The following is a 72,089-nucleotide window of genomic DNA, read 5'->3' as shown; positions in this document are numbered from 1 at the left end:
TAGAGAGGTGATATGCAATAATCCAGCCAGCCAAGAAAGCATTGTCTGAAAAGAGCAAGTAGAGAGCCTACAGGAATGTTCAATACACAAAAGGGAGCACTCCAGCATTTGCCTTTTGGTGAAGTTATTTCACTCTTTGCCTCACAAAATCCTCCAGAGTTACTGTACCAGATGTCACCGTGCTGCTGTTAATAAGTGTAAATGGCATTTAAGTGTGGGTTAGCTGTCCAAAAATGCACATCTGAACGCCTGCCCCAGCACTCAGGTGGCTTTGCCTGGCCCATAAAGCAGCCAGAGCATCAGCTGCCTGAGCACAAGGTGCCTGTGCAGAGCCCCCCACACCGTGCTGCCCAGACTCACAGAGGAATAATAGAAATCCATCCAGAGCCCTCCTCACACACAAGCCTGCAGTCAGAGCAGAGTTAGAAAATCCAGCCCTGCTCTAAATCCTGCCCTCCTCCAGCACTGCTGAAGGCCAGCCTGGATGGATGCAGGGCTTGGGTCAAGGTCCAAATCCTCTTCTAGCTGGGACCTTCCTCTTTCAAGAGCCAAAATCCTGCTGGAATGAGGGCTCTGCTGCCAGGCACAATGTGCATTATTCTTTTTCTGGGATCTGTTAAAGCTACTGCATTACTGGCAGGATGAGCAGCCTCTCAGAGTCACAGAATCACAGAATCATGAGGCTGGAAGAGACCTCTAAGATCATCGAGTCCAGCCTATGCCCTAACACCTCAACCAGACCATAGCACCCAGTGCCATGTCCAGTCTTTTTTTAAACACATCCAGGGATGGTGATTTTTCCACCTCCCTGGGAAAAGCATTCCAGTGCTTTATCATTCTTTCGGTAAAAATTTTTTTCCTGGTATGCTCCAGCTTATTCTGACACCAACCTCATTCAGCAAGATGAGGACAAAACCAACCAAATCATGGTGGACTTGGGCAGAAACTCTTTCTCTTCATTGCAAAAATCCTGAGATGATACTTGGACTGGTTTTTGGGGTGATTTTCTCTCGCTCATCTCACCCCAAAAAGGTCAGAGATGCAGTGAGACCTCTGCAGAGGGCTCTTCCCAGCCTCCCTTGTGCTGTGGCACAGATGGGAAATGACATTAATGATCTATACTACCAATTTCACATTATGCCATATAAATGCCAACGACTTAGGAAAAAAATGGGGGTTTGGCCAGACTGAAATTTGTTAGCATGAAATTTTGAGCAAAGTGCAAGACGATAACAGATTTTTTTCACTGACTGTGGGCAGAGAAAAGGAGGTTTAACAGGCCAAGTATTCATAATAACTGATTCATCTGGAGCTCAGTTGCTGGTGTGAATGGGTATCTTAGAAATACTTGGAAGGTTACAGAGATGTCCATAAAATCTGCAGGACTTGGCCCACTCTTAATTTTGCTGTGAGTTACAGAGCATTCAGTTCAGTAACAGCAGAGCTACAGTCCACAGCACAGGAAAATTCAAAGTATTTGGCCTCATGTGGCAAAACAAAGTGTTTGTTCAGTGGAACTAACCTAAGCAAATTCCTCCTAATTAATAAACAGATGTATTTTCTTTCAACAAAAGCAAGATCGCCATTGAAATATAATGAAGATCTTTTTAAAGATCTTGTCTTGTTTAGGAATGGATTTTTTTTTTTTTCACTACACTAAAAGGGAAAAAGATACAACTGAAGAATGATTGAGTCAATAGATCTGTTAATTGTGAATAACTTGGAACAGTGAATAAAAACACGTTTTGGAAAACTGCATCAGTAGGTTAAAAGCATGAATAAAGTAAAAAGAGAGAGCTGTGGGAAGTAAAGCACATTGATGCAGTAGGCTCTGGTGCTTGCTCTGGCTTTAACTCCTCCCAGGGATGTGTCTGCTGCTCCTGGGCCTGGACCTTGTGTAAGTGGGTGTAGTTACAGTGATTTTAGGGGAGTTGTGCTGACTGATACCTGCTGGTGATACAACACCTTGGTGTTTAACCCTCAGGTGCTAACGAGGCTCACAAAGGACAAACAAGCCATTTTCCTTACAAAGCTAATTTGTAAAGCCACCAGGATACAGGATTTCAAAGTGTTTGTATTTATTTAGGAGCCCACTTGAACCGGCTTCCTTTTTCTTTTCTCTTTTATTTGCTTAAAGAGCAAGTTTCCTCTCTCCTGTTTCATTGTCTCCTTTCTCAGCTACCACCTTGTTTTGGGTAAATTTCCCTAAACAGAGACATAAATCCCATATCAGATGTTCTCTTTCTTGGCTGTGAGTCAGGCCTGCTGTGCTGTGAGTGCTTGCTGGAGCTGCAGAACCTGTCTCTGCATCAGCAGCTGCACTTTGCATTTGGAAAAGGAGGCAGGAAAAAAATACTTTTAAAAAATCTTTTACTCCCTCCAACCCTTCATTAATCTTATAACTTAACCAGGAGAAAAAAAAATTAAAACAAATCAAAAAACCAAACCAAAGGGAAGAGAGGGATGGGATGAGCACATCTCATTTCTTCTAGCATGCAACATATCTTTATTCTCTCCAGTGAAAAAACCACCAAAGAGCAGGAATGTATGTTAGAGGGAAAAATCTTAAAAGACAGTTGTGAGAAAAGTCTTCAGAAGGTCTATCTACTATCAGTGCAGCTTTTTGGTGGGACTACCAAGGAGTGGAGGACAGGTTTTTTTTTGCTTTTCAGGCACTGACAGGACCCTCTGGGCAGCATTTGCCAGGAAATAGGGAAAGGGGATCTTATTCAGGAGTATTTTTGGCATGCATTATTAAAGCAGAGAACATTTCATCCTCTGCTTACCCCTGCTCAGAGCCCCCCAAAAGGCAGTAGAGCTCCTACAGTGAGGACTGTTTATTTTCTGCTCAGTTGGAAAGCAAAGGTCCTATTACAGTTCCAGGGAGTTACAAGTATTCATCAAAGAAAGAAATGACCCATAAAGGCAGTTAAGTTAGTTTTATTCCTGCTGCATAAGTCAACTTCTTTTCTATATATAAAATGATGGGGTTAGAAAAGGATATTCATCAGGCAGTTCACTGATTTGATTGGCTGCACTTCCCCAAGTACTTTATAATTTGCAGTTATAAATAAAGATGTTTTTAATAATCAATTGGTATTTAAATAACATACAATAACTGTCTTATTAAATCCCACTTTTTAGAATGAATAAGCAGTTAGACATTAAAGACATGGGTACCAAACAGCCACAGGATTCCAGACCATTTTCTTTTTTACAAACAAGCCATAAATATCACCATGGAATTAGCTGGTTAGCCAAGGCCCTGGATGAAGCCAGCAGAAGACCCCACTCTCTGATGTTGCCTTTAAGTGATCATGTACTTTTCTGGTAGGATGACTTTTTAAACAATAACCACATGTTATTTTCTTTGGCCACCTCTTACAGGTCAAAAGGGGCAGCCTGAGACTCCAGAGCTGAAGTAAAGTAATGTGTCCTCAAACCAGAGCCCCAAAAGCAAGGAGCATCTAATAGCAGGTTTGGCATGCTTGGGCTCAGCTGGGTCTGCAGCATTTTCAGCAGTCAAGTTCAGGCACTGCCTCAGGAAGGGGGAAAAAATTTCCTATTAATTAAAAGGAGTCCTACATACACAGGCGTGATTGGTTTTGTCTTTCTTTGAAGAGGACACACATAAACACAAACATTTAGATTGTAGAAGGAACAACTGTGTGCTGATCTGCATCCAGTCCTGCTGCTCTGTCAAGGATTTGTCTGAAGTGGGGATGCTTTATCCCTGAAATACCCTGTTTTTCCCTGGATGCCTGCTGGAGACAGAATCCACCCTGCACAGTGGTGGGCTGTGGGAATCCCCTTGGGAAGCAGCTGCCAGAATCATGCTGGTGAAGTAATCTCTGTGTTCCAGGTTGTCTCAGCCACCCCAGCTCCCAAACATCATCCACCTCCAGCCCCTCACATCTCTTCACGTGCCACAGGAACAGGTTGAGGTGGGGCCTGGCCATGGGCTCTGCAGGTGCAAGCTGGGGGAAAATGCAGCATGTCTGAGAGGGAGCAGTTTGTAGTTGGAGCTCTTCTTGGTTAGAGAAAAGCACAGAGTCAGTGTTGGGAATGGGAACAGCTCCCTGCTCCCCTTCCCAAACTGCACTCCCTCTCCCTGCATTCAGCAGAGGATGGTGCAGGACTTTCAGGGCAAGCTGATGTTAGCACCAAAAAACTTCAATTGCAAGCTGGACCTGCAGCTGGTTGGGAAGAGAGGCACTTTCTGGTGGTTGTGAAGGGGCATGTGTGGGTGTGCTGGCTGTGGGTCCTGGGGGGAAATGTCCACCCCAGGAGTGTCCCTGCCTTCCTGCCCCTAACCTGCAGCCAGCCCCTCACACCTCCTGCCTCCAGCAGCTCACCTGGCCCTAGTCCTCTTCTTCTTTCTTTTTTTATTTAGTTTAGTTTTGTTTTGGGTTTTTTTGGGTTTTATCTTTTCCTTTTAAGCCCCTGCCTGAGCTGAGATAAACTCCTTGGCCCAGAGCCCCTCTAGAATTCATCACCACTTCACTGCACACAAGGCTCTGGGGCTGTCCCACTGCTGCTCCACGATGGACCATGCTCTGCCAGCTGCTCCCACTCCATGAGAGCTCTGCCAGCTCTCATGTCACCTGTGTCCCCAACAGCCCTGCCCAGCAACCCTGCTCAGCTCCCAGCCACCACACCCTCCCTCTGGAGGACACCACCAGAACGCAGATAAAGTTTACCACCATTCTTGCTCCAATAACTTTTCCCATCACACTTTTTTCCCCCAGTTATTATTTTTTCAGCCCCCTCCCATCCCCTCCCCCCCCTCCTTATTTTATTTTAGGCGCCTCTGAGAGTTCAACTGTCGCCTGAGGCTTCAAACTAATTTTCTCTTCAGAAATGATTGCAGAAAGCCGCATGCATAATAAATCCCGTTATTGCTCTTGTTATTAAAATAGGTTGTTAGGGATGTGGACTTGGAGGCCTTTTTGTCTGATGACAGCAGTTCTTCTTAGCTTGGTGCTTATGGCTTATTGACTAAGGCTGCCAGGTTCAAAAAAAAAAAAAAAAAAAAAGAATAAGAAATGAAAATCAAAAAGAGAAGGAGCTGTAGGTGCTGTTTAATAGTGAGGAAGTTGGGATGATTTGAGGCAGTTCTTTTAATCATGTCCATGGGCCCTGTGTGAAAGACTGTGAATTTCCAGCAGCTCCAAGGCTGTACTGAGGGCCCACAGAGAGTGTCTGTGGTGAGCTCTTCTCTGGAGCAATGATTAATTAATATTTATTTGGCATGATTTATTTGAATGATTAATTAATATCCTGTGACAGCCAGGACTGCAAACCCTTGCCATGCTGGGCAACCAGCAAGTCCCAGTGAGAAGCAGAGCCTGTGAAGAGTCTGGAGGGATGAACAGGCTGAGGGACTGCAAGGGAAATGAGCAGGGCTGTTCTTCTTTTTCAGGTGAGGAGCAAAGTGACATGACCAAGGGCACCCAAAATCTCAGTGTCAGGGCTACTAGTTGAAGAAGAACTTATAAATTCTTGTAAGGACAATAATAATATAAGTTCCTTATAAAGACACTGATGGTTCTCCTGCCAAAAGGAGCAGCATGGAGATATAGAACTGTCCATGGAGCTTCAAACCTCCAAGAAAAAATGACAACAGCTGGCACTGAAGCTGCCCAAGCTTATCCTGTGATACACCTTCCTACTCAGCAGAAAATGGTTTATTGACAATCAGATTGTGTTACCTCACCTTGCTCCAACAAACCACACATTTAACCAGAAACATGTGAGCTTTGGCAAACCAGAGCAGAGCCCCTTTAAAAAGAAATCTGGTTAAAGAAGCAAAACTCCTGTGAAAATAGATGCTTAAAACAATAAAATGTTTTCAAGCAGGTTTGATGAAGGGAACTACACTGCCCAGTCATTAAATGGAAACCTTTTCTGGTCACCACATGAAAATATGCTTCATAAATCACTGTTGCCCTGTGAAACAAAAATCTAATCATAGATGGGGCTGTGCACTTAGCAAGTTCCTTATGCATGGCAGCTATGAAGGAGGGTGTGCTCCTACCCAGGGAAACCAAACATGCCACATCCTTAGGGGAGCCTGTGCCAGGACTGGCAGAAATGTCACAGGGAAATCTCTTGCTGGAGGCACGGGGGGATGCACACCCTGCCCAGGAGCACAGCATTTCCCAGGCCTGGAAAGCACAGAGCATTGCTCTGAGACCTGAAATACAGTGCACTGCCTGGGCTGTGGGCTCTGCAGCAGCTGCTGGTATGGGGTGAACAGAGGGGACAAATCCAACAGCCTCCCTGACAGCTTGGTGCCACTTCTGACTCTGACATCTCCCTTTCATGTATATACAGATGATGTTATGCAGTATTTGTAAATTAATTCTTATTTTATCATCAGGGGTATGGGGGTGATTTAAATACTTTTTTCATGCCCAGGGTCAGGATAGCTTTCATAGCACCCCCAAGGAGAAACCTCTGGGGGTTTTGCTGTCAAAACTGGGCTACCAGGGTACTCCAGGCCTTGCTCCCAGTTTCAGGCACTGGGAAACCAGTGAGCTCAACCTCTGCAGCAGAAAATTCCCCAGCCAGCACAGAGAGCAATCTCAGGCACAGGACAGGTACCAGCTCACGTGTCAAATTTATCCTTGGAAAAACCAGATCAGGTCCTTTGGCTCTGACATATGGAACCACTGCAGGCTCAAGGGATGAGGATGTACCATCTCATTTCTGGTGCCAATGGGCAAAGATTTTACTGAGGACAGCTTCAGTGGAGCTGGGCCTTGGCCTGTGCTTTTCATGAACCGTGTCACTGTTTAGGTTATGCTAAAAATAGGTGCTATAAACTAATTATACAATTGAATGTAACAACACAGAAGAAGGAAAAAAGCTAAATCTAGGAAACTCTATTACCCAGAGAAGAAATATGGTCACTCAAAAGCTGTCAAGACTAGCTAAATTCAAAACTCCTCTAGAAAATATAGAGTCCATTAGAGAAAATACAGACCCAGCTGCATATTTAACAGGTTGAGAGCCCCAGTTTGCAATTCTAGATCAATTAATTTAAGGTATCCATTTGAGTGTGGAGGCTGGCAGTAGATGTGAGTAAATGAAGTTGGACATTAATACTTGAAATGCCCAAATTGAAAACAACATGCTTGGCTTCAGCAAGAAGAAAGAAAATCATGCAGAGTTTCCTTGCCCATGTTCCATTTCTAGGTGGATTTTAAAGAATGCAATTCGTGCCCCAGCAATACAGAAGCAATTACAGAAATGGAAAATGACCAAGTCATTCTCAGGTATTCATAGAAAATTGGCATCTCCTGAATATTGAATTGTGCTGGGTTCCAGCTTTCTATAAATACAGAAGATCAATAATTATCAAGGAAATGCTTTGCTAACGTCTCAAAGCTGGCAGGACTGAAATAAGAAATGCCATTTACGTGCTACTGCCTGAAAGAGAGAAATATCCTTCCCCTTCTCTTGATGAATACTCCACTTGGCCTCGTGATGAGGAATAATTATGGGCTGCTCCATTTGCACACTCAGAAAAGGAGAGAATGAACAAATGTTGGCTACAGCTGACTCGCTCTCCGTGATGAACATTGCAGAGCTCCCAGCCCTCCTTTAGGGCCTGCAGGGCTGCTGCACCACACACCTTCCTGGGGAGATGGTGTGCTGAGAACAGCTGCTCTTGAGAATTGGAGAGCCACTGAATAACAGAAGTGTTTATTGCTAACCATCCAAAGGTCTTGGGGCACTTTTCAAAGCAGATAACATCACCTACCTTATTATACAGGGAAAGAACTCACTGAAGCTTTTAGGAACAGGGTAGGATGTGAATTAGTGTTGATGCCTCTGGACTCTGAGCTCCAGACTCCTGCCTGTTTACTTTTTTTCTTCTGTCCTGCACCGTTCTCTCCTGGGAATACTGCAAAGGCATCTGTGCAGTCCAAGGACTGCAAGTTTTGCCTTCCCAAACTCCAGCATCTTAAGAGTTTTCTTCACAGCAGTAGACTTCAGAGTTTGGGAGAACAAAGGCAGAAGGGAATAAATAAGATAGAAAACATATCATCATCATTACAAACATAAAAAGCTACAAATCTGTCACACTGCAGAAACTCTCACTTCATTGTTACTGTGATTTATTGGGGAGCTAATTTTAAACAAGTTTTCTTTTCCAAAACCACAACACAAAAACAAACTGAATAAGCAAGCCAGAGGACAGAAGCTAGTCGCTACCGGACAATTTAAGCAATAATCTCATTTGCTTTGTAGTATAAAAAGCAATAAAGGGCTGTTTACTGAGTGAATAAACACTGAATGAATCACAAAAAGCTCTTTATTGCGATTATACTCCAAGGCAGAGGAGATTATTGTTATTACACAAGAAGGCACAATGTGAAAATTTAACTCAATGCGCCAGATTTTCAGCCCGTTTCAGTGGTACAATTGTGTTGGGGAGTACATTGTGTCTAATCTTAGCAGGCTGTTTTGACAATTCTGCATGCAAATCAGGTGGTGGGGTACAAATGCATTTAATTAACTATTTACAGCCAATTTATGCAAGCCTGGTGGCTGGACACGTGTTTTGCACAAGCAATGGCATGTGAACTGGTTGGAGAATCAGTCACCCTGTGTGATACATTCAGCCCTGCACAGGACCCACGGATGCTCTGCTGCGAGGAGCCTCCCACGTGCTCAGCCTCAAGGTGCACCATGCATCCTCCTCATGGGGCCAGCCCGCACAGCTCCCTTGTAAAACTAGTTTTAAGGAGGTGACAAGTGGAGTATAAGCTGTAAGAGCTACACTGATGTACAGAATCTTTCTCTTCTTTTCCCACTGTGTGTTTTTAACTTTTTTTTTTTTCTGGTCAGTAGTTTTGACTTGCAGCCCTGATAATGTGGCTGTGCTGAGAAAAGTTAATCCATGCAGATTTTTTTCCCCCCTAATTTTCCCTACTGCAATCTCCTCCTGCTATCAGATCAGTAAATATGGAAAGAACTCTAAAAATCTGATAAACCCTGGTGCAGTTGAGGTGTGCAGTGCTCAGTGCTGCAGGAGGCAGCAGCCTTTGAAGGTGTGTGTGCCAGGTGTGTGTCCACACTGCAGCTCTGCCCCGTGCACAGGGACATTGCTCAGTCTCCTGATGTGGCCCAATGTCTTCTGGGCACTAATCTCCTCTCAGCTGACACAATGGACATCATCTCCTTCAAACAGTTACCTTTGGGTGATGGGGTTTGCTAATTCTCCCCTGAGTCCTCATCCCACAGAAGGATTTGGTGAAATGTGATCTTTCACTGCTGCCTTGTCTTCCAGGGAAACCCGCAGCCTTGGCAAAGGCATTGGCATCTGCACTGGGAAAGGGCAGGAGAAGATGCTCCCAGTCACAGAAGATGCTCTCAGTTGGAGAAGTATTTCCTGCTGGGACTGTTCCAGATTGAAAACTTGTATAGCTCATGCACAGAGCTGGATTAGCAACACTTGATCACCAAGATGTTGTTGAGTGAGAAAAGTGAGTTAAACACCAATGATATGACAACTTAAAGCTTTATTCTTCTTTTAACATGGAGTTGGGAAGCTGCTGGGGTTCATCTACAGTGTGGCTTGGCTGGCATGAGAACCAGTTAGGTAAATATTTGAATTGGCCCTTTTTTCCTCTTGGTTTCCATTTTTAAGGTGCTCTGGTGTTTATGACTGACTGTAATCACTTATGGGCATGGAAGAAAACCCAAGTAATGCAGGGGCCTTTCTGTTATATATTCATTAAAACAAAAGAGAAAAGGCTCACAGCAAAAATAATACAGTTTGTTAGAGAGGATACACAGTTAAAACAGCAGGCTGGAACTCCCTTTCAAAATATGCTTAAAAAAGTCATTATGGAGTTTTTGTTTGTTTTTAATTGCTCTTAGTTTTTGTTTCCTCCTCCTCCCTACCTCCCATTTGGAATGCTTCAGCCACAGAAGGAGGGAATAGAAACAACATAATGTGATATTGGCAATCAGTCTCATCAGACAATAATAATCAAATCCAACTACTTGGATGCAGCAAAAAAAGCTTCACAATTTTTTTCCAGAATTGTAGATCTGCTCCGTATATTTGGTCTGATTTCTGAGATATCCAGTAAGAAAGGAATGAGCTAAACTCACAAGAGTAATTTGTAGCAAATAGTTCAGATTTGCTCTGGTGTTTGTCCAGTTTAGGGGGCAATTAAGTAGATCCCAGGAACTGAGTTTTATTTATTTTTTAATGAAACTTAAACAGGCTCCTGATGACACCCTTTGTGAAGCTCACACTGAGCTGTGCTAACAGCACAGGGAACAGGCACTGTAGAAACAGCCTTAGTGCTGATACTTGAAAATATGGCCTTTTGGGTCTGTTTTAGGCCAAACCTCCCATGTGGAAAAGAGGCATCAATTGGGACCTCTCAGGTAAGGAGGAGGTGTGTAGGAGATTTTGTCATCACTATTTCCTCACCTCACCTATCTTATTATTTAAGGAAAAAGCAAGGGTTGTAATTGCCAGCGAGAGCAAATGATGGTTAAAGTAAAACAACGAAAGGAAAAAGAAAACATAGAATATTATGGAAAGTGTACATGGAAAAATAACACCACAGACCTTAAAAATATCAATTACCTGAGCTCAAACCAATGGATTTATTTTTTAAATTGTTAAATAAACATGGGACAGGAATGGAGGGGGCTGTCATGGATGAGAATAGAAAGTATTTTGTTGCTGATAGTTCTAAATCTCCTTTGAAGGTTTATTTTGTGAAGGCCAAAGCTTTCAAGATCCTGAATTCAATTCCTTTGGGCTCCTGGCCTCTGTAAACACTTTCATGGACTACCAGTGCAGGGAGAGGAGCTCTGGCCCTGGAGAACACAGCCTTCATGTTCAAGACACGATTTCTGTGAGTAAGATGTGGTTTTGGCTGTTCTGTTGAAACCACTTACACCTGGTTTACTTCAGCAGTGCTGGGCAGGATATGGTAAAAGACTTGGAGTGTTAGGACCAAGCATACCAGATCTTCCTGCACATACATTCCCTGTCACAGGGCAAGTCCCAGCAACAGCCCTGTCCCCTTTTTCATTCCCTTGACCACAATTCAACAGTCTAAAAATCTCAATCTAAAGAAACATTAAATCTAAAAATCTAAAAAATGATCTAAAAAAACCCATTATTTTTGAAGTATACATATTTTTCTTCTTCCCCCTCTGATTCCCATTACCCTTCTGACCATGTCCAACTTTAATTCTCCCTAGCAGCAGGGCTCCTGTGTTAGAATTTGCTACAATGGATAACTCCTGGAATATTTTTTCCATTCAGGCCAAGAGTTCTCTTCTGACAAAAGTCAGGGATGATCCCTGCCCACCCTGTTTTCCAGTGGGGATATGAAGGTGTGACAGCCCCTCTGGGAAGTTCTTCACAAGCAGGGCCTTGCCTGTGTGTGCTCCCACCAGGATGCATGAAGGTGGATAAGGCTGATGAGCAGGGGAGGAAGGATTTGCATTTCTGAACAAAACCTTGTCAGGTTAAGTAGGGGAAAAGCTGACATTCCCAGTGGATCTGTTTCAGGTTTCATGCTAGTACCTCCTGAGACAGGACTCTGTGAATATCAGGCTTCCAAATCCTCAAGCTGTTCAATAAATCTCCTTTAGTAGGTACAAACCAGTCTGTTTTGAAGACACAAGGAGATGTAAGACCTCCAGGCCTGAGTTAAGTTTTCTTCTAGATCAAGAAATCTGATAAGCCATAGAAAGAGATTTTAAAAACCCATTAAAACATCACAGACCCTTGTCAGAGCCAGTGTGGCAGCACCACCTTCAAACTGCCTTTTCCCCAGACCAGCAGAGAAGCTGCTTCAGCTTTCAAAGTGTTGTGACCCAAACTATCCCAGCTACACAGGGACAGCAACAACTCATTGAGGAGTGGTTGTGGTTGTGAGAGAGGAGATCTGACCTGCAGGACAGTGATGGTTCTCTGCCAAAATGAGCAGATCTCTCCAAGCAGCTTCAAACCTCCAAGAAAAAATGACAACAGCTGGCACTGAAGCTGCCCAAGCTTATTCTGTGTTACTCCTTCCTACTCAGCAGAACATGAGTGGATTGTTACTGCACCTGTGCATTTCAAGATTTTTGTCTTTATAAGATTTCTTAAATCTCTTTCCCTGGTACCAAATTCTATATCATCTTAAATTCTGATTAGTCTCAGGTAGCTGAAACTGGTTGAAGTTATATTTAAATGGAGAAAGAGATGAGCTGGAATAGTGCCAATATTTCCTGCTCTTCCCTTTTTCTGACTTGTCCATCTCTTCAGTGCACACCAGCCCCTCCAGGTCAGGATTGTGTGACATCTGACATTTCCCTGTTGGTCTGCAGATGCTGCACCAAGCAACACAAGCAATACCTGACAGTGTTTAAATGCTGACATCTGAAGTTCACTTGCTGAGAATTTTATGAGGAGCAAAAAAAAGAACTCTCTTCACATGTAATTTTACATGTCACAGTTTGTTTTTCATTCCCAAATATCATCCCTTTCCCTCAATTAATCAGCCTTCCATTGCATGAAATGACTGTCATCTTGTGAATGTTTTAATTGCCTTTTGCAAGATCAAAACCAGGTATAGGACTAAAAAAACCCCCAAAGCCCAACCACCTAATGGGGAAAATGCTGCAAATATAGCATTTGTTTAACTTCAGAGGTGGTGGGAGTGGACTGGCTTGAAAGGAACAGCCTCTGCTCCTTAGCAAACTGCTATTGTAGAAAAATATTTAGGCCCTGCTTTGTGATTTAAACAGTAAAATCCTTACATCTCCAGAGCTTTATCACAAGTGATTTCAAAGGCCTTCACAACACAAGCAGAAACTCTCCTGCTCCATCCTGAACAGCAGCCAGCCCTGGGGTGAAGCAGCAGGGCTATTTAAAAGTGATTTACAACATGAGGTTAAGAGGAGCATTCGATGCAAATGAACTCACTGGATGATTTCTGATGGCTAACATGCCATTAGCCTTCCTTAGATCAAGCCAACATCTCAGGCTTCTGCAAAAACCACCATGATTTTCTTAATAAAAGAAAAATATAAAAGCTCAAAGGGCTTATCCAGGTGGAGCTGGGAGGGTAGAATTGAATTTTCTTCATGAGGTGCTCTCCAGGTGAAATTTCACTTACAAAAGAAAGCAGTTTAAAAAAAAAAACAACATAACCTGTCTGGGTGGAACCTGGCAGAAGTGCCTAGAGAGGGGACTTTCCCTGCTGCCCTGCACTAACTTGTTCCATTAATCCTTCTAATTTTGTGCATTCATTTTTACACAGCTTCACTTGTTCGCTGCATGCCGGTGCAAATCATGTTTTGCTCCCTCTCCTCTCAACATGCTCCTGTGTCTGACAGGGCCTGGCTGCTGCTGCAGTAACTCATGAGCTCTGGCAGCTGGGCCACGGGGATGCAAATCTCTTCTTGTCCCCTTGGGGTGCCATCGATACTTTATTAAGAGTTTGCATCCCTCTTTATCCACTGAAGTGATGGACTAACTGCATTTTCCTTCCTCTCTAGTGGTCTCAGAGGACAATAAATAAATAGATATTCTCTAAAAACGTCTAGTAAAGAATGGCTGAAGGAGAATCAGCCCATAATTTATCTAGGTTTTCTCAAAACTGAAGTTTGTTGTAAAAAATGTATGTTTCAAGTGTCATTTCCCCCCTCATTTTCCTGAAGCCATGTCATAAAATAAGTTAGTGATACATAACTGAGATTTGTTTGCACTGAGTATCCAAAACTCAAAATCCAGTGCATCCACACACCAGATTTTGCAAATATAATCTCTAAATTATATTCAGCTGGGGACCTGATCTGGATGTGATAAGTCCTCCCTTCTGTGGGGCATTCTTGGAGCTGTGATTTAATTGAGTGCCAAGTTCTAACAAACAAACACCTGAAGTTTCACCAAAGCTTCAAAGCCAATAGCTTAAGTTCACCCAAACCAGTGCTGAGTCCCTTAGGCTGGCAAAGATCAGTTTGTGCTTCATCTGCAGTAAACAGCAGTGAAATCCTCAGAGAAGCTTCTCACTATATGCAAAGCTAAACACACACTTTGCCATTCTTCTGAAAACACAGCAAAACATTTTCCTGAAGCCACAGCAGCACCCTGAGCCACTTGGGCACACGTGCTGCATCACAGCTGGTCACCCACTGGTTTTCTCCAAAAGCCTTCTCAGAGTTTTGAGGATAAAGGTCAGATGCTGTCTCTGAAAGAGCAGCTCCTCCATATTCTATGTTTCCCCTGCCTAAACACAGGGCCTCATGCACTATATATGGCACATCTTTCAAACCCTTCATCAAGTACAGAATTATTCATTTCCTCATGGGCTTTTCAATAGGCTCATCAGGACAGCATCCAAATGCTTCTCAAATACCCACGGATGTTTCCTCAGAGCAAGCTGATGAGGATGGGAAAAGATGAGGCCCTGAAGGAGGAAAACTAGGACAAGTCACTGAGGTCCTGAAGGGTGAAGACCAGGAGAAGTCATTGTGAGTTTGATGTGTCCAAGGTGAGATAAGGGAGAAGCTGTTTTCAGATCTGAAGTTACTGGCACTTCCTAGCTCAAGGCCCTGCTCCAACATCTCCAGGCAGGGGAGGGCCCAGCAGCCCAGTGACCTCTCAGACCTGCACAAAATGAGCTCCATGGCAGGGGCTGGTCCAGGAGTGCACCCTGGGAGAGCTGTTTCCCACCTGTGCTGTTCACAGCCTTGTTCACTCAGAGCTTTGTGACCTGCTCCAGGAGAGGAGCCTGGGGTCCCATGCCTTTGTCCTCCCAGTTCTTGGCAATGCTCTTGGCTGCTGCCCACTCACTGGGTGTTAATGGGGTATGGCTTTGTCCACTCTGGACTTCTCTACTATTAGTTCTCTTTATTCTGATGGAAGGAGCTCTTTCTCAGACTTGGCTGTAACCATTCTCTATGTCCTAGCTTCCCCAAAAATATTCCCGGGTCCATATTCCTGGGTTCATATTCCTAGGTCCATCTTCCTGGGTTCATATTCCTTGAGAAGCTGCTATTTCTATAAAAAGAGTCACTGTCTTCAGCAAAGAGTTCACCCTCTTTGTCAGTCTCACCTTGTTTCACCCCCTCTCCATCTTCAAGACTTATGAATAAGAAAGGTTTGTTTAGCAAATTAAACTCCAACAGAAGGCTATGAATAAACAGAAGACAGAGCACAGGCATTTAGCATGGATCACTCTCTAATTGTCTTGTCTTTGTCTAGAATTCAGCAGGTCTTGCCCTGCACACCAGAGTGCACATGGCAGCCTTTGGGAGATAAATGCAAATACTCAGCTTGAAACCTGGTGTTTTGTGATCCCCTGCCACATGCCCATGGGGGTGAAGGCTGTCCCATTTCCTCACATCATATTTTAAGCAAATGTTTCCCTCCCATCTGCAATCTTCTGGCTTTGTAGATCTTGTTTTCAGCACCCCATTACATAGACACCCAAAGTTACACACACCATGTTTCACAGCCCAATTAGACTAATTTAATTTCCTACAGAATTTCATGAGTACAGTGACCACAGACTTGTGCTCCACACTGCTCAGGGCTCCAGTGCTGTGCCCCATCAGGGACTCTCGTCCCAGCTTTTCCAGCTGCTAAGGAGCAGAGTTGCCAGTAGTTCAGGGCTTCTTCCACACCTGCAGGCTGCACATGCTGCACCTGCCAGCACCTTTTCCCTGGGCTGGATTCAGGCACTTCACAGTCTCATGACCTTTGTTCCTTTTGTAGATGGAGCCTGGAGCAGGAATATTTGCTGTGCATCTTTTCCACTTCCTCCAGAATCCCTTTTAAAGATTGCAAGTGAACCCCCCCTACACCATCTCTTTTATTTGTACATGAGCACACATCAGACACAACACCTTAAGACTCTTGATTAGCCTTTTCCTAATTGCCTTTACCACAGCACTCATGGACCAGTAAAGTATTTACAGTGGATGTAAATATACCACAGAAGGTTCAACTCTTGCCCTTGTAACTCTTATCTCAGTTTCTCCAGGCAATATTCTCTTTGAAGAGTAAAATGCTCTCTTCTCAGTCTCACTTCTGATACTCTTATTTAAAACAGAGGAGTCTCACTTTTCTTTTAATCACCAGTAGTTTCCTCAATCTCTTCCCATCTTCATAATAAGATGCAGAGCTTTAGTTCTGGACAGGTTTATTGCAAGCTCCCTAGGATCTCAAAAAACACTGTTCTTTTGGAAAAAATCAGAAGAATTTGAGACAGTAAAGAACAAGTTTGACAACAGTTTAATGATGGAGCCAATTCTGCCTTGAGTCACAGAGAACTACATGGCATCCTAAAGCCTCTTCTACACCATTGTATTGTAAATTTTTATTTTATCCAATGAAAGATGATCAGAGAACATATTTTCCATTGGCATTTCCCAGCTTTTGAGCATTTGTAATCTCAAGAATGTTCTTTTAAGGGGAGATTCTTGCACATATGGGCACCCTTAATGCAATAAAGAGAAGATGAAGTTGTTTGAACACTGTCCTACAATCATTCCATCTGTCACAGGTTTGGATGAGATGCTGTCAAACACTGCTTGGAACAGAAGGAGAATCACTCAGTCTCTGCACACTGAGGAGCCCCACAGGCCAGCAACTACACCCAGCTACCCACACCGTGTGCCTCGGCAGTGAGGCAGTTAACAAAACATTTTTGTGCATGTGAAAATACAAAGCAGCTGCTTGGTTCTACACTTGGCAGAAGCCAGCAGCCCCCTCTGCACTCCTTGTCTTCTGCTGCTCTTGGATCATTGCAGACCTAACCAGCTGTTGCATTCCACATGCCAGTTACACCAGTTTGGGAAAGCAAGGAAAGCTGTATGGCTGCACAAAAAGGAATGAGAATAATACACTGCTGAACCAGAAAGGACAATATATATATAACAAACATTTTCAGGAACGTAATGATTCCTTTGTCATCAAAATTTTGGAATGGTTAATTGTGCACATGAGAAGTGCACCTAATCCACATGCTCAGAGGCAGTTAGTGTGCTCCCAAAGTGGCTGTGCCCTGCAGATCTGGCCATCTGCACAAGTCCTTACAAAACAGGGTGGGCACATGCACAAACACTCCTGAAATTAAAGTTGTGTGCATGAAATGCCTCATTTTTCATGTCTGTGAATGTGCAACTCGGGGGATTTTGTTTCCAAGTTTAAAAATAGCATGTTAAACCGAGCACTGAGGGTTTATTGCAAAAAAGTTCGTGGTGGTTCTGTGCTGGTGGGTGCTCAGCTATGAGCTGCAGTTTGAGATATGGTGGACACAGTCACAAGCATCAGCTGCAGACTGGGATTCTGAGTCAGAAGCTGTCTGCTCCCTCAGATGGGACTGAGTTCTGTTTCTGATTCAAATTTAGAGCAAAAATCTATGCGAGTCAAAACAGGCTTAGTGTGAAAACTTTCCTGAAACTCAGTCTCTAGGAGTCAATTTCTTATGTTTGATTTCTTGGATCTCCAGCTTGTAGCAATGTTTGCCAGTAGTGCAAGTCCTCAGTGGCCACCACATGGATTCCCAAGCTTTTTTTTTTTTTAAATGCAAACTAAAAATCTTTAGAACAGGGGAAATACAGCCAAATGTAAAACCAACATTAAATGGCATCCAAGCAAATGGTACTTGAAAGAGAAGGGAAAAGATTTTTTTATGTTCGAGACTTTTTGAAATTTCTGAATCACTTCTCTCAACAGATTTTTGTTTTAGAAGGGATTATCTGAAACCTTTTCCTTTTTGCCATAATAAATTTAAATTATACATACCATAATGATATCATTAGGTCAATACAGACATCTAAAGATTTAGAGCACTGCTATTTCATAATTGGACTATTTCCTATCTAAAGAAAAACTATTCCATATTCAAATTATAAAGTCACTTTCAAAAGAGAAACACAGCTTTCTTTATGAAAATGTTGAAAAGTCCTTGTTCAATAATTTCTTTCAAAATTCCTGAGTGTTTATAAAATCCAGCATTTCTCAGAGAATTAGGTAGATTTCACTGAAGTAACAATCATGTATTAAACCAAAGTCCTTGAACAACAGCAAAAAGCTTTATTAAAATAATGAAAAAAGCCTTTTCTTTCCTGTACAGCTCAGGAGGTGAGCTCAGTGCACATAATGAAGTATGGTGCATGGTTGTCTACTCTGGTTAATTTGTTATATCCTCTAATGCACAGAGGTTGGAAACTTGACTTGCCTTCCAAACAGCTTTCTAGCACCTTCCTTCCCCAACCAGCCCAGGGCACAGAGGGTCCTCAACAGAAATATTCCTCCAGGATGGCTGCAGCTGACTGGGATGCTGGGGCTGCTGCTGGGGGTGCCCCACTGGGGCAGGAGGAGATAACTGCAGTGAGTGCTGGGTGATGCTCACCTGGGAGCTGTTCTTTGCAGGCTGTAGGATAATGGCTTGTTGGGTCAGGCATCCCATGTCCAAAAGAACCCTTTTTTTCTTCATGATGGAGTGAAATGTTGTTTTAAGCCAGTGGTGTGTGGGATTTGTGTTAATGGCATTAATAACTGAGTTAACAATGCAATGATAGTGCCAGGCTGCTCATTAATCACTCACAAGGTGCTTTTGGTATTCAGGTCTGCTGTGACTGCAGAGATTTGGGTCTCCCCCTAACAAATTGTGCCAGGGAAGATTTAGATTGGATATCAAGGTTGTCAAGCACTGGAAAAGGCTGCCCAAGGCAGTAACTACCCCTGAAGGATTTAAAAGACATCTGGAAGTGGCACTTGGGAACATGGTTTAGTGCTGGCCTTGGCAGTGGTGGGGGAAGTGCTGGACTTGATGATCTTAGAGTTCTTCTGCAACCTAAATGATTCTACTGTTCTGTGAATGGCCCTGCACTCACCAGCAGTGGGGTCACTTCAGCAAGAGCTCATCTGAAGGTTAACCCTCCTGCACAGCTTTTCAATAGTTCATTTTAAAGAAATGTTCTCAGGTTTGAGAGCTACATATCCAGTCCTTAAACTTGGTCGTGCTTCCTGAAATAGAGGAAATAACCAAGAATCCCTGCTTAGTCAGGGCAGATATCTTTGAAACCCTTGCTTTACAGTTTGTATGAACACCAGGAGAGCACAGAATCCTTCAGAATCCTTTATTTTACAGCGCTGGTTTCTCTGTGTAAGTAACCTGCACTTTTACTGGGACTTGGGCTGGAACACAGCTCTCCTTTACCCAGGGCCAGTGGTTGTTCCAGAATTTATTCCTCTTTGACACTAGAAACCTCCCCCTTTATTCCAAAAATTTGTTTCAAAGAACTGACATTTTCTAACCAAAAGATTTTTAATGACAAAATTCCTGAACAGCTGTAATTATACCCTATGGCTCAGTCTGAGGGATAATATTGTTATCCTCTGTAAAACAGCACTCCAGCATCCCATTATGTGTCCCTAATCCCCAGGAGCCTGGAGGGAGGAGCATTGGTGAGAAGCACAGAAATTTGGGGGGCTGTTAGTTGAGTCCATGCAGCTTCTTTGGATGAATTAAACTTTGGATAAATTAAACCCTGGATAAATTAAACCCTATGCCACTGCTGCAGGAACAAAGCTGGGTGGAAAATTTTTACAAAAGCAGCTGTGCACACAGTGGGAAAAGAGACAGACAAAGGATGTCCCCACCTCACCTGTCCAGCCCCAGCTGAAGGCAGGTGAACATCAGTCTCCTGCTGAAGGCAGCAGCTCCTGGGGCTCAGGCTCCAAGTGCTCCCCAACACCAGGGTGATGTCAGGGGCCGTGCGTGGGCAGCGATTCCTCGGCACATCCTCCAGCTCTCCCTCCGATTTCTAAAGCACATCACCAAGATTTGGAGCTAACATCCTAATGAGGATAATTATTATTATTACGTCCACATATATATACATAAAACCCTCAGATCCCCGTGAGGTTTCTGCAGATTGTCCCAGAAAGAAAACATTTTCATTGTGTGGGCTGTGATTGGGAACACATGGACCCGCCGCACCCCACTCTGGTACCAATTACGAGGGGAGCAGAGCCCAGTGCAGAGGTTTCTTTAATTCCTCGGGTTTGGAGCCTCAGCAGTGGAATTACCTGAGGAGGCTGGAAGATCTCTGGGGTGCAATCAGTCATGCAGCCTTTGGGTTAGGCCAGGGTGGGTAATATATACACGCTGGCAGCATTGTGCAGCCACCCAACTGGGGAAAGAGGAATTTCTCTTAATTAATGGCATGATGTATGACACGTTAGCAGCACAAACTCTGTAATAAACCCCGATGCCTCCTTTTACAGTTCACACAAGATGAAAGCTTGCTGGGATACCTGCAGGAGTGGGGCATTCAGAAATGCTGGCAGAGCAGCTTGTGGTGAGAGAGCTTTAATAGCTGCACATGGAGCTTTTGATTCCAGAGTCGATTTTAGACAAAGCTGCCTTGGAGCAAAGGAAGCAAGTTTCACTTTCAACCTTGCCCAAGGCTGCTACCCAGAGATGAAGATACCAGTGAAGACGACTGAAATCTTAATTTAATTAACTACAATTCCCAATAGAGCAAGCTTGGGAGGTTTGGTGCAGAGCATATTTACCTGAATCTGAGCTAAAGTATTGGCTTTCCAAATTCCAGTTCCAGTTTTTGTTTGGCACAGGGCTGAGACACAGGCTAAATGTAAAGCTCAGATTCACTCAGATTTGCCCAAAGTATGAGGGTATTCAGATTTTTAAAATACATGTTTACATTTAGAATAAATGTGGCCTTTTTCCCACACTAAAAGCTGTTTATTTAAACCTCTCATTTTGGTCATGTCTTTTCCATCTTATATTTCTTAGACTGCTAGGTCAAAAAGTGAGTAAATAGGTCAAGTGTTTCATAGAAAATGGAATACAGAGGTGATGTGGCTAGGACTTGGACTCCAGAGCTCTAAATTGAGCATATTAGCAAAGACTGCTATGAATTACTATTTATTCTTATGCTCTTTGATGGTCTTTGCCTCCTTGAAGACCAGTTTTTGGTTTCAACCAAGAAAGGGTAGGAAATGAAAATGTCCCAGCTCTTGGCAACTGTGGAAATTCCTCAGCTGAGATCCTGGAAGCACAAAAACCTCAGAAAGAGAGAGATGGGGACAATAAAAACAAAATATGAAGAAAGTGATAAAATCAGGGCCCACCAAATTCTGCAGAAAAGCCAGGCATGACCCCTATGGCTCAAAGAGGAGACACAGACCCCAGGCTGCAGATGTGACAAGAAATTTCAAACTTGCCTAATCATAAAAACAGTTTTAAATAGCATTTCAAGGCACTTGTGTAAGAAACTTAAAGCATCTTGTGCTACATCTAAAAGGGGATGACAGATGTGTTTGAGCTGAGAGCAGGACCAGGGTGCTGTGTGACACTGTCCAACTCCAGATCCGTGAGATCCATACAGGGCAGCCTGCAAGGAGAGACCCCACAGAGCAGACACAGAACATTGGCCTTATCTCTGCATCACTCACCACAATCCCTTTGCCTTTCTCCCTCTTCAAAAAGGTGAGAAACAACAAAAACTCTCCAATGACTAAAAAAAATTGCATTCCTCAAAAAGGAAAGGAAAGAAGAAAGGTCTTGCTCCAAACCTGCTGCTTCATTCCGCTACAAAACTTTCTTATTTTCCTTTTTTTTTTTTTTTTTGAGAGAGAGTAATTTACTGTGGCAAATAAAAGCCCAGCTAATTTTTAAATCAGCATGTAGCCAACTCAGCCACCCAGTAGCTCTGTCCTTGGGCAATATTATTGAAGCACACACAATCTATACTAAAGTGATCAGCTTCCCTCAGGCCTGCCAAGGGGATGCGTTAGGTGAGCCCAAAATATGACAGAAGGAAATTTATGTGCAACTTTTACACATAATATCTCATTATGACTCTCCCCAATCTTTCAATTTTAAAAATAAACGGCCTTTGTAATGATTTTACCAGGAGCATGTTGGAAAAGAGATTGAAAAAGAGAAAGGAAAGTGGCTTTGGCCACAGTTATTTCTTTTGCTCTTCTTCTCTCGGGTTTTTCTTTAATTTTCCTGAAGAGGTTTCCACTCAATTTAGGAAGAAATGGAATTTCCCCCTCCCTGCCATCACTCTTTTTCTGTTTTGCCCACGTTTTCAAAGAATGGAATGGCTGACATAATGAAGCCTATGTCAATAGCAAAGTCATTTTGACCAGTTGGTAAATAATGAAAGTTTCCACTTAACGTGCAAGCCAGCTCACCCAGGGGACGAGGGCTTGGTCCCCTCCCAGGCCAGCAAACTGTCATCCCTTGCACAGCACACACAGCTGAGAGCTGTGCCTTGCAGCAAGGAGAAACCAGAGCCCAGCTGAGCCCAGGGCCAGATGCTGCTTTGCCACGAAGAACATGCACTTTTGGACACTGCAGTGCTGATTGCACAACCTCTGGCAGGACCAAGCCCAGAAGGGAATGGAAAATAAAGAGCTGGAATAAACAAGAATGCACAAATAAGAGGGGGGAAAGCCCCAGTGGTGATGGATCTGCCATATACAATTGCCAGAGCTGAGCTCCAGGACTCAGTTTGATAAAGAAAGGGCAATTCTGCTGCTTCTCCCCTGAGATGCCAATCCTGGCACGATTTTCTACTGTTTCATTGTGGGCACCAGCAGGAATGGTGCTGCTCATACTCCACAGACCACAGCTGGAGAAGCCAGGGAGGAGCAGATACCTGAAGTGAGAATCAGTTACGAGCACTTTCGGGAACAACCTCCTCTGAGCGGGGCTAAGGAAAACAAGCAAAGCCAAACTCTCACAGCTTCTGCTGGTGGCAGAGTGGGATGTTCTCAGAGTGGGAAGCAGAATCACTGCCAATGTACACTGACTGGTGGAGAGAGAGTTCCCACTGCGGGCAGATGGGCAAGGGACCATTGTCAGGCAGAGAGAACTGGAGCAAATGTAAAAAATATCCCAATCCGTGCAAAAAAAGCTTTCACTGCTACACAGTACTGTACTGTGTTTCCTTTGCATCCCAAATATCTTCTGAGGAGACAGCAGTCCTGATGGCTGATCCCTCTCTTCCCCTCTCTGAAGGTCCTGCTTTTAACCATATTTCCTTCATTCATTCATACATGCCTGCTCACTTTTCTGTATGGCTGCACACTGCTTGCTTCTAATTTTTGATCCACTTGTGAGACCAGCAGTAAAGTTATTGGAACCAAAGATCTGTAAATATCTTCTGGAGGACTCATTATTCTCCTCATCAATCCCACACCCCTCTGGTGTGTCCAGCACTGACAGCTCATCAATATCTGCCCTCCTGGAGTCTGTGGGTGATCCCTTCCCTCAGGTGGCTTCAGCCACATCTTTGCTCTCAGGGATGACTTATGAATTATTTGTGTAGTTCTGGGCAAACCACAAGAAATATTGAGACTGGGTACTGAAGTAAATAAGAAGAATGTATATATATGTGTGTATATATATATATATATATATATATATATATATATATATATATATATATAGTCAGTAAATGGACATGACAAAAATAACATCAAAAAACACAGACAATGGAAGAAAAGATATCTATTTTGACAAGAAGTCTGTGTGTTTTCATTGTATTTATGATGTATTAGTTCTCCATTTGAAGAGATCACTCCGTTTAGGCAGGAAAATTTTGCTTTGTTTACTCCCTTCAAGACAAAAAAAAGACAGAAGTCAAAAGCCTGATCCTCAGTATCCTATTCCATATTACCTAGTACAAAACACCTGGAGGTAAGGACTGAACCAAGATCTCCCCTGGGTGATTTTACAGACTAATGCAGCTTTTTTAACCATCCCACCGCAGCCTGGAAAAAAATGTAATTAATAAAAGGAATCTTCCAGCAGAGGGATGAAACTGGACATACTGAATTCAGAAATATTTAAAAGCAATTTACCAGTTAATGGTGGTCAAAAGCAGCATCACTGCAGTATTTGTTTTGTGAGGGAACAGCTACATGAAATTTGGTACCATTAGTATCAGTGACATAAAATGTAATCAGGTGAATAGAATTTAGGAGAGTGGCAGAAGATCATAAGTCTGGGAGTTCCTGTGGGCATAATGCAGACAATGAATTCTCTGGACCTCATTTTTCCCCACTGTAAAAAGGTTGGTGAGAACTCATTTTTTCTTAGGTGCTTCTTTGAACTTGGCATCTGCCATGGACACAAAATGTGTGTGAAGAATGGAGGAATCATAGAATGGTTTGGGTTGGAAGGAGCCTTATAACCTTTTCATTCCACCCCCCTGGCAAGGACACCTTCCACCACACCAGGTGCTCCAGGCTCCATCCAGCCTGGCCTGGAAACCTTCAGGGGTGGGGACTTCAGATTGAGCTCATCTTGGACACCCCTGACACAGGCTGTACATTAAATATCTGGCAGTAAAACACCTGAACATTGAGCATCCAGAGGAGAATGCTGCAAGGCCACTGAGAGCAGTAGAAATGTGGAATCATGGAGTGGTGCAGGTTGGAGCAGACCTGTAAGATCAGCGAGTTTGTGTTATACCATAATTGCTCATCTTGCAAATCAAACAGCAAAACGATTAGCATGGGAGTGTACTTCACACACCTGAACATCCCCCACTTCACTGAATCCTTCATATGGAAAAATTGGCCTCTTACTTTAAATAGATTTAAAGCAAATTTGCCTCAGATCTTTCCACGCTTGCCACATTGCCAGGTAATACCTGGCAGTGCTACTGCTCTGAGCAATCTGAGGCTGAAAACCTTGAAGTGAAGGCACCTTTGTTCCACCACCAGATTCTTTGGAAGTACAAGGTGTTGGACACATCCCAAACCCATTTTTCCATTTGTAGAATGAAGAGTCTTTTCTACTGAGTTGTTGTAACTGGACCCACCACTACAGAAGTTGGGTGTATCTTTGCCATATTTTCTACGTGGGGTATGAACACATATTTCTTTCCAAACACATTTATTTCCAAAAGAACAGACTGACTAGAAATCTCAGAATTTAAGAATATTAAGAATGACAAGAGGCTGGGAATGAGGAGAGCAGAGTACACTGCAGTGGGGTTATTTCAGCCTCATGTTCTTTTTTGGAGACCTCCTGTCCCAGGCCAATGTCACACTTTTGCTCCCAGGACGGTGACCACAGAGGAGAGGACCTGGTCTGGCCACTTGGTCACAGCTACCTAAGGCAGCCAAAAAGTTCAGTGCCTGCCTGTGGTTTCAAATCCCAGAACCCATAAAGCACAAACACAGGTTTCAAATGCGAGGCTGTGACCTCTCCACTCACCAATAAAACATGCTCAAAGTCATAATAAACAAAACATTACAATTCAGGGTGGCAAGGCATAAACCAGTCATATGTATTTTCTTTCTGGCCACTTAAGCAAATCTTAGGCTTTACCAAAAACTACCTCGGTGAACTAAGTTAGCAAAACAATCCTGATTACAACATAGGTTAGAAAAAATAAGTCAAATAAACTTAACCTAGAGTTTCTCATGGGATGTTTTATGTTCTTGTTGTTGCAGAGTGGAATGTGGGCCAGGGTAAACATGGAAGGGACACAAGTGTGATAATATAATGACACCTTTTATTAGCTCAAAGACCAAAAAAAAAGAATAACAGAACTTTAGATAAATCAAAGGGGTTTTTTCTTCACTTTCAAGATGCAGAAAGGAAAAACCACAGCTTGTATATTCCTGACAGGGCTCATCTTGTCAGGAGCATGAACCCACGTTGTTGGTTTTTCATGTCTCTGGATAGCCAGCGAGGGAGGGGGAAGGGGAGAAAAAGAGTGGCTTTGTAGGAATTGAGGGAACTGACATCTGGTTATACAAGGATACAAATTTCCAGGTCATACTTAAGAGCATGAAGAATAAACTGCAAGGAGTTGCTGGCTACTTGCAGAGTGACACTGTGGTAACCTTGCTAAGCTGTTTTCCCTGGGCTACTGACAGAGCCCCAGCCCATCACAGCCAGGGCAGCAGCAGAGACAGAGTTTTAGGAAATACTTTTACAGGAGATAAAGATGGGCACTCCTGTGTATCTGGGGATCTCCACAGAGGGGACAAAATTTCATGGAAAAGAACCAAACCAAGCAAACACACAAAAACACCCCCAAATAAAACAAACAGTGCCCAAGAGGAGATAAACCCGCAGATAAAAGAGATGTGCTGGCAGTCTGGTATCTGCTGGCTGTCATCAGAGTTGGTGCTGTGGATTAATGATTTCTTTTCTGTCCTCACATCTTTTTCAGCCCCTGCCATCATTTATTATAGCATCCTTACTTTGCTGCTCAGATTGACAAAAGGGAAATAAACTTTACCCTGCAGGTGTTTTCAGGAGCAAATACCTTTTCTCCAGGAACTGGATACCAGATTTAGTGAGTAATAGCTATTCTTCCCAACAGTTCAAGACACTGTAGTAGCAGACACTTTCTGTCTGGGTATTTCAGATATGCCCACCTATGTCCTAAACAATACTGGTCTCCTGTGAATACACATTTTAAAATGTAGGAATTATTTTAGAGCAATGGGCTAGAAAGTGTATTAAAGGATCTATCACGTTGATTTTAAAGGATTACATTTGACATCTTTGATGCAGACACACCAAGAAGCTTAAAATGTATTTATCATACAAGAACCAGATTAAATCCATTTTACTCTTTCTAAGTAGATCTCAAACTTCCTTAGCAATAATAGCATTTTTTTCAATTGACTAAAATAAAAAGAAGGATTAATAGGATTTAGGATGACTGAAAAAAAAGAAGCAGTCTCTAAAGGAAATTTCAGATTACAGACGAGGGAGGTGGAAAGAGGGGGCTTTCCTAACATGTTTCTTATTAATACCCTCCTACCTTCATTTAGTGCAAAACTGCAAGTCACTTCTTTCCCTAAATGTTAGTATACAAATACAAAATACATATGTAGTTAATATTTATTACATATGTTTATGGCTGCAGGGATGCAAAGAGGGAAAGCAGGAGGAGCCTTATGCAGGGAGATACTTAGATGGCAACCAGAGAAAGGCTGAAGGAGCAGGAGAGAAGTCATCAGCTGATCAGCTCTATCAGGAGCCAAGGATGGCTCAGCAAGTTTTTGAGAAAGGCTCAGGGAGAGAGACTGGTCCCATGCAGGGATTGCAGCAGCTGATGGAGCAGCCACAGGCCTTGGTTTGGGCTGCAGCACTGGCTTTTGACCCCATGCCTCTGCCAAGCAGCTTTTCATGGAATAAGCCATTCCATTTTTAAATATTTGCTCCAACAGCATAACTCTGAAACACAGAGGCACAGTAAAAGAAGGAGAACAAAGATCTGTATTTATACCAGGAACAGTGTCTGCATTTTCCATAGAAGAAGGAACCTCTGGACAAAGTGGAAGGGCATGACCCCACGGAGCAGCCCTGGGAGTGTGTACCCCTGGACTGCAACCCAGGGCTCAGCTGCCCTGCTGAGCTCCAGCACTCCAGGAAAAACCTTGATGGATTTTGGAGACGGCTGGAGAGGACAAGTTCCATCTCCAGGGATTGCCTGGAAGCCTGGAGCGTGGCACAGGAGTTCCCCCATTTCCAAGGACTGCAGGGAGGATAATTTAGCTGGTGCTGGGTGTGCCCTGGCTGATTCAGAGATACTCAGTACCAGGGAGAGTGCCCAGAGATTGGGAGATAGAGGCCACAGTGAGCTGCTAGCTGCAAGCACTGGGGAAAGAAACACTGCTGGCCATCAGCTCACTCCCACCAGCTGCCCCACTAGCTCCCTAAAACTCAGAGAGGGAACCAAATGGCAAAAAAAGCATGCTTTTATACCCCTTAAAATTGATTTTCTGCATTTCTCCTGGTCTCCTGCCAACCAAGCTATTGTTTGCTGCAGTAGTAAGCTGAATAAAAATGAAATCTCTTTAGGGTTATTTTTATGGATTATACAGCTTTTAGCTAACAATTACTCTGCCTCTAAGGCTAACATGATTTAGATGTTCTCTTTTTTGGGAAGAGAACAAACTGGCACATGGACACATTGACAAGGCCAGGTTGCAAAGCACCTCTGATGTCCAGTTAACATCTGGGCAATTTCACAGGACACGGTCCATAGGCTTTTTTGTATTTCTTTGCCACTGGAAACTTTGGAGGGTGAATATCTTTGGAGACAAGGCCTACAGAGGAGGCCAAACAACATGGTGTAAACACATAAGCTTTGCCTAAGTGCACTGCACCTTTATCCAGTCCTAAATTGAAATACTACTCTTTGCAATAAGCATAATGAAAAGAGAGGGAAACCCATTTTTTGCCAGTTTTGGAAGGGCAAGGGTGATTTCTACTGTACCTGTTTATACATGGCTGCTTAGACAACAGCTGAAATTGGCCTTGATACAGGAAATGCAAAAGAAAGCAAAATGCATGAGTGATCTATAACATTATTTATTGTGGCAGCTTTGGGTCATTCCACAGGTCACATATTTGCTTTATTGGATTACAAGTGAACACATGTGTGCATTACACACAGAAAAATTCTTGTCCCTTTTGGTCTGAATTTTTGGCTAGGTGGCAAGAAAATACCAGTTGTCCTTTACCATAGTGAAACACTGACAGAAAGCTTTACCCCAGCCCCTGCCAGCCTCACCCCAAACCTCTGTCCAGCTCTCCTTCAGCCATGCACAGGTGTCCCCTTCTTGTCCCAATATGGTCCCCTTAACCTGAGCCACTGTTCCAGCCTCCCCTCCAAGCCATTCATGCCTGTGGAGTGGGCAGCTGGCTGCCAGTCCCAATCCTGGTTTTGTGGAAATCAGACAAATCTCCCATTTCTGGAAGGAGTAGCTGCCCTAAATCTCCGTCACTGGTGCAGCTCCTTAAGAGCACAGTAATTCTCCACCAAATTGAATCTTCCCTGACAATTGGCAGCACATCAGAGACAATTCACAGGCATATTTTTTCCCCTTTCCTAACAGGAAATAGGGCTTGTGTTACATTTACAGTGACCTGGAGCTCTGGGGGCAGACTAATATCTCACCTAAACAAACAGACAGTATTTCTTCCCTGATACAGGCAGATGGGCTGAAAGGGAAAGCTGACTTGGCTCTGGCCTTCCCAGCTCCCAGCAGCAGTGTGGGAGGCACCAACAAAGTGCAAACCTGTGAACACCAACACAGGGATCCCCAATGCAGCACAGGATGATGGCTCAGAAAGTTTGGAGCTGCAGGTCAGCCTTTGCACTTGGTCTTTGTTTTTGTTTTTATGAAATTACCATTGTCTCATCTCCTGTGGACCTCAGGGGGGTCCCTCTGATGGTGTGGACTGGGGGGTTCAGTGCTCAACCCATAGTAAGGCAGAGAGGACCCAAACAGCCTCCTCTGCTAAACCTCTCCACCTCCTCGCAGTCTGCAGCATTTCCCCAGGAGGTTCTCACTTGCCTTTGTGGGGACAGAGAGATAATGCAGGGCTTTATTTGTGGTGGATTTGAAAAAGCAAACGCCAAACTGTGTAAAACGACTCTGGGGGACAGTAACTTACAACAGATGTCACGACTGTTCAGTGTCTGACTGACGAGAGAGCTCTCAGAAATAATAAACGCCTACATGTGCTTGCAACACAAATAGTATTCAGATACTATTTTTCTTGGATTACCCTGCCCTGATGTGCTACATGTCTGCTTTGCCCTGAAGTGATAGCCTGTTCATCCCTTGTAAAAATCAGAGAAACAAACCCAAACTTGATGGGGAAATCTCCTGATTGCAAAACTCCACACCAGAAGTGCATTGCACCAAGCATGCACATGAAAAGCAGAAGTGAAAAGGAGTTTCACACCCATTAACTCAAAAAGCCAAAGGCAAGAGAAAATCCTGCATGTTTCAATGGCTCACCTGTCCCAGAAATGGGATTCACCTCTCTGCTGCCCACAACCCCACTCAGCTTAGCAGGAGCTGCTGCTCTGGAATAAAAAGGCATTGCTTGAGATCCTCATCTTCCCCCAGTGTGCACAGGATCAGACCTCACGAAGTTCCCATGCCTGTAGGATAACCAAGGAAAGCCCAGTTTAGAGATGAAGGCAACATGTCTCCCATATCTCAAGTATTTTTTGCTTTTCAAAATCCCATGGAGAACTAAAAACTCTGCAGCCCCTCCCCTGCATGTCTGTCCCCTGTGGCAAAGAGGGAGTCACAGCAAAGTGGAGGCACTCCCCAACAGCTCAGGGTGAGCACCCATGTGAGGGAGCCTCCTCTGTGCAACACCTTCCTGAGCCTTGGCCCATCCAACAGCATTCCTGTCTGAATCCAGTACAGGAAAAAATACACTCCAGGCTGTTGAGAGCCAGACAAAATCTGCCTTTCTAGACAAAACCAGAATAGCGGCAGGAGGAGTGAAATCCAAAGTGGGATAAATGTCTGCAGCAGAAAATATTCTCTGAGGGAGCAGCAGAGAGACAGTGTCAGGGGAAGGAGAGATGCTGCTGGAATGACTGGCTTTGAGCTGTCGTGTTGGCTTTTCAGTGAAACCACAAGTCTGCTCATGAGAGGCACAGAGCTCTCTCTCCCTGGTTGTTTCCAGGAATCGGCCATCGGCAGTTGACAATTAGAGGAGCAGGGTGAGAGCTGTGGCTGGCTGCTCTCCGCAGCTCTGAGGTTCTTGGTTCACTTGTTTTGCAAGAGAAACAGCTGTTGGCCTTTGGTTTTCTGTGTCACTCATGGCCATGGTGTTGGATAGAGGTGTTTTAGGATGACCATGTCTGTTTACACCGACAGCTACAACAGCACCCCTACAAATCTCACCTTGTTAGGTGGACAAGTCATGTGCCAGCCAGCTATCACTCCTACTGGTGTGGATACTCTCTAATCATCCCCTTCTCTACTTCTGCTAGGCCAGGGCTGAATTTGGGAAAGCAACTGAGTTTTAACTCCCTTAATCTATTTTGGGGCCCCCAAAACCTCCTGCTGAAGCTTGGTGAAACCCTATGCCAGCCTCAAATGAGTGAGAATTTTCTGTGACTGCATCCTGTGGTTGCAGCTGGTTTTGCAATTAAGTTTGTGTCCTAGTTTCATTCTGAATTTCAGCTGATGCCATGCTCAATTCAGATAAATCAGAACCTTAAAATGAAGCTCAACCCTGTGTGAGCCTCTTCTCTGAACTAACTGCTGCCCAACACTTTTCTGTTTTGTTGTTGTTATTCTCTTTTTTCTCTTTCCCGCCTCATTCCCAGTTGAGTCAAACTCTCTCCTAGTCACTTCTCTTTCCTTTATGGCATAAGGAGTCTCTCAGGGTGTTTGGTGGTGGCTACTGGGCCTTTCCTTGCAAATTCACATTAATCACAGGCTTTGCTTTCAGCCCTCATGCGTTGCTGAAAATATAAATGCAAGCAGCTCTGATCTCCATGGGTGAGCTTGTGCTGATGGGCTTTGAATACTGGGCTCAGTGTCCCCCAAAAACCCACCTGGGGTGCACATGTGCTGAGCTCTCCTGATGCACAGGCAGCAATCACATGTGTGATTGCTGCCTGTGCATCAGGAGAGCTCAGCACATATGACAATGTTTGCGTGGCCTGAGAAGTACTTTCTTGCTTTGGGGTGGAGAGCCAGGGCAGGAGAAGAGGAAGGAGATAACTTGCACTTTCCTAAGACCAGGCTGCTGCCTTTTCACACAGGTATTTTGTTGAGAGGAGCTGGGCAATGACTTCTCTGGGCAAGCCTGCACTCCCTAAAATGAAAAGGAACACCTGCTACCATACGTGAACTTTGATTCCACACTTTAACAAGGTTCTTTTCTATATTTACTATTCAATATCAACAGCACTTCTTATTTTCTGCTTCAAAATTGTCAGGCAATGAGTCATGGAGTGGAAAAAATAAAGGGATGTGATTTCTATGATCCATTTTGTACAGGGAGTACTATAAAAGGTGTAAACAATGTATTATTGCTGTCATTCCTGCTGGCATGTTATTAAGAGCATTTAGGAATCCACTGGACTCCTCTATCATATTCCAGTACAACATCTTTGTCGAATATGCATAAATTGTGAAAGAACTTTATATCAGCTTCAGTCTTCTTTCTCCTATCTTTTTCTGTGTATCAAAAAAATTCAAACAATCAAACAAACAAAAAAAAAGTCAACAGAAAGAAGAAGAAGGAAAAAAAACAACAAAAAAACCCCCAACAGAGTCAATGAAAATGCAAAGGCAGCTTTTGAAAAATCAGAAGTCAAAATGAGATGAAATGTTTCACTCCACACAAATACATGAGATTTGTCCTGCCAGCCTAATTACATGAGGAGCCAACCCTGTGCCCTTTTTATCCCTCTTAGCTGTGTAAACTACTCAAAACTGGAGGGCACATGTCACTTACACTGACATGCAAATCATTACTGCTTTGTCTGCCAGGAAATTTGTGTAAACCAATGCTGAGTTCAGGTTCATTATATTGACATTTTTACCAACAAGTAAATTGAAAGGTTACACTGTTGACATACCAGATGTTATGCAAACTGCTTTTCAAACCATGGTTTCCATACATCTCTATAAATAAATAAATTAGACACTTACAAATGGTGTGTGAATCAATATATGGTAAATCACCAATTTATAAACACATAGCAAAAACTACTGTGTGTAAACCCCATATTTCACACAATGTCAAAACCTCCTTTTCCACCCAGTACTTTTCATTTCCCTGAAAATAGCTGTCATCTATGTAAATGTTTTGCCTCAAGACCAACTGTTCTTGGTAAGAACAGTGCATGGAAACCTGGGTGCCTGAATTAGCACATGGTGTTATCAATGAGAGTCAAGAATCCAAGTGAGACTTGGGCTACAACGCAGCTTTAAGGTTTTCAGTTTATGTAGCTAAAAGAGTAGATTTGCATGTGCTAATTTCAGGAACATTCATTTTTTTTTAATATGGATTTGCTCCAGTTTGGATTTAGCCTCGGGGTATTTTGACCCCCTCCTTCTGCATTCTTTTGTCCCTTGACTCGAATAACAAAAATGAGCAAAATGCTGTTTGTCCAATGAGATACTCATTTCCAATTTGAGACTGTTCTCGCTTCTTGGTGATGCAAATCAGCACTGACCTTGGAAATTCAGGCTCTATGAAGCACATGAGGTTCACCACAAAATCTCAGGGGTTGATACTGTGATTTTAAAATGGTGCTTCATTCCCTTCTTTTCAGGACTAAAACTAAGAGGGGCCGCCCCATCTTAGCTTACAAATGACTTCAGGTACCTCAGGCTCTACTACTGCAGCACAGAAAATGGAGTGTGGTCCTTGTTTGGTCTCCCACTGCAATCACTATTTCTCTAGAAGTCCCCTGCAGTGCCCAAGATTTCTTGTCGTGCCCAGTTTCCAACTTATGAATTTATTTTGGTGTAAATCGGGGCAAAACAGATAGATATCCTAAATCTCCAGCTGCAGAAAAATGAGATTTCTTGAAATGATGGTTCTGCCTTCTGCCAGTTGCCTCATCTCCTGAGAAAGAAATGTCATAACAAATCAGCTTTTATGTAGGGTCTTATATACATCCAACATACAGACACAGAATGGTCTCAGTGCACTCCAAAAGGCTCCTCCAAGCTGGGAGAAGCCTTGATCAGTGCAGACCCTTCTCAAGCAGCTGTGACACAGGACTGTGTCTTTCCCACTTTATAATTCTTTGCTGAGTGCTCATACTGAAATTGTTTCATAACCACATGAATTTGGAGTTTTCATTTCGCCCTTGGAAGAAATGTAGAGCCTGGCACACTGACAAGTATAACAGTGTGTAAAAGCACAATTAACTTATGCTCCCACCCCATTTTTTTACATTTCTAAGGAAGCCCTGAGATTTCAGAGTGATTGTTTTCACTTCAGAGCCAGCAGCACACGATCACTTCATCAGCAGTGCCGTGCGAAACCGGCACGTTTGGCCACTGGCACGAGGAGAGCTCCCAGCACATCCTGCTCCTTCCCCCAGCAACAGGCTCCCCAAACCAGGCACAGGGTAATTAAAAAGGCCAAGCACCAATTAAATACGGTGCTAACAGACTTAGGCACCCTAATCCCCAGGTTTTGTCTTAGTACAACCAACTTTTTAATTTCAAAATGTGGATTTGTCTATGCATAAACAAGTAGCATCTTAGAGATTAAAGATCAAACCAAGTTTTTCAGAATATTTAAGTCAGTTTATGCCCAAAGATGCTGAAGTTATCTACTTTCCAAGTTCTTTGAGATTCTGAATACTCAACTCACCTTGATGAAACACAGACAGCTAAAAAGAAAATGGTTTCAGTCACTCCGTGCCAAGATCCCAACACTACCAATGTTTATGAACTTTGGTATTTACCTGCTTTCCAAAGACAGCTTGGAGAAGCAGAGTAATTGTAAATGTTTGCAGAATGCTGTGTGACTAAGACAGAGCAGTCTGTGAAAGTGGAGCTTACTGAGGCAAGAAACTTTTTAATTATTTTGGAGCTGTTGAATGAGCAAGGCTGAAGTTCCCTGTGCTGAACATGGGTGCTGTTTCAAACCATTGCTCTGAATTTGGTTCCCTGATGAATTCAGCTTCTGCCACTTGCTTCCCCAAGGTCTCAATGACACTATGTAGATCGTCTCACTTGCATTTCATCTTCTTCCTGAGTGTAGACTCCCAAAACTCTTAAATTCTTTGCTGGTCTTACAACAGATCTTAGCAATTGTCTGTTTTCCTTTTAGTCACCCTGGTATTGACCTATCTTTGGCAGCTGCATGCAGATATCTCACTAGTAAGAGGTGATAACACAGATCAGAGCAGCTTTCAGATTTCATCACCCTCATGATCACCTTAAAAACCTCAACTGAAAAAACCCCAAACCAAACTTCCAGAGTTCATCTGTCTTAAATTCTCTTAGAGTTTGCCTAAGATACCCACCAGACCTGTCACTTCTAAGGGAAAACACTTAAACCCACTATCAAGCTATCACTTCAGAACCAGCATCCCTTGGACCATAAATGGCACGAGGCTCCAGCCAGGTCTCCTGTTTCAGCACATTTGATAGATCTGCACATGCTCTGCCTTTACCACCAAGCCCATACAGACATTCTGCCAGACACAACCATCTCTAGCCAGCCTGGCAACCTGCAAGCCCTCCCAGGCCCATGGTCTGGAGAGCCTGGCTGTTACAGGAGGAACAGCCAGCTGCAGAAATGGATAAAACTGCACCTAAAAGCAGAACAGAACAAAACACCACGAGGCCTCTGCGATCGCTCTCCTCACAAGCCTGTGCCCAGATCTGTGCAGTGCTTTAAAACTCTGATTAAATACATGGATAAATCAGTTAAAGTACTCTGCCACTCCCAAAAGTTGCAAGGGTCACAAATTAAGAGCAAAACACACATAAAACCACCCAAAAGGCTAAGGGGACCGCTTAGTTTTACATTGTGATGCTTTGCTCTGTGGATTCTGATTCTTTTTTTTCAATTGATTGTTCATTTTTAATGGAGTTCTAATGAAACACCCTTAAGCTCTGCAGTGGTTTGCATCCATGGTTAGCAAGCCAAATACCAGTGTGTTTTGTTTCACAAGTAGCATTAGAGATAAGAGAGGGTAAGATCGTGCCCTGGTTTTACAAGGCTCTAAGAGGCACTCAGGGGCCATACAGTCTCCTGCTTGGCTGCCTAAAGCCTCCTCTGGTCATTAAATAATGTGAAAGGCTTATAATAACAGCTGGTGACTAATCTATTCCCTTTGTACAAATGTTTTACATTTGTCACTATAACCATTGTAGAGAGACAGCTCTGCTCTCCTGAAAGCTGAATCTTGCCCAGGATTTTTTTTTTTTTTTTAATTTACTTAAAAGTGCACCCTTACAAGTCACCTCTTGCCAAATATTATCACAGCATGATGAGGGCTTACATTCTGTAGTAGGTATAATCAAAAGATTGTAGTCACAGGATCTTTATGATACCAAGGTAAGATAAAATATTAAGCAGGAAAAAGGAGTGGGAAAGGTGTTAAAGAAACTCTTTGTTTAAACTAATTGATACCACACTTTCCAAGAGAAGTTTTCCTCAATCTGCAAATGGAAAAGAACCCTTTGGTTTTGTATGAAGTGAAAAAAAAAAATCTAAAAAAGCCAGTAGAGCACTGGGAGTTGAGATGCACCACAGATGCACCACAGCTAAAGTTCACTATTGTGCCAGTCACAACTGAGGTCTGCCAGACACTGGCTCTCTGCTTTCCAGACACACAGGCTCATTTTTTCCCTTATTTCATGGTTTTAACAGATCACATATGAATTGCACATGAGAATCACACACACCAAACATGCCTCTCTGCTGGTTCAGTGCCTCTTCACTCTTATTAAAGAAATAATATGGCATTCTTGGACATCCCATGTCATCTGTGGGTCATCCTAGGTGAATGGCAAATTATTTCCCTGGATGGCTTCTCCAGATGAGTTTGTGACTTACACAGTGAGGTACAGCCTGACAGTGAGAATGAACCTGGACTTGACCCTGATTTCCTGGAGAAGGACCAGCAGCCTCTTTGTTCTAAAGAAATTTTAATTGTTCACCTTCCACTCCGTGTGCTCATTTATATCTTTTCTACTGGCCTGCTTCCAAGTAAAGGTCCAAGTATTAACCTGGCTCCCAACACTTCAACTGCACCTCTCAGGAATATCAGCCACACACTGTCCCATGTAATTCAGAGCATACACATTCCCTTTTTTCCTCAGACCTTTGCCTTCCTGGCAATAGTGTGGAACTTTCATATTAAAACCCCTTAAAAAGGTAAAAATTCCTAGTAACAGAGATGATGACACTTTTCTTCTATTTTTATAGGTCAGCTGAAGACCAAAGAATTTTACAGTCCTTGTCTTGAATGAAGCCATTTCCTGTCGTTGGTAGTGTCTTTGTATATTCAGGAAGGTAGAAAAGACAAGATTGATGCCTAGATCTGCTCAAAGTATTAAATCAAAGATTTCACCAAAATCTCATTTCTCATTAACCAAAATGTTCCTCAGCTCTGTGTAAGTTGCTGCAAAATCTAGATGTTTAAAATACCCTTCTCAAACAATAAAGCATTTAAATATTTAGTTTTCAGAAGGAAATACCTGCATTTTTCATTAACAGTTTAAAGCACTGATTTTTTTTTAATTTCAAGCTTAAAAATTAAATTGACAAAATCAATTAAATTTTTAAAAATTAAATTCAATTTCCCATTCAACCCCAGAAGGAGCTGAGAGCTTTTCAGTTGACACACTTGGAGTTTTTTTGAATGCACTCGGAAGTTCTTCACAAATATTTTGCTGCATGTTTTCAGAATTGTCAGAACATAAAAACAGCCATGGCTGCACCAGTAAGCTCCACGACTGTGAAGGACACAGATTCACGTGGCCTCCAGCAGCTGTATTCCATCTAATTCTCCTACTGCAGCTTTAGTTTCCTATTGGTTTGGCAACTCTGAAGGTCCAGAATGTCTTGTGGCTAACATTAGGCACGAGAAAATAGGTAAAATTTACTCTGCCTGGAAACAGCAGTGAATTCATGGACATTTTCCATCCCCTTCTGGTCTTCCAGGAATGGTGCCACTCTAGCCTACCTCCTTCTCCTACCTCTGTGTAGGACTCTGTTCCAATGGTACATTTGTGCTCTGCAAATGCATAAATGCACCACAGTGGTGCCAAGGAATAAAGAAGGGCTGGCTTCAGGTGAAGGGAAGGAGAATCTTGCCAATGGAAAAGAACCTGGGAGTGATGAGTCAAGCAAATGCTCAGAAAGTGAGCACTGGGATGGGATGGGATGGGATGGGATGGGATGGGATGGGATGGGATGGGATGGGATGGGATGGGATGGGATGGGATGGGATGGTGACAAAAAGAGATGTTGCTCACAGGAAAGTCACATGAAACATAAACATGTTGCCCAATGCTCCCTGCCATGTCTGGGGCTGGCTAAGTCCTCACAGAGGTACCACCAGGAGGAAACTCTGCTGTTGTGTGTGGCCACCTCTTCCCTGAAATCCAGACTCAGAGAATGAAAGAGGAACTAAACAAGATTCTGCAAAATTTGTGCTCTTTCATAAACCTTTCCTAATGCTGCACTCTTTGCATCAAGCTCAGCTGTGGAGCTTTCTTTTGCGACCTACACTCAATATCTATTATCATCATCAATTGGTCCCAAATCAAGAGCTCCTCTGCAATAAATCTGTGACTGTTGGAACAATGAAAGCCAAATCATGCTCTGTCCAAGAAACTTAATATCTAAATGCAGGACAAGAGAGAGACAGAGACCAAAAACAAGAAATAAAAGAGTTCTGAAAGAGAACAACTGTGATAAGCAGGAGTCCCAGCACATCTTGTTCCCTGGCATTGCCAGCTCCCTTTGTAGGCATCATGGCAGGGGAAAATTTTATTCTCTTGGTCCAAAAAATAACCTATATTTTGAATGTTTTGTTATAAATCTGGTTTGATCAGATATGGGATCTCTGGAATGAGAATGAACACAGGCTATCTTGCCAGACAACTCATAGGGTGGATATCTTTGGGCTGTTTTTCCCAAACAGTTTTATAATCTACACACACATATATTTAACTGTATGCTTTACATGAAAAGCTGTGCCTTAGCCTCATCATGAAAACACATTTTCTGGATAACTGAGATATTTTAATTAAAAAAATATTTTATGACTCGTAATGAACATGATCTTTTAGCAGTTTCTGGCTTGTGAGGTTACAGGGATCAGGCCTGTGCTCCACCCCCTGTGTTAGGAAGAAAAGATCTTTCTGTATGAAAATAGGCCGAATTAAAGAAATCAGCAAAGAACCATAAATTATTCCATCAAAAATTATTTCTAAGATAACTCAGCCCAAATTAAAATTGGTGGAAATACTTCAAGTAACATCAGCAGAGGCAAGTCCTAAGTATAGCCTAGACAATTTTATAAAATAGAAGTGTTGGCATGTTGTATTTACACAGAATTTTTAAGTTCTTTGAGATATTCATGTGCAAGGTCCAGTGAAAGTGAAGGCTCTGTCTCTACCTGAATCACCCCTAGAACTCAATGTGACTTGCTCTGTTCCCACACACAGGAAGCACAGATAGTCCAGCCACAGAGGAAGAGGTAAATTTAATCTATTCAGTGCCTTTCTCATCCAAGCAAAGAGTGGAATTACAGGGGAGGAAATGAGGCAAGCCTCAGCTCAGCGTGCTGGCAAGAGCATCTCAGGCTGTGTGGGGTGGGAGACGGGAAGGCAAAAAGGCCTCCTGAGGTTAAACAGCCACCAGCAAATTCCTGGCCTCCCTCAAACTGGAGGAAGCAGCAAGGAGTGGGATTTGAAGGGATACCGAAATTCCTGCCCAAATTGGCAAAAGGATGATGCAGTTTAGATGTCACCTATTGCAAAACCTGTGCAGAGCCTGGGCACAACCAGTGGGCAGAACAAACAACACCCTCAGGGACAGGGTGGCATTTCTGGGCTGTCCTGTGCAGGGACAGGAGCTGGACATTGAAGATCCTTGTGTGTCCCTTCCAACTCAGGGTATTTTATGATTCTATGAGTTTCGATAACCTAGTGCAGAGAAATCCAAGGATATCTCAAGCTGTTTAATTTAGTTCTGCAGATAGATACAGTTCTGAGAATCTCCACCTGCCACTGCAGTGAGCAAAGGCTATTTTCAAATAGGACAGTGGCTCCCACCCACAATGCAGCCTCCAGCACCAAAACCATTATTAGGGTTTTTAGTTTAAATCTCTATAAACTGTAGCTCAAGACACTAAACTGTTTCCCTCCATTTAGCTTGTCCAAAGCAGTGGAAAAAGTTCACTGCTGAAAAGCAGTGAATTACCATCAAATAATAAGAGTTTGGTGGCTGAAATAAGCTGCCAGTAGCATTGATGAGGCCTCAATTAGGCAGAATTTAGCTGTACCACCAGCATTGCCCAAAGCAGGATGGAAAAGGACTGTCTGACCACTGCTTCCCTGGGGACCTCCAGGGAAATGAGATGTATCTCATGAGCTTCTCAATCAGCAGAAATTGGAAGAAAAACAAATAAAACAGTTGGTGGTCTCAACTGTGCTTCTTGTGGGCAGTCACCCATGTTGCAAAAGCTTTCCCTGTGATGGGCACTAATTGCTCTCCCATGTGAGAGATCTCAGTCAAGAAGTCAGAAGTGAAATTACAACAGAGTTAAGGTCAGGGTGACAAAAGCATTTAGGTGCCTTGCCCCAAATAAGGAGCCAGTGGGAATGCTGGTCCATGTGTAGGGAAAGCCACCTGGACTCACCAGATCCACGCTTAATCCTGAGTAGGTAATCAATAAGTTGCTGTTTCAGAGTTTTTCTACAAAGTAGGAGGAAAGGCACCTCCAAAATCAGATCAGAGCTTCTGTGGGACACACAGCTTCCCTGAAGGTGCCCATTTCAAATGTCAATAGAAAGAAAGTGCTAAAACCTCAGAAAACTGCCCGATCTGAGGTGTCCTGAACCTTGGCCTGTGTATCCACAGCATTCTGCAGACCAGCCCTGATTGTAGGATCTCTCTCACCTCTCATCCTAATGCCTAAAATACTAGTGTCCAGTTTAAGCTGGTCTTCCTCTTGCTGCCTGTTGGGAAACACTTCTCCACTGACCCAGATGGACCTTTCACCAAAATTGGAGGCTTGGAGCGTCTTCAAACAGAGCTTCCTCTTTCCTCTCCTCTGCATGGCCTGTGAGTGAACCTCGGAGCTGTTGCCAGGTTGGAGAGGAAGATCTTGAGTTTTGGATTTGAGGTCTTGATTTCTGAATCATTAGTGAGTTATCACAGTTATCAGAAGTTGTCAGAGAGGGACACACCCTCCCTGCCGTGAAATCTATGGAGAAGTGAACAAAGTGTGAAAAAGCAGTTCTGAAACTGCACATTTCCAAAGAAACCAGATGAAACAGGCAGGCAGTGATTCTCAAACCCAAATGTTAGTTCTCTAATCAGAAAGCAGATCACTGAGTGTTTCCCACGAACAATAAATTTGTGGTTATACAAACTGTACAGGCACAGTTCCTAATACAAATAGAGTACTGGCATTGCTAGCAAGCTCAGTACATACATGTGTTTTTTTCAGTCAAAAATATGTTTTTAATTGCATATCTAATCTTATTTTTAATAATTAACATATAGGCTTGTTTATAGAATTGAAATTTTTGGAAAAAAATTGTAGGAAATACAATTTTTTCATGTTTATCCACATGTACCTAAGAACAGACCCTGAATATTCTTCTCATTACAGAGACACCCTCAAACCCCTTATTTTAAGGAGTTCTCAATCACAGCCTTGATCTTGAGGGATCGTGGGGAGCTGTCAGAAGGTTCTCATGAAAGACACTGTGAAATGGTACATACCTGGTGGCAAGAAAGGGGCATTTGGTGTGATGTGGAGGCATGGTCCTAGGTTTTATTCTTCTGTGTGGTCCCTGCAGGAACAATGTAGAGGGGCAAATCTTCAGGCAATAAAATTTACAGGTAAACTATGTCACACAGCGTCAGAGGATGCATTCTGGAGAGTACAAAGAAACAGAAAACAGAATCAAATGAAATATTAACACTCAGATTAGATGTGGCAAAACTGGAAATATGGAATTTTATTGAAATAAGTTTAATATTTCTGAGAGGTATTTGGTTGGTATCTGGTGGGAATGATTTTCTAATGTGATATTTCAGCGCTCAGAAATGCCAAATGTTTAAAAAGTCACCAATGGTGGTGTTTCAGTGGAAAATGTTGACATTTTTTCACTTGAACATCACTGATTCTTGGGGAATATTTTATTCTACAAAAGCTTTCCAAGACACAGCCAACTCTACATACATACTCTCAAAAGGAGAGTAGAAGGCTAAGGGGGACATTCCTAGCAGAGCAAATGGAGTTTAGGATAACAGGAGCACTTGATGCTGGGTGGGAAGGTGAGTGTGTGCAGGAACTGCTCTGATCTGAAATGTAATGTCCAGCCCTGTCTCCTTTTCAGCTTCAGCTCAGAGTGAGTGTCAGATCCCAGTGTAAACTTTCCCATCTGTGTTATTCTATTAACTGAAAGGGAAAGGGATTAGCATGTGTACTTGTCACATCTTTTGACCTGTTGCACACTGAGACCCGAGGTAATGTTAAAGCAAACAGCATTCTTCTCCCTCTGCCAGGATAAGCAGGGCACGGGGGTGGCGTTTTGTGAGGAGAGAAGAAAGCCAGGCCACGTAAAACAAAGTATGTACCCTGTGCAAAAATAAATCCTGGACGTTGAAGATTTCCAAAGGGTATACCTTAAACAGGGTGAGAGAGAGAGAGAAAACATTTGAGAGGAAAGTTCCCTTCCCTGCCAAGCAGCAGATGGAGGGCCTTCCCACGGAAATAGCTGCAGAAGACAGATCACTGACAGGAACCTCTGCCAAGAGAAGGGGGTCCCACTGCTGTGCTGGTAAAAGCTCAGTGCACAAGAACAGAATCCTCTGATTTAAACTCCTTCTCCAGAGATAGGGGGTTGCAGTGTGGCACAGAGCTCTTTAACAGTGTGGCCCACCCCAAAAAGGAGGCAGGTTTTGGAAGGATTACATGGTTTGGGGTTTCATTCCTTCTTTTCATACAGATCCTGGTTTTGCCCTCACCGTGAGTTTATAGAGCACGTGTGCACACACACAGACATGCCTAATGGCAACCATAATCTGCTTTGCCTCTCCCTTCCTCTTTTATTTCCACAAGGCCTTTGCAGTGATTGGGACAAGATGAAGTGTTGGATGCTGACACTGATAGAGAATCCATTTGGGGATAGAGAGTTTAATGAAGCTGGGCACCAAAAATCTCTTTTTCAAACGTTTCAGTTAACTTGGCACTAAATTATTCATAGAAGAAGAAATTGAGGGCTTTCTGCTCCTTCTGCTTTTTTTTCCTGGGTGCTTCTGATTCCTTTGTAAAAGTCCCTAGGAGTGCATGCACTTTGTACAGGAAGAAAACAAACTCAGCATCTCCAGGACAAAGCAGACAGTTCAGCAGTGAGAAAAAGGCAATTAACTGTATTGCTATCACAGAGAGCCAAAGGAATGGGACAGGATGACCTGGGCACAGTGTGTTAGGAGAGAGCCTCTTCCAAGCAGGCCTAGCAGGTACTCCCTGATATTCCCAACATTTGAACCAGATCCATTTTATTGCTGTTATGGCCAAGGCTTGAGCATCTGATGTCAACAGAGTAGACAATTAATGCAAAAAATTAGCCACAACTGAGGCCCAGTTCCACTTTTGGATGGTTTTCTTTGCTTACCCTGCAAGAACAACATCAACAAATTAAATTGAGTCCAGCAGTAGATTCTCAAGATAGCAAAACACATGAGGAAAGGATGAGGGAGGTGAATTTGTTCAGCCTGAAAAATCTAAAAGTTAAAGAAGGGACTTTAACTGATGCCTGCTACTACGGATAGATGGCTACACAGGAGATTGACTCCAACTTTTCTCAGATACAGTGAAAGGATGAAAGGCAATGATAACAAGTTGCAAAAAGACAAATTCTTACTTCATTAAAAAATAAATTGAAAGGAGGACAGTTAAGTTCTGGAACAGGTTGCACAAAAAGATGGTAAAACACCTAACCTTGCAGATTTTTAAAACTTGACAGAACATGGCCCTGAGAAACCTTAGCTACCTTTGAAGCTGGCCCTCTTTTAAGCAGGGGCAAGTTGATCTACAAATGCCAGTTTCAATCTGAACTAGTCCATGATTCTGAGAGTACCAATTATAATTTCTGCATTGATATAGACAATCACCTTCTGAAATCCCCAACTCTTACCTCAACCCTAATGTCCTCCTCTAAATGAAAACTTTTTCTTTCACTCCTACAAACCAGAAAAGCTTTGCTGGAAATAGAGCCTGCACCACCTGCCCTTTGTGCCTCCATGGCAGGGTTTTTTATTCTCTGTGATCATCATCATCATCATCATCATCTATGACAAAGAGGTCTCCAGAACAGTGCAGCAATATTGGCACAAAACTCCCCTGAAACTCACTGCATTTCTTCTCACTGGCAGAGCCATACTGGCAGGAGTTTGGAGAAAAGACCACTAAGGGTGACACACAACTTTCCTGCAGTGACAATGAGGGGTATCTAAATAAATGTATCAGGGAGAGACAAAGAGGAATATCCTGATTTTCCCTTGATCATTTTAAGAGGAAATATTTCCCTGTATTTTGCCAAATATTAGGCAAAGCTGGGTTAAAGCTGTAGAGAAACTCAAGGGAGATGGAGCATGGAGTGCAGGGAGCACCACTGAGCTTGTCCTGTGTTGTGGGGCACCAGATGAGACCCCAGACTCTGCTGCTGGGACTCCTCACCATGGCTCATGGTGTTCCCAGAGCAGGTATGAGCCCCTCTCTGAACAGACTCCTGAACCACAGTCTGTGGCAGGCTGTGATAATAACTGCAACCATTTCCGTGCTGTGACTGGAAATGTTTTCAGGGTGTAATTTTTGTCTAAAAAAATAAGGCATTTTATGGAGGCCAGGTGCCTGGGTCATTGTTTTGCTCCAAGAAAAAAGAGATAAGAGCCTCACACTTCACCAGAGTTAGTCTTATCCCTTCTCACGACTGGAAGGACCCAGGCTGGCAGTACAGAGCAGTGTTTTCCCAAATTTCCTCAGACAACAACATTACCTCCTCCTTTTCTTCTCAGTTCCTGAATCCTCTTTATGGACTTGCCTCAGAGCAGTACATAAACTGCTCCTTCCCCAGGCTAAGGCTCCACATGCTGTGCAAGCACAGGATGCAACCTTGACACCACTTCCATGGTGCCATCCTTCCAGAAGAGATGGACACAGTGGTATTTGTACTAATTTATAGCCTGATGCCCCTAAAATGACATTTTCTAAGTTCATTGTAAATGCACTGGATGACAGAATAATTCCAAGCACAGAGTCTTGACAACATCTGTGCAGAAGTTTATGGATTTATTAATCTCTAATATTAGATACCAAGAGGTAAAATTACTCAAAGTCAGATGTGAAGGTGCCTGGGTTCTAAGTTGGATATTCACACAAACAGACTGTTCTTTTTAATCAAGCAGTCACCTTTTTTATAGCTGTGTCTAATAATGTACACGTAGATATGCATGCACATAAATACAGAAACACCCACATGTTTTTGTACTGCACACTCCAGATAAAGAGGAGCAGGGAAAAGCACATCAGGGCCCCGTTTCACATCACAAATTTCCAGCCTCCTGAAACAGACAGACAATACGTGTTTTCTCTAGGATTATTCAATCTGTGCACCTAGTCAGTGGCTTTAAAAGGAATCCCAAACTTTCAGCAGATTCCCACTCTAGTTCTAGAGTTCTAGATCCTAGAAAAATGACCTGCATAATGCATTTTAAGTCTTAATTCATTTTTTCTTGATTTATTTATTTCATTTTTAATTCTGTCTGAAGAGAGTTCAAGTGTTTGCAGCCCATTTGGTGCTGCTCTGACACCAGAGTGCCAACATTCCCACCCCAGGGGCTGAAAGGCAGGAGGGTGCACACACCTGTGTGCACACAGACAGGCACACACCCCCAACCCCTGCCAGGCTCTGGGGGCAAGAGACACCTGAGGATTTGTCCTGGTTTAGTAGCAGCAAAGTAAAAGGAAAACATGGTGTGGGATGTTTTATTGCCTTAAGGATTTCTATTTACTTGTTTAAATAATGTTTAAGTTTTATAAATCAGGATTGTTCAATACCTATTTTTTTCATTGTCTATTTAATTTAACCATAATCTATGTCTTCAAATTCTCACTAACAATTCTTATAATCTGCTTTATGTCAGAGCAGGGGTCTGAGGGGTCTGAGGTCTGTACAGGGTGGTGACATTTCTGATAAGAATATCTTCAACTTTTTATTCTTTAGAATAGGTGAAAACAAGGATCACCAAAGCATTTCTCAAAGCTGTTGCAAAGATACAGAGCTTTCTTTACAGGCAGGAATCTAGACCAAGTCTCTCTCTAAAATAATAAGTGGTGGTGAATGGCACTGGCCAAATGGCTTAGAAAAAAAAAGTTTTTTTACCTCAACTGTGAAGGGCAGCAAACTGCAAATCATCCACTGGCTTCAGTGGAGTTAGGGTTCTACACGGAGTGTTCTGAAGAGCAAAATATATTCTCTGGTTGCATAAGTGAGAGCAGTATTTGGTTTGCACTTGATCTTCCCTAATGTCCCTCATCACCCCCAGCCTTTGGGTACCTCTAAACTCAGTGTTTTTACTGTTTTTACCTGTTCTGTCACTATGCTCCCTGCAATCAGTGCTGTCCACACACTTGGTATAAATGGTAAATAAAAAGCAACTGTACCAGTGAAAAATAATTTCAGATTTATCTGTCTACCTTATGTGGAGATGGGTGTGAATAACACAAAATAAAAGTAGAGTTCATTCAGAATCAGTTTTGAACCATGGTGCATCATGGTCTAGAAGCAAATTGCTGTCACTTTGCTTATTCCTTGCCACTAACAAAGTCTATCTACACCAACACAAAGTCCACAGAGAAGTCTCTAAAAGGAGAAAAATAAAATCAAGCTAAATCAACTCTCAAATTCCCATGTAAACTGAGTTTAAGAGTGGAAAATTTCTTTTACCTATTCTTTGGGTGGTACAAAAATCTAAAATTCCTATAGCCCTGCTTCCCTGGGCCAAGTCAAACAAGGATATTGTCCTTTTAATGTCTTAAAGGCTCTGTTTTCTTGTAATGCCAAATGCAATATTTTTTTGAAAACACTACACCAGAAGTTTCCCAGCTGAGAAAACAGGCTGGTGAAAAATGGTTTCAGAAAATGAAATAAACCATGCAAAAGCTGTTCAGGGTGTGTGTATGAAATGAACATCTGGATTTGGCTTCTTAAACTGCCTCCTTTTTTTACCTCTCTGCCCCCACCCTTTCTTTTTCTCACAGCTGTTCGAAAGAGTCCTAAGGGCAAAGAGACAGGTCAATGGACTGGGTTACACCTTTTTTCTTTTCCTTTTTTTTTCTGAACCTCTTTGCACCTACGCAAGGAATCCAGGCCACATGTGTGTTTAATAAGTAGGCACAAACACAAGAGAGAAGAAAAAAAAAAAAATCTCAATTCCTGTTGGTTCTTAGGAGAGACACTGAAGGAAAAATAAACTCCGGATTTCAAATTTTCTCTCTCAAAAAAAAGAAACCTTATGGTTCCAATAAAATATTTCTTTAAAAACCCAATGGATTTTTTTTTTAATCATGTCTTTGCAGAATATATCTTTTTCTGTCTTCCTTTGAAAAGGAATAACAATGGGTTAATCCCTTACCTGCTACAGCAAGGAAAAATTATGAAATGCCAATGGCCTGGGTTCACAGAACTGAGTCTTCCTACAGACGAAATAGATACTTACATTTATATTGAGTGGGTTCTTATTGTTTAATTTCAGGCTGCAACTTCCCCAGTCCAGAAATGAAACAGAGAACAAAAGGAACTGAGAAATGATCTGGAGGTGAGGTTTTCTGAGTAGCAGAGGACTCACTTCCTCCTGCCAGCATGTCCCTGACACTGCCACATGGCCAGGAGCAAGCAACTTCCAGCTGTGCCAGGGCTGGAGGAAGCTGCCTCACCTGGCTCTTTTATCCAAGGTCTGAGGGATCTCTTAGGTCTAGCCTTGGGTCCACTGTCTTCACCACATATCTCAACCATCAGGCAGTGCTGCTAAGAAACCTCCAGCCCAATGACAATGGCCTGCTTGTAAATACCCTGTTCCATGGAGCCACTGGAGCCTCATGGGGACACCCATGGACCAAGGCCATCTGACCTGAGCAGGCACTGACAGCAAACCCACCCTCTCTATCCCTGCCCAGCCATGAACAGTTTCTGTGCTCCCTGAGCACACATCCACACCTAGCACAGAATGATGGAATAGTTGGAAGGGACCCCTCAGGACTGTCGAGTCCAACTCCTGCCTGTGGCAGTACCAGCTGTGGGTTTCTCTGGGTCTGGACTGAAGGCACTTGAGACAGCAGTTCATGTTCACACTCAGGTGTTTATTATTTCTTATCAGTAAAACAGTCCCACTGCTGGGAGTTGGGCAGCTTTTCATTAGAAGGCACAAAATGGCCAACAGTCTCTTGTTCCAAGGTCTTTTAAGACTAAACTATCCAATTAAGAACTGACTCCTGGATTATTTTCTCTTTTAACCCAATAACTGATCCCAGAGAGCCCTCAATGTGGACTTTTCTGCCCAATTACAAAATGCCACCCAAACCCATGGAGAAGGAGGAAGAAGAAGCATGAAGGAGAAACCCAGGATGACACCCTCTGCCCTCCATCTTGCTTCCATCCACAACACACTAAAAACCCCAAACCCTCAATTTCTCACCCAGTGACACACCTGCACTGCTCTCTATAATCTATTTCACACTTTTGTGGATTCCAGTCTATCTGGAAGTCTGGGAAACTTTCTCCATGGATGAGGGTCAAAGTCAGCGCTGCCCTGGGGGTCAGGGCACCCCAGAGCAGACAGAGAAACATTCCCAGTGCCCTGGCTTTCCACACCTGGCCCTGCACAGGACACCCCAACAATCCCACCCTGTGCCTGAGAGCGGTGTCCAAACACTTCTAGAGCTCAGACAGGCTCAGGGCTGTGACCACTGCCCTGGGGAGCCCCTTCCAGTGCTCACCTTCTGCATGAAAACTTCTCTCCTGATATCCAACCTAAACCTGCCCTGACTCAGCTGTTCAGCTGAGACAGAAGTATTGCACTTGTGGGTTGATCTGTATAAATACCCACCTCCTGCTGCTCAGAGGGTTTGCACACACAGGTGGAAGAGTTTATGACCCTTGTAGCAAACCTGAACCATGAATATTTACTCTAGTCCTTTTGCTGCTGCTCCTCTGAATTCTGCTTGGGGTTGGTTACAACATTGCAGTCCAGTAAGCACAAAAGTAAGTCCCCAGATCCTTGAATTTGTTTGAGGAATCTTACTTTGGATAGAAAATTGACGCTGAAAATTAAATATCTGAGTGAAAACCCTTTGCAAAACACAAGTGCTGGTGCCAGGAAAGAAGCGGTATTGCTTAACGCTAATGCTCTAACTGAGACAAGGCAGTGATAGTTCCTGGAAAAAACCTTTGCACAGTAGCCTACATGGAAAAGCCAGTGCTTGGCAATGGGGGCTGCATGTACAGAGCAGATGAAACACACAGTGACAGTGCTGAGCTCTGGGAGGTCCTTCCACACCAGAGAGAGCAGGGCCTTTTGTTGGTGTGATGACCCTGGATTTGAACTACATAAATACAACCCAAAAAAGTGAACAACAAACAAACAGTACATAGAAAAAGGATCCCACTCCAGCCCCAGTGCTGGCTGCTTGTCAATCCTGGGTCTGCATGGGTCCATGACAAGACAAATCTAAATCTGAAATAGAAACCTACCAGCGGGTCATTTTACAAGGGGGAATGGCTTCAGACTGAAAGGGAATAGGTTTAGATTAGTTATAAGGAGGAAATTGTTCCCCGTGAGGGTGCTGAGGCCCTGGCACAGGGCTGCCCCTGGAAGTGTCCTAAGCCAGGCTGGATGGGGCTTGGAGCAACCTGGGATAGTGGAAGGTGTCCCTGCCCATGGCTGGGGTGGAACAAGAAGACTTTTAAGGTCTCTCCCAACCCAAAGCATTCTGTGATTCTATGATGTTTCTATGATTCTTGCATTAAGCTGGTCCAATGATTGTTGTAGGCCACAATGTCTGGTCAGCAGAAACTAATTTGTTCATATATTCCAAGTTCATATCTGCTTCAGTAGGGCTCAAAGACAGAATTACCTGAAAAATCCAGCTGAAAGTTAAGTGAATTCCCCTTCTTTTCTCTCCTACTGTATTTTTTTTTTTTAACAAAAGACCGTGAGAAGAGCATGGAAGTGAATATTATTTATGGAGCACCTAATAAAAATGCTGTGGGGAAATAATTACTGGAAACATCTGACTGTGTGACTGTAAATGCCTGGGCCCCAGCACACTGATTTAATGGACCACTGCTCTACTCTGTTATGCCTTGTGCTACTGACTGCAAGCCCCCTGCCCTCCTATTAAACCCCTCACAGTGCTGGTAGATCAGGACTGGATTCTGCAGGGTTTGTGGCAATTTTCCAGAGAAGGATAATGTGAGCAGGGGTGACTCTGTGTTCACAGAGAGGCCTGGAGCCAGGCCTGGGAGAGAAAAAGTGCTTCATGAAGAAATCACAGTGAAAACCTGGAGAGTTTGTGGTTCTGGGAGTGAATAATGTTTCATAATCCAGACACCAGGTGCTTTAGGTATTTCTGAAAGACACTGGTTAGATGTTAACTCTTCCCCCTTTTTTTTTTCTTTCAACCCATTTGTCATTCACAAGCCACCAAAGATTTTCATTTTTGGCTGTCATTTTCTCTTCAATATCCCTTTAGGACCTCCTGAACCCAGTGGTACGAAACCATGCAGCCTGCCTGCACAAAGGGCACTTCTTACTCAGAAATACCTCCATCCCCTCAACTGTTTCACAGTTAGATGCAAAAATGTTAAAATTCACAAAACACCTTGTAAGTGATATGGAAAACACAAGGATTTGAAGCTCCTGCTTTCATTTGCAAAAACAGTCCTGAAGAAAGACCGGAGGGCTATCATTTAACTGCTGCTGCTGACTTGCCAAATGAAGAGGAGAAAGTAAAAGGCAGCTCACTGCCACACTGACAGCAAGAACAAAATCACATCCACTCCTGAACCCAGCAGTTAGCACGTTTTTCGCGGGTTTTTTTCCCTTTCCTTTTTTCCTTTATTGATGGTTTTAATGTAATATTTAAGTTGGAGCTAAAACAGACCATGGAACATTAAATCACTACCAAATGCAAATTTACCTATATATCTGAACTCCATTTTCTCCTACATTTACAAAGCAAAATTCTACCATTTGAACTGCAAGCTCCTATTGCATTTAATGGGAGGCAGCAAACTCCAGACATTACTTGGAATATACATGCACTTATCTTGTTGTTACAGGTCTCCCTCGCAGAACTAAAAGAGAGCTTTAGTACCAGACAGTATCTCTCTGGGGTCATACCCAATGAATAGTGTTTTTTGAAAGGATTATTTCAAAGGAACTCTGAAAAAGAATCTAATGACTTGCAAGCTACAGGATTGCAGCATGGGAGGAAGTAGATAATGGAATATGACAGCAATGCATTTTTCATAAACCCAGTGATTTCTATCATAACGAGAAGCCCATCTATAATTCGGAGAACTCCCCCCCCAGAAGGAGACCTGCGCTGTTGCAGAAAGTGCACTGGAGTACGAAATGAAACAATAATGATGATGATGTTACTGATGAGTCCCACAGCTCTGTCTTCCCTTCTGTCTCGCTGAGGTTCAGGCAAGAGGAGCCGCTGCAATCCCCCTCTGCCTCGGCATCACTAAGCAGGGAAGCTCAGAGCACACATCAGAGACCTCCTGATAGATGCGAAGCCCCAGAGAAGAGGCTGCTCTTTATCTGCCGAAAGTTAAGGCCTGCATCTGCTCTCAATTAGCAGGCAATTAGGGGAGTTGAAAACAAACCTGTTTACATTGGCTATGAAGTCTAAAATAATTTGTGAGATGTCAGGGCAGGATATTAAGATGTTAATGATCTTGTTTCTGTACTTGGTTGCGTGCGCTGTAGGATCGCACCTTCCTTCCGCGGCTCCGCGCACAGCGCCGGGTTGGTTGGCTTCTGGGAGGGAGAGAAACCCCCAGAGGCTGCTTTGGATGGGAGGAGAAGTTCTGTTTGCAAATAATATGTATGGGAGAGCTGAGGACAAGGGCTTCTTTGAAAAAAATTAAAGGGAGATGTTAATTTGTAATTGTGAAATAATATCATGTCATGGATTACAGTCTTTGGCGGTTTCAACCACGATTCCCATCGTAAAAGCCCAGGCTGTAACCTCCTGTCAGTGTCAGAAATGGTGACTGAAAACACCCAAAAAAGGCTGTTTGCAACCCTTTGCTGGGCTTATTGTCCCTGCTCTCCCTCCACAAAAGCCCACTCAGGCAGGTGATGGTGGCACAGGGAGGTTGTTTGCCCCACTGAGTCATCTAAGGACATCTGTGACCTCTGAGCTTCGACCTAACATTTGAGATTGGGTCCTGCTTATTTCTGTGTCACTTCCTTTCAAATATCTATTTACACCATCAACTCTTCCAGAAGAAAGTTTTCACCACTGACCTCTCATTTCAGCAGCATCACCAGGGGGAGGTTGCTTAATGTTCAGCTTCTTGGCTTCACTTGGGTCATTTCTGGGCAGCCACATGAAAAAAGGTTTGCACAAACATTTATTCTCCTTGGGCAGAAGGATGAAAAGCAGCATCAGCGTCCTTTGTTTCTGAAATCACAGAATTTGTTTCCATCAGCACAATACAATACAAGAACAGTGGAATTGATGAGGAAAGTGCAGAAACACCTGCCTGGAATGTGCATTTTGTACCTTATCTAATACAATCAGTACATTCTTACTGGCTGCCCACATTAATTCTGTCAAACTTGCAGTGGGGCTCATTGCCATATTGACCTTATATGACACAGTCATCACATCTATCTTTCAGCCACCAAAAAAAAAATATTCTAGTAAATAATCCACTCCAAGTTGACAAAATTAAATTTTTACTGTTCCCACTAATGAACCCTGTTACCGTAATTATTTATGTCATGTAAACAGAGCTCTGAGCTCAACCTGCCCTCACAATTCAAAAAGCCAGAGAACAAAAAGTGCACCACAGGTGCCACTGTGCCCTCTTGTGTTCTCCTTTGGGCCATCTCCTCTCTTGTCCTCTTGGCTTTTTTCACCATTCAATATGAATCCAGCTCTAATAAGAGCCAGGTGCTCAAGCCCCCAGGCTACAAAATAGCTTTAATTACAGTATTAATAGCATTCTGCTAAACCAGAAAAAAAATCCCAAATAGGTCAGTATTTGTGGTTATATTTTTCAGTGTCCTGGTCCTTGTTTTCTTTCCAGTTTTTTGTTTCTTACTGGCATTTATAATGCCTAAGAGACATTCCAGAGGCCAAAATAGAGGTGATCTGATCTTCACATGATAATCCTAACTTTCCACAAGAAAAAATAGCAGGAGGAGATCAGATCTACACTACACCAGCCCCAGAGGTACACCCTTGAGTCTTGACCTCCTTAGATGAAAAGCAGAAGAGCTCAGTATTATTAGTATTTATTGTTATTATCTTAATTGCTACTATTATTAAGCAGCCCATGAAATATATTAAAATAAATAACACAAACACAGACATTTGAAGCATGAATTCAAGCACAAAGAAAAGACACCTCCTATTTACCAAATATTAAACTACATTTCTTTAATACTTTCCATTAACAACTCTTGCAGATGCATACTGCATGAGTCAGTCAATACTGAAGGTTAGGATGAATGTGGACAGTTTGGGAATGCCAGCTGAGCTCTTTGGTGGATACTTATTGAAAAGATTAAAGAAAGGGGGGCTTTGTTAAAGAAAAAAAAAAATTATCTTAATGTAGAATCTGTCATTAACATTCAGATCCAGCCAGTTCACTTACAAAAGTTGAGAAAATCAAACTGTTGTTGGTTCATTTGCAACAGGCCAGGAGGGAGCCTCTCCTGCAGCAGGGGGAGAGGGAGCCATAAGCTGACCATTCTGTTCCATGAAGCTTGGAAAGACTCTCCTGTTCTTCAGGGTGCTGGAAAGAAAACTTTTCCAGGAGAATCATGGCCATGGGCATCACAGCTCTCCTGACAGTGCTCCTCTCAGGCAGCCCCACCATGGGGTGCCAGGCAGTGATCCCTCCTCCACGGCTTCCTCATCCCAGACAAGCAAACCCACACCTCAACATCCACTGGCCAAACTGTGTCCCTTCTGCTGCTTCCACCCCTCTCACCACCAGCAAAACCTGGGCAGGCCCAAACCCATTCTAAGCAACCTGGCCTGGTGGAAGATGTCAAGAGAGGGTGGCAAGAGATGGCCTTTGAGATCCCTTCCAGCCCAAAGCTTTCCATGATTCTGCGATTCAGCTGGTGACCATGCAACGAGCTCAACACTTTCACTCCCAGCTCTGTTGAATCCTCAGTACCCAGAGTAGTAAAACATGTTTTTGTCAGTAAACTTCAGTGCTGTGACTCAGCCCCTGACACACAGGGTGCAGTCACTGTGTGTACAGTAACATGGTGCCATATTTAGAGTTTCTGACCATAACCACACTTGCAAAAAACTACATTAGATCAGCAGCCAGTTTCCCGGACTCCCACTCCTTGTTTCTGACTTCAGGAATTCAGATTATTTGTCTTGTACCAAATAAAGTTGCTTAGGAGATAAAACAGTAGGAAGGAAAAACAGAGGGGCCTAACAATTAGCTTTAATCTGTTCTGTCTTGGATAGCTAATGCTTATAGAGGAAAACAGCAGATAGTAAAGACACAAAAATTGTAGCAAATTGAAACCTAATATGAAAATAAACCTTTCCCCTTGACTTTTTATTTTTAAACTTTGAATGCTATGCTTAGCAGCACTTAAGTAATTTGCAGAAATATTGTCCAGTCCTCATTAGCTATATTTGTCCTCCTTAAGGCTGCCTGTAAATATCAGCTCAGGCAGAGCAGAAGACCCACAAAGGAAGGTGCCTGAGTTTGCACTGTGGCTATTGCAGCTTTCTGCACTCAGCTCTCAGGAGAGAATGCTGCAGCTGGCTGTGTTCAAGACTTTTTTCCCATAAAGAGCAGGTTTGCTGCAGTGTAAAGACTCTCTAACTTAGTTTTATTTTTGTTGGCTTTTTTCTTTTTTTTGTTTTGGGTATTTTTGTTTGTTTTGGGGTTTTTTAAAATAACTTCAGGTATTGCTTGTAGGATGAAGAAAGTCGAGAGACTCAATCACACAGGATGTTTTGGGATTAGAAAGGATCAGAAGCTCATGCTTTGAGCTCATTGCAAGAGAGAGTGTTTAACAGTGAGACCAGATGAGATCAAAGATACCTGTCGTGGGAAAAGAAAGTCAGATAAACATTGTCACTTAGAGAAGGTGATGAGTGCTGGGAGAGGGGATCTGGGACATATCAGATAACTCTGACCTGGCTCCCAAAACATCCCCTGTCTGCAAGGAAAGGGAGGCCTATACAGGTATATTTATTATTTTGTCTACACTTGTTTCTTTCCCATGCTGTTTCAGAGAGAATCACCTGCACACAGCTGCTCCCAGGGAATTGCAGGGATACACCTGCAGGCTTGGGAGTCTAAGAAAAAAATCATGGACTTCAAGTGCAAAAGGTCATGGCTGGTCCTGTGGTTTTAGGGCACCACAGAGCTTCACTGCCAGGCACTGAAGGAGAGAGTGTCCCAGCATCTGAGAGCTGGCACAGGGGCCAGGGGAAGTCCAGAGTCTGGAGAGCTGCCCTGGGGAGCAGGAACTGAAGCCTTTCCAGTATCCACTCACTTGTCCATTGTCGTGGGCAGAGGGCACAACACTGGCACACCCCACACCCCAGAGGGTGAGGTCACCCTTGAGTGACCTCTGCATAGCAGAAACTAAGTCAATCCACTGGAAGACAAAACTGGGCTGGAAAACTGCTCAGCATATTCTTTTCTTTATTTTTTAGTCATTCTTTCAATGAATATACACAGCCTCTGTGATGATGGGGTTTTGTTCTGGGTTGGGTTTTTTAATTTTTATTTTTATAGAAATAATCACAGAATGGTTTGTGTTGGAAGGGACCTTAAAGATTGTCTTGTTTCCCCCCAGGGATGTCACCCTGTAGATCAGCTTGCTCCAAGCCCCATCCAGCCTGGCATTGGACATTTCCAGGGATGGGGCAGCCACAGCTTCTCTGGGCAACCTGTGTCAGGGCCTCAGCACTCTGACAGGGGAGAACTCTTTCCCAACATTTGATCTAAATCTTTCCTTCTAAGTTCAAACCATTGGCCCTTGAAAGCAAAGGATAACTGTGAAAATGGTCATAAAGGAAATTGGCTTTTGACCTGTTTGGATTTAAGTGCTGGGTTTTGAAGAATCCTCTTCTATCAATAGCACTAATAGATCCTACTGACCTGATTCCTTTGGGTCCATTTCCAGGGCAGGGAAACAGCTGTGTCCAGCTATCCAACTGACACTGAAACAGGAAAAAAATCAGAACTGTGACAATTAAGACATGTAGCAGTATTGCTATTGTACAGCAGACCCTGGAAATCCTTTAGGTGTGCTCTCTCTCCTTCCCACCCTCTTCTCCACTACAAAAGCCCAGAACAGCTCTGGGTGACCTGCCAGCTCTCTGGAGGCTGGCAGCTCCAGGAGAGGGGGCTGGCTCTGCTCTCTCTGTTTATCTTCTGGGAAGTCAGGCCTGGTCAAGTGGAATGAACCTCGTGCTCATTTTAAGAAAGTTTATATTTGACTTTGGTAGGGCTGGGGAGGAGAAAGTGAATGATAGGAAGAGGAGGGAAGGACCAGAGACCTTGTGGGGCTGCCCCCACAACACCACAGGCGGCCCCATGGCCAAGGCAGCAAGAAAATGAAGCAAAGCACCAAAATCAAATATGCCTGTTGTTGTTTTTTCTTTCTTCAAAGCTGAGAGATGACTCTAAAGCTAAATCTAGCTCTCACTCCACAACTGACCTTGCAGCTCATGAAAAAATGTAAACTAAATCCCCTGCTTTTAAAAATCATCTTCTAAACTGTGGAAAAAAAAAAAACCAACAAACACTTCCTAACATTGCACAACAACCTGACTCATCCTACAGCAACAATCTCTTTTTGCTACCTACACCTTGTGGAACTCAAAGTCTCATCTGCCACTGCTGCCTGCAAGACAAAGCAAGGGGATGCTTTTTCATGCAGTTCTTGGAGCAATTCTGCTGGGACAAGGCACAGAGTGGAAGTGGAGGAAGGAGCTGAACCAGCCTGGACTTTGACACAAGCTTTGCATGAAGCACTTTTAAAGTTTTTTAGGCTGTATCCTCAAAGCAGGAGAACAGAAAGAGCTGATGCAAATCTGTGGCTTTGCATCTTTTGCAGGGCATCATTCCCTGCCCAGGAACTGTGTGGAGGGAGTGTCAGCAATCCTGCCTTGGCTACTTGCAGAGGAAGCAGTAAATGGAGATGCTCTGTGCAGACTCTGAGTTCCCCATGCGGTGTAAACCAAAACCAGTTCCTGCAATTCTCTGCAATAATATAGAAGGTTTGCTGGCTACTTCTCCCATCTGTCTCTTGTGGGTATAGGCTCCTGGCCTCTAAGGAAACCAAGAATGACATCCTACTAGATTTATAATCACAGGGATTTATAAAATACAGCGTTGTTGTTATGTGCCTTGAAGTGAAAGGGGAAAATAAATAAATAAACTACATGGGCGTCGCCACTGGAAAAAATAAATAAAAATCTGATCTCAATCAACCAACCACATTTACTACTCTGTATCCATGGCCAGGCTCGCTGCATAAACCACCCCGTCAGCCCTTCATTCTTTCCAATACTTCTTAGGAGCATCCATCTTCTTCAACACAACATCCCTGATTTCAAAAGCCAGACACAAATTAATTCCGGGAATCCTACGGCGGGGAGACATTAAAACCCATTTAGAGGTTTCTGTGGAAGGCTCTCTCCGTGCCTATTTCAGGCAGCTCAGCCCCGGCGTGGCTCGCTGGAGCCAGCCTGGAGGAGCAGGAGGTCACAGGTCTGCGGCGGGAGCAGGGACACGCCAGCCTGGGATCAGCAGCAGCCAGGGGATGTCTCTGTGGAAGGCTGGGAGAAGGACACTGGGCAGATCATGGTTGCAGGGAATTAAATTAAATATTTCCTTTCCCTTTCCCTTTTATTTCCTTTCCCTTCCCTTCCCTTCCCTTCCCCTACCCTTCCCCTACCGTTCCCCTTCCCCTTCCCCTTCCCCTTCCCTTTTTCTTTCTCCTCCATTCTAAGGCAAGGCATTAAATCTCACAGGTTTCATTTGCAGGGACCAGCTGCCTTCAAGATTTCTGCTACAGCTCTCCATGGTTAGGATAAAGAAATGTGGTAAAAAAGGGAGGGGGAGTTGAGCCTCTGTGCTCAGAAGAAATATGTCTAACACATCTCCTGAGGTCTGACGAAAGAAAGAGGCTTCCTGTAGATTTGGAGGGTTAAATTACCCTTCAGGGTTAGGTGTTAAGAAGCATTGCTCCTTCCAGTGTTTACTATTCAGTATCCCACTGGTTCTCCTTTGAAATGGCTGTGACAAGCCGTGCAAATGGCCCATCTGGGAGGACAAGGACAGGGACCTGTCCCCTGGCTCACCTGGCCTGCAGTCGGGAGGGTCCATGGGTCACACATCAGCTGCACCGCCGCCGCCCGGGTGCACTTTGGCTGCTGGCACAGAGCATTGCAGCACATTTTCTTCTCTCTAGCTCATAAAAATCCTGCATTTTGTCAATAACCCCACCTATTTTTATATTAATTTTATGGGGACTTTTTTTTTTCCGGGTATTGTCAAACCTTGCTTCAGACAATCCATGGGTAAAATAAACATTTCCTGAAGATACATTTCCTTCCTTTGTGCTTCAGAAGAGGAAGAACACCTTGTCCTAAGCGGATATGGTGAAAGGTTTGGGCTGTTTCAGGGAATTGACCATCATTAGGAGCTAAGCTCATGCTTTCATTTGTGACTTACCTGGTATTTTTAAGAGCAGACAAGAGCACTCAGTGTCATGTCCACCTTTTAGGACTGGTGTGGTCAATAATCAACAATTGCCTCAAAACTCCCTGGATCCACATCTGCAGTGGATGTTGGTGAACATCCCCCATCTTCAGCAGGCCCAACCCAAAACCTCAGCCCTGCTGACTCCCCCAGCATTGCCTATGTTTGATTACATTGGTTCACATCCCTTCAAGAACTACAAGCTGAAGCCAAAGTGGTCAATTGGTACTCAGGGGAAAGAGCTGGTGATAAAAAGAGTAAGTTGCTGTGTTACCATTGACATCCTCCTCAGACCAACAGCCAGGATTTGGGATGAAAGATATCCAGGTGTTGTGATAAACAAGAAACAAAGCCTATTACAGCTTTCTGGGGCAGCCAGTCCAACCACAAAGACACAAAGGAAAATCTGAAAAAGGACATAAAAACTTGTATTCAGAGGAGACTAGTTCTTACCAGTATTTATCCCCCCAACTATATGATATATGATATTGTAGTTTATATGATATTTGTAGTGACAGGACAAAAGAGAATGGTTTTTACACCAAAAGAGAGTAGGTTTAGATTAGATATAAGGAAGAAATTGTTCCCTGTGAGGGTGCTGAGGCCCTGGCACAGGGTGCCAAGAGAAGCTGTGGCTGCCCCTGGATCCCTGGAAGTGTCCAAGGCCAGGTTGGATGGGGCTTGGAGAAACCTGGGATAGTGGAAGGTCCCTGCCACAGGTAGGTGGAACGAGATGATTTTTAAGGTCCCTTCCAGCCCAAACTTTTCTGTGGTTCTATGATATTTCTGCACTGTGGGAGTCAGCAAAGTGAGATTGCAAAGCCAGTGCAACACTGATATTTTCAGTCCAGACAACAACAGAATAGACATTTTTTTATGGGTAGAGATGGCCAAAAATCTATTATTTAGAACCCCTGGAGGCCTGAGATTCAGACAGCTCATTTTAGTAGTTTTTAGAGCTTTGTGATAGTCAAAGGACAAGACCTGTCCTTGCTGATTATAGAGACCTACAGCTTGCCTTTTGCAATCCCACTTTGGCTGGTTGCACCTCAGTTTCCAAACTACCCCAGGAGAACAAAGAGAGCGATCTGCCTCCTTACACACCTGGGGCCAAATGTTTCCTGACCAAAACAGACAGGAACTGCTATTAGAAACCTGCCTTAGACACAGACCATGACTCTAAATGCTTGAGAAGACAGGCTCAAAAGCAACATTTCAGGGAACAGAAACTAAATGCAAAGGAACAGAAACTAAATTCCTTGAAAGATCTATAAGGAAAAAAAACACAACAGACACATTAATTATTTAGCAAAACTCAGATGTCCATTAATGGCCACTTAGACAGCGTTTTGGCAGGATATCCTATTTACTGTGCCACTCTTGTATCCCTGTAGCTGCCCATTTTGCTTTGGTGTGTTTGTGAGTCTTTTCTGCTCCTGTCAGTGAGCTGAGGCTCTGCAGCTCCCCAGCTTGTTTTGGCCACTCCTTTTTACCATACCAGCTCCAAAAGGCAGCACCCAAAAAGCCTTCCATGGACCAGTGAACAACAAAATCAAGTCATCAGCCCTGGCATGAAAGAAATTGAGGTGGATATCATTATTTTTTTCAGCTGTAAATCAGTGAAGCCTCATTTTACTAAAATGTGGGATCAGATCCTTGTCACTGATCCCCAGCAAAGTTTTGTAAGGTGACAGAGACCAGAATCTGGCCAAGGAACACAGAAAGCTTGGAGAAGTCATATTCCATGCTCTTGGGTGCCGCCTGCAGGCTTTGGAACTTCAGGTTCCAAACCCACACTGAATGTAGTCACTCGTGGAATAAAAAGGGGACTCATAGCACTGAAATTCTGGAGAAATCAAGGATTGAAAATACGAGGTTTTTTGAATCAGTTTTGAGTAAGCAGAAGCTGAGATGGGCATTTTATTCTCACAATGAGTCTTCACAATAATTTAAACCCCAAAAATAAAATTTAATAAACAAACCAGAGAGCCATAAACTCAAGAAGATAAGCCTGGGAGGAAACACATCCAGGAAAACCCCCAGATGCTGCTCTCTCTAACACAACATTGTGCTTTGATGAGGCCTCACTGACTTTCAGCCACATAAGTGCCTTGCAGGCTACTCATTCCAGCCCCAAAAGGCAGAGCACATACAGAGACTCAGAGAGTTGCTGCTATTTTCAAGCTCCTTTTTCCTTTTTTTTCCATTCATTTTTGTAATGCTTCACGCTCCGGGACTCCAGAAGTCCAGAGGCTCTGGCCTCAGTGTCCACAGACAGCCTCATCAGAGCTGTGCTAGCAGAGCAGGACAGCAATGTGCCAGCTGATATCACAGATTGGAGCTACCTGCCCATGGCCAAGGGCTCTCCTGGAGGTCTGGCATCACTGGTGCCTTCCTGCACCTCTTTGTTCTCTGGCTTTCCCACCAGACCTCAGAACAGTTTCCCAAAAGGCTCAGCATTTGTTCTGGCAGCCATCCATATTTTGCTTCCTCACAGTCCTCTGGGTCTGAGGCTGCTGCTGTCTCCCCTCCTGCTCCTGTCCCACCACTTCCTCCCCACGTCCCGTGCCTGAGGTAGGACTCAGCTCGTAATGACCCAGTTAAAAAAACACAGGTTATTTGTTTACGGAGCACATTGCGCTCTCTGAGTCCAAAACAGCTCAGAGGGGATGTGGGGGCCCCTCCTGGGTAAGGAAAAGTAGTTTCTGATCCTCAGCAGCCTGAGCAGTGCTGGGGATGTGGGATTTGCCCTGGCAGAACCTCCTGCTCCCCAGGAGTGCCACAGGGGATCCATCAGGGACACACAGGGTGTGGGGAGGGCGGCTGAGTCCCTTGCTTGGCCCTTTGTCTGTTCTGAAACAGGTGGTGAGTGGAAGGTAAAAGGGGAAGGAGTCAAAACAATTTCAACAGGGGAAAAAATAATTTGCCTTTTCTGATGATCTCAGACCCAGCCAGTGTTGGATCCTGGCTGTTTTGACCTGTGATATCAACGGCCATTACAATTTAGCTTTCAAATTCCCATTTTCTTATAAAAACAGAGAATTGGTCTACCAGCCTTCCCCTAGAAATACATCCCTATTTCTATAAGGAGCAGTAGATTTTTTCAAAATAGATCCATAATGGCTTTCATGGTTTTGCCATTTTGATTGAAACTGAAAATACTGATTTGGTTTTAAAATTTATACAATCATAATAAAGTCTGAAAGTTACTGGTTTACTGGTTGGTTGAGTTTTTTAAACTTTGTAACTGGGAGTTATATGTCTTGTATAAATATAAAAGAAAAATGAAAAGAATAACAAGAGGGTATAGGAAAAATCAACAAGAAATACAGAAATGGTAGGTCTGTAAAAAGACTATATTAATTTTAAATATTTTTTTCCACAGAAAAATGAAACCTTTTGCTACTCTAAGAATTTTTCATGGAAATTGCTGCATTGTCCACCCAGCTATACTCAGCTTAAAAAAAAAAAATTGTACTTCAAGAATACATTTTAACCATCACTCATAAAATACAGTCTTTTCTCCTTTTCAGTGCTCTCTCTCATATGTCAAATCTGTGCCAGAAGTTCAAGGCCCTTCTCGCTGAAGAAGAAAAAAGGGAATGAGGCAGAAGCGAGAGTGAGTGAGATTGAAAAAGGAGGAGAGAGAACAGCCCTGACACAGCAGAACTGGGAACAGTTCTGTGTCCTGCTGAAAATCTCCTGCAGGAGCCACTGAAATCCATCAGTGTCCCGAGTGCCTGGCCAGCTGGGGTTTAGGGACACACGGACAGACACACGGACAGCAGCACAGCAGAGCTCCCAGCGGTGCTGGGCCCAGCATTGGGAACATGCAGGGAACAAAACCAGCAGCAGGCACCCCATGGGTGCAGCCCTGAGAGGGGCCAGCTGCACCTATGGATTTATCAGGCCCAGGGCTGGGCAGGGGAAAAGGGGGAGGAGATGTCCAGCTGGCAATTGCCAATTAGCTGTTAGATTTTAATTAGGGTCTGAGTGATACGTTGCTGCTGGTTTAGGCTGAAGCTTATCTCTTGCTACTTCTTCTTCTAGAGAAAAAAAAAAACAAAAAAACAGCCAAAACTCTCTAAAATATGGCCATTCTTCTTATGAGATTTTTCTTCTGAGGGAGGAAGAACAAGATCTAGAAGGGTTTAGGGAAGGTATCATTATTTCTTTTCTCGTCTTGCAGAAATCCAGAAACCTGAGTGTGAACATCCATGTGAGAATGTGTGGGAGCAAAGCACACGGATTAAATGTCTATCTTGATAGAGTTTTTCATCCAGAGGATCCCAGTGGCATCTCCACCACCACTAACACTAATCTTACTGGAGGGCTATGAGCCCACAGTGAGTAAATAGACAAGACAGTGAAAAACAAGGTCCAAGGAACCAAACAGTGCCAGAACTCCAGTGGAGGGGATCTCAGTGGGTACATGCAGACCACCTGTGCTGGCTCCAGCAGCATTCCAACCAGTGCCCAGCCCTGCAGCTGTATCAGCTCAGCACCTTCCCTGAGCTGTGAAGCTCAGAGCCCCCAGAAAGGGGCAGTGCCATGGCACAGCCTGTGCAGCCCCTGGCCCACGGCTGACCTGCCCCAAAGCTGGCAGTTCCCAGCAGAACCCAGAGGCTACACAGCCCCACACACCTGGGGGGTCCCAAAAAGGACACTTTGCTTTCCTTTTCTACCCACAGCTCTGACAGAAGGGCCCATGGGCTGAGTCCCACAGAGGTGCAGCCCCCAACCTTCTGCAGACTCCAGTGATGGGCTCACTCTGTGCCCTGACCTGTTCCTTTAGTGACAAAGTCTCCCCTCTACCTCAACTTGTTCTGGATCTGGCCAAGCCTGGTCTTCTGTTTCTTTTGAAATGAGCAGGAAAAATCTGGTGTGGTAGAGGATCAAATCTATTTCTCTGTCTCCATCCTCTCCTGACTATCCTCATGCAATGCAACCTGAAGGCTTCCACTCTGACCAGTCCTGTTCCTTCAGCCACTTGGCTTGTTCTCTGGTGTTTGTATTCTGGAGTCCCAGCAGCAGCAAAACCAGCTGCCAACATCCTGGGAATATCTGCCTTGGAATCTCAACTACTGTGTGAAGCTGCTGCTCTTCAGTTTGAGATTTGTGTTTGCAAAGGAAATCTGTCCAACAACAACATCGAGAGAGGAAAAAAGGAGGAAAAAGGGCTTTATATAACAGAATTAACAGAGCTGTTGCAATAGTAGCGTTTAGTTAACAGGCAACTTTTCCTCCTCCTTCTCTGCCCCCACTCCAATCTCCTCCTCTAACAGCAGTTTAATTTGTTTTTGTTTCCAAGCTTCTTTTACTGGCCACTCACACAGCCCCGCACCCTTTGTCTAATTTGGATCTCGAACTTCCATGCAACAGACTCTTGCTGTAACTGTAAATCTTTTTATGGCCCTTCTGCCTCTGAACTGTAAAAGCAATGCCACTGTAAGCTGCCTAAATGGGTCGTAAATCCACTTAGTGCACTGAATGAGGGGGAAAAAAAAAAAGATTTTAAGGGAAAGAAGGCAAAAAAAGAGACAAGCTAAGGTGGCTGGAGGGACACAGGAAAAAAAACCCAAGAGTGATCTTGCTAAATGGAACCAAAATAACGGGAGTCAAAGGGAAAATATGAACATTGAGGTGGGGGAAGGATGAAATAATGCATCCTGGTGGTAAAAACAAACGGCCTTGCAGGGCTGTGCAGTTCATTAACACCCAGGATTTATGGGACAATGTTGGTTGCCCTCTCCACTCCTGTTGGATCCACTGGGATCTGGGAGCACCAGGAGGCTCTCCCAGCCTGCTGGCAGCTAAGAGACTCTTTTTCCACTGGGTGGTCCAGGGAGTGGTATCTGGGTCTAATTCCAGCTCTTTTGCACTGCCTTACTTCCAGGTTTAGCCGTGGCTCTGTGACTCAGTTTATTCCATTCTGTAAATGGGAGATAAAGATATTCCCCTTGTTTGCAAACTGTTTTGAGAGCTGCTTGAATGCCACCAAGGAAGGGGCAGAACCAATTCCTGTGGCAGTCAATAGCAACAGTTTAATTTGTTTCTGTCGAAGCAGAGCCAGCCCAAAATGGGCCACCTTTGTCTGTGTAATTTATTGCATTTATCACCATGGTATCTGAGCTCTAAGAGTATTATCCAAATTCCACTAAATTCACTGAGTGTCTTTCCACTGCTTTCAATAAGTTTTGGATTTGACCCCAAAGTCACAAAAAAACCCAAACCTGAGGAATATGTCAAAAGAATGTAAGTGGGTGTGAGTTGAAATTGAGGAGTTTGGAGACAGGAATATGCAGAACAGTAGCTATTTAAAGACCCAGCTCGCTACTGAGTGTTCCCTTTTAATAGGGTTATATAAATACATTCCCGTCTCAATACATGTGGAAAAACAGGCAGTGAGGTGAGACTCTGCTGCTTTATTTCTTATGGGAAATATTGTGCATAGCTAAACTCCCACTTCCCCTTTCCTCACCCACCACCCAGAGTCCCTGGAAGCCTTCAGCAGCTGTGTGCAGCGTGAGCAGGCACATCCAGCAGCCCCGAAAGAGTTAAAAACTTCACAGCTCTGCCCTTAAAATAAAGGCCCTGTTTTCACTGCATTCTCACCTTGCCTTACAGACTTGATCTGAGTTTTGGCACTCAACATGTCAGAATGGGAGGGGAGACTGGTTATGCCTTTTATTGTTATTATTATTTTATTGGTCTGCTTCTTTGCAAGGAGAAGAGGAGGGGGGAAAATGTTCTTGCTTGGCTCTCTGTGAAGAGAAAGGAATTTCAGTACAGCTCCCCAGGCCTGGTGTGTCCCCCACTGAAAGCAGCTGCCCAGGTGGGCACCAGTTGGCATCTCAATTCCCATTCTCAGGACAAAAAGCCAGGGATAAAAGAGAACTGAGAGGTGAAGCCTCTCTTTTTTCCCACTGGCTGGTAGCTCAGGTCAGGAGATGCTGATACTATAACTTAAAAGAATACTATTAAAAAGATGGAACTCTTTGGCTATGAAAGGTAGAGACTGCACCTGGATAGTAATTATGTTTCAAAGGAAATCCATCTGGTATTTTACTTCTTATTTTCTCCATGCATTCTGCGTACAAGAAATATACAAGGGCTGGAATATTTCATATTGGGATTTCCAAAAAGCTGTTTGCTCTCTCAGGCCAATAAGCTACACAGACTTTTACAATATTATGTCAATTAAGGGTAACAATTGGAATATACTCTTTTTTAAAACCCCTCCTATCAACACTAGCACAGCTCCTTGGAGCAGGCAAACTCCATCAAACTCTGAGGACTTCACATACAGAAAAAGTAGTGAAATCTTCAGTGTCTGGACAGTTTTACAACTACAGCTGGAGTCAAGGGGATTTAATCTTTGCCACCACCAGGGCTGGAGGGTTGTGCTGCCCTGAGGACTGAACCCTGCCTGCACGAGGGCAGTGGGACACAGATGTGCCAGGCTGCAGCACAGGGCAGCTGGGGGAATCCTTTGGCCAGGTGAGAACCAGCTCCAAGGTGAAGACTGTTCATGTTTTAATAACACCAACCAAGAGCTGGATTGGGCTGGTCTGCTTGCAAGCCCTGCCTATATGTTACAAAGAGCATATTTAAAAAGAAAATCTATATAAAGTCTATGGGTCTTTAATCACCCTAAGAATGCAGCAACAGTCTTAAAATAAAATCACATACAGGCAGAACGAGCTGATGACAAGACAAACTCTCCTTCACTGCCAGCTCAAGTGATTTTGTTAATTCCTGTGAATATATTACAGGTCTCAAGATGACTGATGCTTTCATTACCACCTTGGCCTCAGCCATTAGGTGATTGTCATGAATCTCAACTTTCATTTTCAAAGTTTTAGCTGTCACTATTTGAATAAATAATGAAAACAAAGCTTAGAGGGGAAAAATGTAAGGTAAACCCTACAGAAAAGCAGAAGAAAATAAAATTATGATTGTATTAAATATTTCTTACCTATCTTGAACTTTTAATGATGTTTGATGGCTAGAATAGAGGTTACTGGCTAGCTGACAACAGCAATGTTACTGTAAATGAAACCCATGCAACAGAATTTGGCTATAACCCACACTTGCTTTACATTTGTGCAACCTCTAGTACAGAACTGGGAAACAGTCACAGATTTAATTTACTTTTCACTTCTGATGCACTCTGCAAATTGTGGGGGATATGGTTTTGGCAAGGAGTTTGCATTTATTAGCACGTATAAATATACCAAGAATGTTTGGTCTTGCTGTTAAAGCTCAGATCTAGAAGACAGGAATATGTCAGAAGCTGAGTGTCATTTTTAAAAGCAAGCTTCAAACCCATGTATTTCTGTTTAAATACTTCACAAGTAAACCAACTGCACTCAAAAGAGTTGAGAAGGCAGAAATTAGACATAACCTGAAATATTCTTTTTTTAAAAATGTCATTATTTCTAAGATTTGGAAAACTGATTCCTGATTTCAAAATAGTTGGAATTGCAAATACTGCTGTTACTGCTTGTCATTGTTTCACATAGCACCCAGGTGCAAGGACAGATTTCTGTCTCCCTAAATTGGAGAGAGAAGATTTATTGAAATAAAGTGCAGAGCCACACTCCAGCAGGCCAGGTTCAACAGCAGATGCTGACACTGGGTGTCCCTGCCCATTCCTGTGTGACATCCCTGCAGGCACTACAAGGCCAAGTATCCCAGGGCACTGTGAAGTGTTGGGGAGGATTCAGCAGAGAGATTTTGCAGTGAACCATCCTGTGACCCTGGCACAGAGCAGCCCAGGAGAAGGGTAACATCACACTGGAGACAGCAACATGGCAAGAGATACCAAAATATTCTTATTTCTGAAGTTATCAAAAAGCTGTTTAGAAGTGTTAGAGTTCAGAGAAGCCCTTTTATTCTTCCTAAAGCAGGTTAAAAAAAACAAAAGAGATTTGGATGAAGATTTGTGCCTAGCTTGGAACTGCCTCTATTTCTGCTTACTTTGTTTTACTTCTCTTGTCAATGTTTAGGATGAGAGCAATTTATTTTGGGGTCAGCCTCAGCTTTCTTGTTCATGTCAGGTTATTTTGGATCAGATTCCTAAATCCATTTACATCCACACGGAGCCTACTCACAGTATTAAAGGGAAGAAGCTTCCTCAGCTTGAGGAGAACCTGCTGCTGCCGAGCTCCTTCTGCTCTGGACCATAACCTTTGACTCCTCCTGTGGGGGAGAAGGGAGAAATGCAATCAGGTGCAGAATTCCAATAGGTCCCTCCAGGGTGCCAGACATCCAGTTTCCAAGCAATCATTGGAAAGTCTGTGTGGAATTTCATTTTTAATACGAAGCAACAAGGAACAGGAAAAGCCAGGGGCGAGCACATGCCATGTGTTACTCCTGCCTGGGGCTTGGGACGGGCTCTGAGCCTTTCCAGGTGCTCTCCTCTGCACAGAGCAGGAGCTGTGGGTGGCTTCAGCACACTTGGGGTGCTCTTACATTTTATTTTTATTATTTTAACTAAGAAACTTGTTCTTGGTCCATTTGAGGAGGGTACGGCTTTGAGACAGATGTGGAAATAAACTGAAAACACGAGGGTCAGGCAGTGGAACACTTCCAAGATTCTATGAAACATTAAGCAAGTGAATGGAGAACATTTCTTTTCCCACCCCAATACTGGATTTCTCAGGCTTATCTTTATATCTGCATTATAACTGATTGTCTTTCCCTCTGTATTTTTTTTCTGTAGATCAAAAAAGTTCCAACCTAGACCCTCCCCTTTCATACCAAAGAGTTGTTTTTTTCCACCTCTGGCACCAGCTGAGCAGCCAGGGGCTGGCTGCAGTGCCAGAGACACTGATGGACTGCAGGGACATGCTGCAGCCCATGGACCTCTGGAAATGAAGATGAAATGAGGCTCCATTGTGTGCAGCACATTGATAAGATTTTGGCCCCCATTTCAGTGTGACCCAATAGGTTTAAATTGCTTCATTTCTCAGCCAGCCAAGAGCAAATGGGTGGTAGATGTGATATGGCTGTTCACTGGAAATCACCCTTGATTGATTTACCTTCTCCTCCTCGGCAGGGTATGGGCTCAGTGTGTGGCTGGGGCACATAAATTACAGAGAAAAAACCTTCTGTGGTTGTGTGTAGTCTATATATGTTGTCACCCCATCAGAGGAGAAGCTTTTATGAAGTATTAGCTCTAAGTGTATACAGAATAGAAATGATAATTTTTATTTGCTTGTCAGAAGCTAAGTCACACTTCAAAGTAATATTTGTGTGTTAAAAACAAGTAGAACCCAGTAACTTTGATTTTTTGATTTTTTTTTTTTAGTTAAAGAAACAACGAGAAAATGCTGCTGCTGGTTATAAAAAATAAGAGAATTTTAAGGAGATTTTTGGTTGTTTTTCTGAAAACTAATAACAGCTATGAAATTCACAAGTTTTTCATTTTCATTGAAAAATTTCAACAGTTTGGGGATTGCTTTTGCCTTGTTGAAAGAAGATACAAAGCTGTTTCATTTTAATGTGTTTGCAGGGAAAAAAAAAAAAAAGGAATTTCTACCAGCACTGTTATATTGTTATTTCTGGGGGCTGAGCAACAAGAGATTGGAGAACTGCTCTTAAAACTCATTTTGGTGATTTACACACTTCACTGTGATTGGAACACTGCCCTAATTCCAGACTGCAATACTCACACTGCCACCCTCTAGGACTGAGAACAGTCACCTGAACCCAGATTAAAAAGAATTGAGATTAAAATCAGGGAATAAAGACAAAGGTTTGGCTCAGGTTTGTGCAGCACATGAAAGCAGGGTCCTGATTGCAGACTGCATTTCCCAAGGACACAGCTTTGGGAATTGCACAGGAAACAGGAGGAACTGGAGCAGGGTCTCTGGGCTGGCTGGGACACTCTGGAGAGCTGGGCTGGGGCTGGGAATGGCAGCTGTGAGAAGAAAAGAGAAGAAAGGATCTTGCAGGCCTATGCTTAATATTCATTAAAATTGGGGTTTAAATCAGCTAAATATGGACAAACATGCAAGGTGAGATTTTTATATTCTTTATCTGAGCATCCCAATTTTTAGGACACCTGCATTCCACTCACCTCTAACCAATCTGCCTCAAACCTGCTTTCTTTACTCTCAAAATTTCACAACTACTCCAAGTGGGAAAACTTCCTTTTGTCCATACCCACACCAGCTCCCTCTGAAGGCAGTGATTTCCTACCCTGCCCCCCGCCCAAGGTTTAGATTTACAAGATTCAGATCTATTTTAACATTTTAATGTCCCTTTGGAAATCTGCTGTGCTTCTCTGCTTACTGTAAGGTAAATAGTGCATAACTGCTGACTGCAGAAACCCTGGAGAAAGTTACCATCCCAACACTGGGTAATTAATAGTTACTAGCAAAAATTACACTGTTCATATCACTTTGGTGATAGAAGAAGGGAAATTGATATATTTGAACCATAAAATATTACTCAACCAATGCAATATGAACTCCTGCAGCATAAAGGCCATCCTGGCAAACCACTGCCAGAAATCCCTGCCATTCTCCCAGGATCCCACCCAAGGCCTGCCCATTTTCCCCCACCAAAGCTGTGCCCTGGACAAAGCACACCTGCCATAAATCCCAGAGCATTGCCATCACAGCCTTTGGTAATTGATAGTTACTAGCAAAAATTCCACCATTCACATCACTTTGGTGATAGAAAAAGGGAAATTGATATATTTTAACCATAAAACATTACTCAACCAATGCAATATGAACTCCTGCATCATGAAGACCATCCTGGCAAACCACTGCCATTCTCCCAGGATCCCACCCAAGGCCTGCCCATTTTCCCCCACCAAAGCTGTGCCCTGGACAAAGCACACCTGCCATAAATCCCAGAGCATTACCAGTCAGCACCACCTGGTAACCCTGTGCTCGGGGTGATGTACAGGCATGTCACCAGCTCCCTCCCCTCCTGCACATGGCCCTTTCCCCTCCCACAGGCATTTTTTATGGGCTCCAGTGTCCCAGGCATTGCAGCTCTCTCTCCCAGCCATCCAGCTGGGTGACAGGAGCTGGTGGCAGCTGTCCCCTGTGGCTGCAGGAGGGAGGCAGGAGCCGGGTGTAATTAACGGGACAATCGAATGGGTTATGCCTCTCTGATTTCAATTAACCCCTGAACTCTGCAGTGACAAGATCTCATGGTTACCAACTAACTTCAGCAAAATCCAGATGTGATAACTGGTTAATCCAAGGTCTCAAGGTACAGGGGGGTTGACCAAGCTCTTCCCAGATCACTTAATGCTCATCAAAAGGAAAAGGAGAAACTGTGGGGCCGAGTGTTGTATCAGAGCTGGAGTCTGATTTGTTCCCACTTCAAATCAATATGGGAGAAAAATTCAGTAAAGAGACCCAGAGAAATATATTAATGGCATTAAGGACACAGGCATTCAAAGCTTGCAAAACAGATTAGTGCAAACAGTTAGATAAACAAGAAAAAAGATCTTTGTTCAAGAAAGACTGAGATAAGCACAGAGCTGACATCAGAGAACAAACCAATCTGGCTATGTTAGGAATAGAGCTTCCCATTATTTGCTCATGTATTTTTAGAGAGCACTTTTCAGTTTTAAAATCAGCACAGAGCTTTAGAGTTTCAATACAAGAGGTTCTTCTAAAATCCTCTATGAACTACAAAGATTTCTAGCTTACGACAAAGCTACAACTAAGAATTAATATCTCTCAAAAGAATGCAAATTTTTTAAATTAAACATTCTTTTCATTGTTCAACCTTTTAAATTCAGATACTAAAGAAAAAAAAAAATCCTGGTTTTGCTGGCCTTTCTTTTCAATATAATTTTGTCACTTAAATTCTTGACCTTCTTTGGTTATTGGAGTAGATTTAGTTCTGCTATCACTAATAGGGCTGCAATAGCCAGAGGATAAACTGTTATCACTTTGCCTATTGGCTTAAATTAATTTGTTCTTCATATTTAAGTGGTTATAAATGAGAAACTAATCTGTATTTATGATAGCAGACTGTGTATTTTCATGTGGTTGCAGTTACAGCAGTAGGTATGAGAAACACACAAAAGTGTTGAAGAAAAACCAAGGGTTACAGTGCAAAAAAGATTATAAATATCAGAAACTGTGACCAGGCTCAAAACATCTCAAGCAGATGCATTATCCCATAAGCAATTTCAAGCAAATTTGAAAATAAAATCAATGTTGATGACTGGATAATAAACCTCAAATACATTAATAAAAATAAAGGTTTAAAAAGGAAAAAAAAATGCAAAAAGATTAAAAATTTATTTAAAAAAAATTCCCTGATTGAACAGAGCAGATTATTGTCAACCACTAGTAGGACTTTGTTGTGCAGTTATTCATAGCTTAAACACCACAATTCATCAAATTAATTGCAAGCCTGCAAATTTCTTATTCATACCATTAAATAACTACATCTATTAAATAACTTCTTGCAATGAAAATCTCATTGCCTGGGCTGAGACCACGGTGTGTTTTTATCCTAATGGATTTAAAAAGCACCCACAGTA

General features: G+C 43.3%; 1 long non-coding RNA gene across 1 annotated transcript; it reads right to left on the bottom strand.

Moving 5' to 3' along the window:
- Positions 1-28,355: 28,355 nt before the first annotated feature.
- LOC132335913 (uncharacterized) lies at positions 28,356-58,953 on the bottom strand. Its single transcript, XR_009488771.1, has 6 exons — positions 58,836-58,953; positions 55,952-56,013; positions 52,101-52,257; positions 41,277-41,430; positions 40,446-40,752; positions 28,356-29,964 (listed from the first exon to the last, which is right to left on the bottom strand). It is a non-coding gene; the product is annotated as an uncharacterized LOC132335913 (long non-coding RNA).
- Positions 58,954-72,089: the final 13,136 nt, after the last annotated feature.

Source organism: Haemorhous mexicanus, chromosome 18, assembly GCF_027477595.1.
Source record: "Haemorhous mexicanus isolate bHaeMex1 chromosome 18, bHaeMex1.pri, whole genome shotgun sequence".
Lineage (NCBI taxonomy): Eukaryota > Metazoa > Chordata > Aves > Passeriformes > Fringillidae > Haemorhous > Haemorhous mexicanus.
The sequence above is the reverse complement of the archived record's forward strand: the minus strand, read 5'-3'. Positions and strand labels throughout refer to the sequence as shown.